Source organism: Maylandia zebra, unplaced genomic scaffold (genome assembly GCF_041146795.1).
Source record: "Maylandia zebra isolate NMK-2024a unplaced genomic scaffold, Mzebra_GT3a scaffold11, whole genome shotgun sequence".
NCBI classification, from domain to species: Eukaryota; Metazoa; Chordata; class Actinopteri; order Cichliformes; family Cichlidae; genus Maylandia; species Maylandia zebra.
The window spans coordinates 8,744,305-8,816,393 of NW_027490041.1; the positions used below are offsets into that span (position 1 = coordinate 8,744,305).

Sequence of the window (72,089 nt, forward strand, 5' to 3'; positions counted from 1 at the left end):
AGTTTGCATACAGGCCCAACAGAGGAGTGGAGGACGCACTTTTGACTTTACTAAATCTGATTCTTAAACATGTAGAGAGTAAAGGGACTTTTGCAAGACTTCTTTTCATTGATTTTTCTTCGGCTTTTAATACAACACAGCCCCATATTTTAATTAAAAGACTTTTAGAACAGTTTGAAATCAGGAAAAACCTGCTGGGCTGGATTTTAGATTTTCTAACTGACAGGTCACAAAGAGTGAGAATAAATGGGGTTCTGTCTGACCCAGTGTTCTCCTCCACAGGTTCTCCTCAAGGCTGCGTCCTATCGCCCTTATTATTCACTCTCTATACAAACATGTGTCAGGGCAGACATGAAAACAGGGTCATTATTAAATATGCAGATGACTCTGTTATTGTCAGCTTACTGAAAGAGGGTGAAACTAACCACGGTCCAGTCATTGATGACTTTGTTCAGTGGTGGGAGGAGTCTTATCTCCAGCTGAACATATCTAAAACAAAAGACATGGTTGTTGATTTTAGGAAACAACAAAATGGGCACGGAGTCACTTTAATTAAAGGTCAGAAAATAGAGCAAGTACAATCATATAAATATCTTGGGACCATAATCAATGAAAAACTGAACTTTGATCAAAATTGCAAATCAGTTTGTAAAAAGGGTCACCAGCACCTTTATTGCCTTAGGAAACTTGTTCATTTCCACATTGACCAAAAAATGTTAACTTTGTTTTATCGTTCTTTTATTGAGTCTGTTTTATCCTTTTGTTTGGTGGCATGGTTCGGTCAGACCTCTGTCACAGAGAAAAACTCTCTGAATCAGATAGTGAGATGGTCCAGTCGTCTGATAGCTGAGCCACAGTCTTGTTTAGCCTCCCTGTACTCTGAGCAGGTACAGAGGATGGCTTTATCAATCCTTAAAAATGGTTCCCATCCTCTAAGGGGTGAATTTCAGCTTCTTCCCTCAGGACGGAGGTTTCTATGTCCGAGATGCAGGACAAAGCGTTATAAAAACAGCTTTGTCCCCGTTGCTGTCACTGAATTAAATAAGAACTGTTTTTGATTCGAAATATTAAAGTATGTGTCACAGTGAGTTTTATATATTTACTAGGTATGTGTGTTTTTAAAGGGATGTCAAATGCTGTCATTTTTCTGTAAAGCAAATTTACCTTGCCTTTGGGTATAAATAAAGTTACCTAAATAAAGTTACCTTACCTGCAGACGCTGTGCGCAGAGGTTCAGGAGCAGAAGTCCCGTTGTAAACATATCACGGCAGACCCGACGATGTTTGCATGAACGCGCTTTTTTTAAAAGTCAGGTCAAGGCTCCAAAAGCCCAAAGGCGATATAACAGTTTGTGTTTGCTACATGGATCATTGTAGTTCAGCTTTCCTTTGTTATATTTCTTTAAGAGCTCAAAATGTGTTCATTACATAAATCAAATGTAATTTTCTCTGTAGCACTTCATGGATTTCATAAGCAACACACTGTAGTTGTTCACACAAAGCATAAAGGTAAAAACAATATACACAGTGTTATCTTCATTTTAGATGTCACAAAGTATTTGCGGCTCCCAGTGTTTTCCCGAACCCTGACCCTTTGCGTGGAAACCGGGTCCAAAAGGCTCTTTGGGTGTTAAAGGTTGCTGACCCCTGCACTAGGCCCAACTGACACATATATTTGATTCCAAATACAAAAAATAATGTGTAACCTGCTGGAAGAATGTAGGAGGTTGAGACAGGATCTCAACACTTGGTGTCTGCAACAAAAGACAACAATATGTGGGCCGATCGTGGCTCAAGAGTTGGCAGCTCGTCTTGTAATCGGAAGGTTGCCGGTTCGAGCCCCGGCTTGGACAGTCTCGGTCGTTGTGTCCTTGGGCGAGACACTTCACCCGTTCCCTACTGGTGGTGGTCAGAGGGCCCGGTGGCACCAGTGTCCGGCAGCCTCGCCTCTGTCGGTGCGCCCCAGGGTGGCTGTGGCTACAAGCTTGCCATCACCAGTGTGTGAATGGGTGGATGACTGGATGTGTAAAGCACTTTGGGGTCCTTAGGGACGAGTAAAGCGCTCTACAAATACAGGCCATGTAATGGCAGAAACATTCTCTAGTGTAAATCCTGACTAGTTCATTAACTACAGATCAGTTTCAGTGAACATTATTCACAGAGGGATCTGAGTTCCTTATACCAGACTCTACAGAAACTGTAACACTGTGCAGCTCTGCGACTCAACAATATGACAACAATGTAACACACACTAGAATCATCAAATAAAGCCCCACTAACCACTAGAACTAGAACTAACTAACTAGCACTGGACACTTGCATATTAGAGATTTCTACCACCATAGGAGGCGAGATATCATCCTTGAACCAGAGCATCCAGCCCTCAATTTCGGACATAAAAAGCGACGTGGCCAGGCATGATAACACTTTGACTGAACTGCAGGACTGTGCCTCGAACCACTCTGACACCATCGCCACTCTCCAGGCCACTGTGGAGCGTTTGTCTGCGGAGGTAAAGAAGTTAGATGAGAGATGTGGAGCTCTTGAGGCACTCCAGGAGGAATAATTTAAGAACTGCAGGAATACCAGAAGGCACAGAGGGACCCAAGATGACTGAGTTGGTTCACACCTGTTGGCGGAGGCGCTATCTCTCCAGGAGAAGCCACTCATCGATCGAGCACATAGAGCGAATCGCCAGCGTCCCAAACAAAGTCATCTTCCTCGGCCCATCATCTTGAGATTGCACTACTACCACATTGGTGAGGAAATTCTGCTGAAAGCTGCAGAGAACAAGAACCTGATGTATAAGGGTTTTTAAAATAAACATCCTCCCAGATTTCCCTCCCTCTGTTGGAAACGCAGAGCCGCATTTGCAAATATGAGAGGAAGACTACGTGGGATGACCGGCGTCAGGTACAGACTGCTATACCCTGCAAAGCTGTTAGTGACCCATGGTGATGTGAGGAAAAGCTTTACCGTAGACTACGCGGAGAAGCACCTCTCCCACCCACCTTCAAATGTATTAAAAGCAAGGATATATCTATATGTCTAACGCTGACACAGCACTGTGTTTCTTCTTTTCCCTTTATATTCCATGTAAAGGTGAATATGGAGCGTTTATGGAGCTCGTTTATTGACCAGCTGTCAGTTAGAAGGTAAGAGTTACTAGGTTAACAGAGGTTAGCAGTAACAGTACGGGGAAGTATATTGTGTTGTTCTTTTGTTGTTTTTTATTTTATCCTACTTTACTTTGTTATTTTGATTTTACCTGTTGTGAGTGCTTCCCGTAATTCTCCTTTTTCTTGCGCCGCTGCGGCCAGAGTTCACAACATTACATATTTTTGTATCTATAAACAGGAAGCTGACACTCTCCAGACTTTATCAAAGGTGTGAGCGTCACAGCAGAGGCCTTTGTGTCAACGTAGCTGAAGACAAAAACACAGAAACACATGAAGGAGATTTTCCTGGCCTGGATTTTATACAAATATTCTGCAGTACATCAAAAATGAAAGAAAACCATTAGTCAACATATGAACATCACCTCTGAAGTTACAGAGCTTTGATTGGAGACACAGCTGAGCGTTTTGCATTTTGCATAATTAATTACATAATTAATTATGTAACCATAATTAAATGGTTACATCATCTTTAAAGTCCCCAGAGATCAGGAAAAGGGCCTGAGGGTGCTGTGTTTGGAGTCTGCTGGTTACAGTGTGCAGGACCTCACAGGCTGCTGCAGCGTTAGCAGAGGGCGGGACATACACAGCTATCATAATCACGTGTGTAAACTCTCGTGGTAGATAGTACGGTCTCATGCTAACCGCTAGCAGCTCAATGTCCTTACAGCATAGCGTCTCTTTGATAGAGAAATGCCCAGAGTTACACCATCTATCGTTCACAAACACAGCCAGACCCCCTCCTCCCTTCTTACCACTCTCCGCTGTTCTGTCATAAGAGGCTCAGCAGCTAAAGCAGCACACCTGGGTCTCCCAGCCTATTAAAAGCAGCCCTTTGCTTCACCTGCTTCACTAAACATTATTATTTTAAGCAGAGTGGTGTGATTTATGTAGGCATTGCTGTGTGACAGGATGACTTTTCTTGCACACCCACCAAATGAGGGCGCACATGCTTCCACGCCCACTGGTGACTGCACACATCCTTTCAAGGAAGCATTTCATTCATCCCTAACAAATGGAACAAAACACTGTGCAGCGTGTTCAGGTTTGAACGTGGCCCTGGCCTCTCTCTGCATCCACCTGGCACATGCAACACACATCCACTCCCTGCTGAACTGCTTGTATTTGATGTGTTGAAGTTTTGGTAAAGTTTGAATAAATTCCACTTTATTTATAGGAACATTTCATCTGTGGACTCCTGCTTCCCCTCTCCTTGAGCCAGTTTGTGACGGGAACATGACATAAGAAAAGTAATTTATCCCTTTTTGATTCTGTGTATCTGGCGCTCATCCAGTGAGTTCACACTTGGCAGAAACAGACTGAATTTGTCTGGAGAACTTTGGCTTCAGCCAAGTTAGATAAACACACTGTGTCTCTGTCAAAACAGCAGTGTAGTTGTGGCACCCCTGTGAGGGAATGACCACATGAATATTATTTTGTGTAAAACACTCATGTAACGGGACATTTTTCATTGCTATATGTATTTATTTTCAGTTTCTTTAAGAGGATAGAAAATCCATGTAACAGGGATTCATTTTATGTTAGAAAGCAGTGAGGGCGGAACTTTGGTGCTTGCTCCGGGGTTTCGGGGAGCAGTAAGTGGAGCCCACCTTCCGCTGCTTCCTCAGACACGTTCTGGAGGAAAGCAGAGACGCATCGTGTCTTCCTTACTCTGCTCTTCACCTGCTTTTACAGGTCGGTACACGGTGCTCGCACCGAAAATGTTGTTTATTGTCACCATGGTTACCCACGTTAATGTGAATGGGAGAGTTAAGGCGGTCCGCCAAAGTTATTTATATGTAAACACGGGAGAAAACCAGAGGAGTGTCCCGCGCGACCGCACCGCGAGCCCGCTCGTTAGGTGGAGCGCTCGTGAAGCAGAGTCAGTGCGCTCCTATGCTCTGTGCAAACGTGTTGTAATGCTCCAATCAAATCAGTTCTGTGAGATGTGAATGTTAATAGTTCTGTTAAAGTGACTGAGTAGATTAGCTAGTGTAACACAAGCACTCTGAGCAACTCTGTGTAGCTAACAGAGGCATTCATGGGTTGATTCAACAAGCTGTGTTTCATGATGCACTAAATAGTGATTTTGCCAGTAAATTACTGGAGGGAACAAATGTAATGTATTTACCAATGCTGTTATTGAATAGAACTGTTTAGCCAGTAAGACACTGCAGAAGACAATGTGATGTGTTTATTGATATGATAAAAGGATGTAGCTGTTATGGAAAGAAGTGTGAACTTGAGAAACTGAACCAGTTAAAAAGAGTATATTTCACTGATGTTGTGAAATAAGTAAATGTAATTGATGTGAATGAGGAACCAGCTGAACAGTATATTGAAAGCTCATGTTTAGTGTTTTATAGCATTTATTTGTGTGAAATAAATCAGACTCAGACACGTTCTGGAGGAAAGCAGAGACGCATCGTGTCTTCCTTACTCTGCTCTTCACCTGCTTTTACAGGTAACATATTTGTCATCGAGGTCTTCATCCTTGGGACCCGTAACATAGTAACTTCTTCATTGTTATACTTCTATAGTTTTCCCATTTTGTGAGCTGTGGATGTGGAAAGTGTCTCAGTGACACATCCACATGAAAACGGCGTTACCTTCGTTCATTTGCACGTCAAATGAACGAGCTGTTTGGACTTTAACGTCACAGCTGATGCTTCGATACTCGAACTCAAGAGTTCAGCTTCCACTCAGAGGTACAAGTACACACAGCAAAGATAAACGTGTACACAAGGTGGAACCCACAAGTGCACAGCTCCAACCAGAGATGGGCAGTAATCCGATTACTTTTTTCAAGAAACGAGTAAAGTGAGGGATTACTATTGCAAAAAAGGTAATTAGATTACTGTTACTTTCCCGTAAGCACGCTGCGTTACTGCGTTACTAAAACCGCAGCTGTGTGCAGATGAACAATGGATAATCTATCGAGTGTGGAGAGAGTGTGAGCGTGCAGCGTTTAAAGCTTGGAAGCACTGACCTTACTTTGAGTTTGACTCTGTAAAAAGTGACAAAAACATTAGCATCCGCTGTTCACTGCGTGGGAAGACAACATGCTCACTCACTATGTGTTAATGGGCATGCTTATTTATAACTTTGATAAAATGTCATAAAAATAATTCCATGCCAGCTCACCATTGGTGATCAGGTAGTTTCTGTTCCAGTTCCAGTCCCATAAATCATGAAGCTTGCTGCCAGAAAAGCTTCAAATCTCCTTTGAAAGCTGTTTGTGGTCTTGATTGTGGGAGCTTCAGTTGTCTGACTCCAGCTGCCACACAGTGCTCACTGATATCATTTGCAAAAACCCCAGTGTGACAATATTTATCAGTGAAGCAGAAATCAGGACGTGACGACTTTTCTTTGAACATTTGCTAAGGCTAAGCTGTGCTTTCTACCACAGTTGGGAATTTCCTGGTTTACAACAAATTATTGTGTCAACACCGCATAAGATTTCAAACTACAGGAAAATCACTGGAGTTATAAGAGGCAGACAACGACACACACACCACATGCATGCTGTTGCTATTTATTGTGGATTAACCTGTCAAGGGCAAGAACAAAATAATTCTGCCTCAAATACAGGAAATCATAGCTTTCCTGTATTTCCTCCATTGTTGGCATGCTGGTTAGTGCTGTTGCTCCACAGTAAGAAGGTCCTGGGCTAAATTATCCATGAATGTAAACGGCTGTGTGTTTCTATCTGATAGACTGGTGAGCTGTCCAGGGTGTACCCTGCCTGGTAACCTATCACTTCAGGGTTATTTCCCAGCCCTGCCGCAACCAGGATAGAGATAGGAGGATGGTAGTTGTTGTAGACCCATTCAATTTCAATTGAAGGATTAAAATGTTCCAGGAGCTCAACTTACTCCATCTGAACATGTTTCAATCGTGTTTTATGAACACAACATGCAGCTTTACTGAATATGAAAAGGTTGTGTTGATTTAACTCAGTTGTTTAAGTTTCTGCCAAAGCAAAACCTTTGTGTGCAACCAGTGTCCACTATTGAATCAAGTAAATCCAACATGTTTTTGTCAGTGCAAAAGGAGTTACGGTGCCTGTACTCCTGCACAATATTGTCCCGGGAGGGAGGAAAACTTTCTGGTGAAGTTTTGGTTGATTTTTGGGTTTTGCTTGACACTAGGTTGATTTTATCAGTGAGGTTTGGATTGTTTTCTTTCTCTAAGAGAGAGAAAGATGGTTTTATGCTTGGACATGTTTGCAATGGGCCCCAGTATTTGTTACTTTATTAGTATTTTATTGGTTGCGTTTGTTTGTGCTTTTGTTACAGTGCACTGAGATAAGGACATCTGAGAGGTGTGATCCACCGGTGGTGATATTTTGGTATTTTGTGAGTTCCCCATTTAACAAATCAGCTCTTTAATCCAGACCTGAGAGGTTGAACTTTAAAGCTCTATAAAATATTCTTACTGGAAACAGTGGCAAAGTGTTTTTCTCCATGATTATAATGGGCTTGGGAGAAATTCACTGATATGTGACATTGATCACATGAGAAGTCCTGAGCCTAAAAGGATTGCAGCGAGTCAATCCAGTCCAAAAACAAGGAGCTGTTTTCCTTTAAAATGATGACGTCAACTTGCTGGTGATGGAGGCTCGAATAGGTTGCGCGTGAGACTCCATTATCTTTTTTTTTTTTTTTTTGGCCTGTCCTGTTTGGCTCTTTTGCCATCAGAATTGTTGTCTAAAGGCAAAGAAAGATGCCCAACGGATTTACTTTACCAAACTGACCATCCCAGCCTTGCCGTAATGGTCCATTTGATTCACCTTTTATTGTTTATTTTATTTTCACTTACTGAATACGGGACAGACTTGACTGGGGGAAAGAAGGGGAGAAAGAAAGAGGGAAAGAGAAACAGCTGAGAAGAGGGACGGGGGAGAAGGGCAAAAGACAAAAACCAACAGAACGGGCAGAGAAAAAAAAATGCATATATCAATCACCTGGATCACCTGCTGAGAAAGAAAAAAGAAAGCAAGCAGAAGAGAACAAGAGTAATAGAATAAACAACATCACAATGATATATGGGAATATGACAGTAAATACTAAATATTAAACATTATTGTGCAGCACATAAGATCAACAGAACACAGTGTGCTTTGAGGTAGGAGCCAAAAAGGGTGTAGTTTGTGGGTGTGATCACCCGTGTGTACACCTGTGAGCATGGACGCGCTTGTTTTTTGTTTTTTTAAAAGGTTCCTTCATGTAATAATCTGCTAGAGGGTGTGGGGGGGCCACAGCCCCGTCCTCCAGGGCGTGAAGCAGGTGTGGAGGAGATCAAAACTCCAGACATCCAGAGGCCCCCAGAACACAAGAGACCAAGGAAGACCAACAGAGGGGCAGCTGCGCCACTGTCCCGGAAAGAGCTGAGGAGAGTCCCAGATGAGGGCTCACTCAGCAGCCGCGGAGCAGAAGCCAGGGGGAGTTGCAGTGACGCGCCCGTGAGCTCCGCCGGCAGCCAGCTGCGCCTGAGTGACCGAGCCCCAGGCCGAGAGGCCGGGGGCACCCCACCTCCGAAGTGGCCCGAGCGAGCCCCAGGCTCCAGGCCCCGATAAGCGGCCGCCAAGGAGTGAGCCGGTGTGTACCTGGACGCCCATCCCCGGACACAAAGAACCACCAACGCACCGATGTCTGAGGGGGTCCGCCACTGGCAGGGGAAGTGGTGGTAGGGGGAGATAGGCCTCCAAACCTTGGAGGGCCTGAGATGTCCCCAGAGAGGTGGCGTCTGATACCCAACCTGACATATAGACACAGACATACAGGCACACACAGATACAAACATCCATTCCCACCCTCATGCTCTCATATGCACTTACTCCACACTCAACCAACGTGGAGACAGACATAAAGAGACGTTGTACACACGATCACACTCCCCAAGCGTACTCTACAAACCGGGTCTAGGTGCCCTCGCCCCTGGAGGGGGGAACTGCACCCAGACCCAGGTGGTGTTACCCTTTTCCCTGCGGTGGGGGGAGGCAGACCGCCCCGACTCCGCAGCAGCAGGAAGGCTCCACACTCCAGACCGCAGTCGGACGGCCAACTCCTCCTCCTAGCCCCCCTGCTCCAGCAGGTCGCAGAGAACGGGGGTGAGAGAAGACTCCAAACCTCCCTCCACCCGCTCATTGTAATGTTGATGCATGTGTGTTCTAAGGTGCATTTAAAACCCAGGAGGGCATGGAGCTACCTGCCAGAGAGCAGCAGGTAAGCGCATGGTCCCTCCTGCTAGCCCTCAATGTCTACGTGTATTTAAAATTGAGAGGTGGGCAACGATGCCAGGGGTGGGGTATACACCCTGATGGTACTTTGGACTCCGTGTATCGTGCCCACCCCCAAGATCCTATATGTATGTGTAATGAGAGTGTGAGTAATGTGAATGTCTAAGTTGTGGGATAAAATTGAGGCAGAGGCAGCCAGAAGGGGACAGAGGGGGGGTAGCCTCCTCTGCACCCTGGTGACATACCCCTACTCCAAGGCCCTGCATGTGTGGGTGGTTGTGGTGGAGCGGGAAGAGGGAGGCAGCTGGAGATGGGGAGGGAAGGAAGGGAGGGGCAAGTGACCCCTCCCTGGGGCCAGCTCCCCCGCTGACCCCAGTAGGCACCCCCATACTCCGCGACCCACCAGGGAAAGGGGGCCCAGGCCCATCCAGACCGGGCCCAGTGCAGCAGCGCCGCCCGGCCCCACAGAGCCCGGGACAGTCCACCCAACCCCACCACAGAGAAAACTGCACCCACCCCACCATCCACTCATCTTCCAGACTACATAAGACAATAAACACCCAGGCTGAGATCTTCCTCCACCTCTCCTGTATCTCCCCCTCCTGCAAAGGGAGCTCCTGAGGAGAGGAAAGCTCCTGCAAGATGTGACAATCTCCCCCACCAGTTGAAGAGCCCCCCAGGTGGCTCGACGCACCGGCGGCACCCTGCTCCAGGGCTGGGCCCCCATGCACCCACCCGCCCACAACCCCGGCAACACACCAACCAGGACCCAAGCCCCCGAGGCCCAGTCCGGGTCCCAGCCCAGAGACGGAGCGTCCCCAGAACCTCACGCCCATCCCGGACCCACCCAGGCCCAGCCAGGCTACCAGGTCAGTAACCCACGTCCGTCAGCACAGACCCTCCCCTAGCCCTGCTGCACGCAGCCGCGAGGAAACAGTCACCGGAGAGCCAACAGAGCCCCTAACCGGACATGACCGCTACCCCGGGTTGAGCCCCCCAAGGAAGATGCCTCCGGGGAACCCCCCGACGCCCTAAGCCTGTCCCTACCCCCACACCAATCACAACAGTGAAGGCGGGACCAAACTATGACCCCCCCACCCCCACTAGGTGATGGAGCTGATCAAAGGAGCCCAGAGCAATTGATCTGATGTGGTGGCAGAGGCTGTATCAAGACTAATGTAATCTAATAGATAATTTCTATATTGGTTAGAATTAAGATTATTTTTATTTTTCCAGTTCATGAGGACTGTTTTCTTGGCTATGCATAGGGCAGTGAAAACCATATGGGCGATATTCTTTTCTGAAGTGACATTATCTAAGCTGCCCAACAAACACACTAAGGGGGAAGTTGGAATGTTACATTTCAGACACTTCGATAAGTCTTCAGATATCTCGCGCCAAAACTTCTGAACTGGTGGACAGAACCAAAGAGCGTGGATATAATTGTCCGGTGAATTGGTTTGGCAGTGTGAGCAGTTGTTGGTAGACGTAAAGCCCATCTTGAACATCCGATGACCTGTATAGTGCACTCTATGTAATATTTTGTATTGAATTAATTGAAGACTGGGATTTCTAATTAGATGAAAGGTTTTTAAGCAAATCTGAGACCAGAAGTTTAGGTCTAAGTTAACTGATAAATCCGCTTCCCATTTTGCAATAGGAAGTGATATTGATTCATCTGTTTTAGAAAGCATTATGTATATTTTGGATAGTAATTTGGGGGGTTTAAGAGTAAGAAATTGAACCACACTTGGTGGTGTTTGTAGTTCAACTTGACCCGGTTTAAATTTCTTTTTTACTATGGATTTAATTTGTTGATATTCTAAAAATCTTTTCTTGTTGATCCCATATTGTGTAACTAGTCTGTCAAATGAAATAAATTCTGTTCCTTCTAGTATATGTTCTAAATATTTGATTCCTTTATCACTCCAATCTGAAAAGTTTATCATATTATTGTTTTGTAATATGTCAGGGTTGTTCCAGATAGGTGTACGTTTGCATGGGATTAATGAAGACGCCGTCAATTTTAGAAACTCCCACCATGCTGTCAGAGAAGAGCTGATGTTGATGCTTTTAAAGCATTCATGTCGTTGGATGTTTGAGCTGATAAATGGTAGGTCTGAGATCTCTAGATTATTGCAGAGTGCTTGTTCTACATCTAGCCAAGGTTCATCTAAGAGGGTGTGTTTTAGCCATCCTGAGATAAACTGAAGCCTGTTGGCTAAGAAGTAGTGCTGAAAGTTAGGCAGTTCTAGTCCTCCTTTATCCTTGGTCTTTTGTAGTGTTTTTAAGCTTATACGTGGGGGTTTATTTTTCCAAAGGAATTTGGACATACATGAATCTAGAGATCTGAACCAATCTTGTGGCGGTTTAGTTGGGATCATTGAGAATAAATAATTTATTTTTGGTAAGACCATCATTTTTATAGCGGCAACCCTTCCCATGAGTGATATGGGTAGACATTTCCATCTAGCCAGATCATCTTCTACCTTCTTTAAAAGTGGGATATGGTTTAATTTAGTTAGATCTGCAAGCTTGGGAGAAACATTAATACCTAAATATTTTATATTTCCCGATTGCAGTGGTGTAGAAGAGGAATTATGGAAGGAGCAATTAATCGGTAGGACTGTAGATTTTGACCAGTTAATTGAGTAATCTGATATTCTTCCAAAAGAGTTTATCAATTCAATCACCCCAGAGATATTGGTTTGTGAATTTTGGAGAAAGAGTAACACATCATCTGCATAAAGGCTGATTTTATGTTCCACGTTCTTGCATTTTATGCCCTTAATTACTGAATTCTGTCTAATTGCTGCTGCTAGTGGTTCAATAAAAATTGCAAATAGTGAAGGGGAGAGTGGGCATCCCTGCCTGGTGCCCCTCAAGAGACAGAAGCTGGAGGATGTCTGGTCATTTGTTCTAACACAAGCTGTTGGGGAATTATATAATATTTTTAACCAGTTTATGAAAGAGGATCCAAAACCAAATTTGTGTAAAGTTGCAAATAGAAATTTCCAGTTAACTCTGTCAAATGCTTTTTCTGCGTCTAAAGAGAATATTGTAGTTTCTAGGTTTTTACTGTATGAGTAGTCTATCAAATTAAGTAATCTACGTGTATTTGTTGATGAGTGCCTACCTTTTATGAAACCAGTTTGGTCAGGATGAATTAAGAGGGGGGTTATTTTCTCCAGTCTCTTTGAGAGAGCTTTGCAGATTATTTTAAGGTCTACATTTATAAGGGATATTGGACGATAGCTTGAGGGATATACAGGGTCTTTGCCTGGTTTTAGCAGGAGATTAATGTTTGCAGAATTCATATTTGATGGAAGTCTGCCCTTTTCTTTAATTTCCAACAACGTTCTGTAGAAAACTGGTGCTAGAATCGACCAGAATTCTTTGTAGAATTCTGCAGGAAAGCCATCTGGACCTGGAGCCTTATTATTGGGCATACTTATCAGGGCTTCCTGGAGTTCACCTGGTGTCAGTGGTGAATCCAGTGCCATTGCTTGAGTGTCCAATAATTTTGGAAGAGTTATGTTGTCCAAAAACTGATCAATTTCTTTTTTAGATGGGTTTATTTGTGGTGAATACAACGTTTTATAGAAATCCCTGAAAATGTTGTTTATTTGTATCGGTTCATATATTATGTTCCCAGATGAATCTTGAACAGCACATATAGTTGTTTTTTCTTTATTCATTTTTAGCTGGTTTGCTAGAAATTGACCGGATTTATTACCATGTTCATAATTTTGTAGGCGTAGTCTTTGTACTAAGAATTTTGTTTTTTTTATCAATTATCTCATTTAATTCTAGTTTTGTTTTGCGTATTTTGTTCAATGTTTCCTGATCTTGGTGGGACGCGTAGGCTTCTTCTAGTGATTTGATGTTTTTTTCTAATTCCTGAATATTTTTGTTTTCTTTTTTCTTTTTATGTGATGAGAAAGAAATTATTTTACCTCTCATCACAGCTTTCCCTGCTTCCCATAGAACAGAAGCTGATGTTTCGGGAGTGTCATTATAGTTCAAATATGAAGTCCACTCTTTTTTAAAATATTTAATAAAGTCTTCATCTTTAAGTAGTGATATATTAAATCTCCAGTTTTTTCTTGGCGTAGTATTATTCTTGTGCATTAGTGTTAAAGATACAGGACCATGATCGCTGACCAAAAAATAATCCAGACGAGAGTAGGAGTGATGGACATGTGAGAAAAAAGTATATGGATGTATTCATGTGACTGGACTGTGATGGACTGACGACTAAAAGTTTAACTGACTTGATACTGAGACAAAAACGGTGCCGACTTTAGGATTAGTGAATGTCCACAACAATTCACCCAGCCTGTAGAAGAAGGGTGGAGGTTTTGTCTTGCTTTGTTTGTGCAGGAGCAGAAGAATGACAGAGACTAAAGGGGGAGGCTGTAGCTTCACATGAGTGTGAGCTGCAGACTGAACCCTTTGGTTGCTAATGTTGAGTCACTGATGTTTGCATTAAGAAAATTGTGTTTTATTAGCTGTGTTTTAATTAAGGTATCACATTATATTGTTGGGAATGTTAAATGCTAAAGTGAAGAAAAGCTTTGATTTCACTCATGACTGAACATGTTATTATTAACCATAGCAGGCCACTGTAAAGAGTCAATTAGCTTTTATAGATGGAAAAAAAGGCCAAAAACTCTGTTAATACCTATGAATAACAGGCAATGATAGACTTGTCACATTCAAAATGGAGATATGTAATAACAAACACAGGTCCGTGTCATTTAGGTTCTCCATTGAAATAGTCAATCGTTTAGAAAAGTAGAATATATATATATATATATATATATATATATATATATATATATATATATATATATATATATATATATGTATATGTCTCAACGCTGTTTCTCAATAATATTAAAAACCTAAAAACTATTGTTGTGGAAGATAGAAGTCACTGTGACAGCCCTCTGACTGTGGAGGACGTTTGTAATCCTATTTCTGCACTTAAGGCCAACAAATCTCCCGGCACAGATGGTTTAACTGCAGAGTTTTATGAATCATTTTCTAATCTCCTGGCTCCGTTCTTACTGCAGCTTTTCATAGGAAGTGTAGAGAATAACATCCTCCCTCCTACTCTTACTCAGGGTCTCATAACACTTATTCCAAAGCCAAACAAAGACTTACTTCTTATTGATAATTGGAGACCCATCTGTCTGCTCAATGATGACTATGAGATTATGGCTTTAGTACTTGCTAACAGAATAAAAGAGTTCTTGGACACAATTATCGATGAGACACAATCAGGCTTTATGAGAAACAGACACCTTTCTAAGAACATGAGACTGGTTTTAGATCTACTTGATTACTCTGATTTGGTATCTGACTATAGCTTCATTCTCTTCCTGGATTTTTAAAAGGCTTTTGATACAATTGAACATCAATTTATTTTCCACTCTTTGGAAAAATTTGGCATTTTTCTGTAAAGCTATCAAAACCTTGTACACGAATGGCAATAGCTCAATTAAAATGATTAAGACTCCACCCCGAGATTTGACCTGTTATACAAGGAATCAGCACAGCTGATAAGGAGCTCATCATCAGCCAGCTAGCTGATGACACCACACTCTTCTTGAAGAATGCAAATCAAATCCGTCCAGCCCTTAGTGATTATTAGTGATTTCTCTGAGGCATGTTAATACTTTTAGCTATTTTATATCCATAAATGTAAGTTTATTAATAAAACACCATATTTCTGCCGTTCTATAAGGATATGAATTGTACATACAATCAATTTCAGACTCAACCAACAAAAAGCCTCTCAGAACAATATTTATATTGTAACAGTTGCTATTGTAATGCAGTGTATCACCACATGGCGGCGCCTCCTGTCTCACGACTGGTGTCACCCCCTTTTTGTTCTTCTTCGCACTCCTCCTGTAATGGATGCTCCCATGTGTACGCGGACTAGTGTGCTCTTTAGTAATGTGTGGTAGAGGTAGCACTTTTATTTTTGATATTGTAAATAAATGAGTACTTTTTGGAAAGTCAGAAGCTGTTGCTCATTTGCTATCCACCTGCACACCTCCGCGGCTGGCTTCATCTCCACTGCACGTTACAACTAGCGCCTGAATTTTTTCCCCTTGGACTTCAGACGATTTTTGCATCCCGCCGAGGATTCTTCTCTTCTAGCACGTGAACTGTCTCGGAAATCCCCCCCAGTTTTGCGGACGCTCGGACGTTTTCTCCAGCCATGGCTGCAGCCTCAGCTCAGGTGGGACCCGAATAATTTCTGGATACCGTGGTGTGCCGCTGCTCCGCTTGGGAGAAAGAAAAAGAGAGAAGCTGACTCCGCGACGCGAATGGACTCCGTGGATTTGTTATTTGTTGTTGGTTTCGTCTTCTAAGGATTAATTCTTCTGTGGAGAGCCTGGACATGAACATTTCTGCTGGCTTTTCATTCCCCTTTCCCTCTGCTGAGACTGACTGTAGCACATGTAAGTGATAGCTTGGCCGACTACAACCGTTGGTGCTGGTCTTCGGCTCAGTATAACAAAACGACTTAAAACTAATCTTGCATTGAGCTCTAGTGTTGCAGACATGCTATTGTAATAACATGGTTCTGATCACTCCAGTCTAATTTCAGTTGTTGGGCGAAATTTTATGTGGTTTTTCTAAATTTAATCTTGAACGCATTTTTGCAGTTTTGTCTTTCTAGTCTGACCTAACTGACTCTTTTACTGCTATATCAATAACTGCGCTGTGCCCTGGAGCGGCTTAATTTTTTTTGAAATCGCAATGGCACACTGCCCAGACGACTCTGACTCAGACATGGAACTTACCTCGTTACCTATGTGCCAGATAGTTGAAAATGTGACTCCTAGCCTTAGCCAACAAGTGGTGGAGTTAAGAACTGAGGTGAATAAGCTTAGTGATTGTTTAAGTGACTCACTGAACATACAGCAGAGTTTACTAAGGCAGTGGGACCAACTCACAACGGGGAACTCTCCCCCTCCTGCAGTCCCACAGTCTCCTGTTTTCCCAATGGCCACATCGACACCTCATGTTCATGTGATGGACAAAACTGAACCCACCAACAGTACCAATCCGTTCCTGCCCAGCAACCCATTTCAACCTACAAATCCTTTCCTCCCATCTCACTCACTTGAACTCAGCAGCACTTCCAGAGTGATTGCGGCAGCTTTACATCACACAAAGCTGGAGCCTCCTGTGTATGCTGGGGACGGAAAAGTGCAACCTGAGGACTGGTTAAATGCAGTTGGCACATACAAAGCCTCATTGAACCTAACTGATGGGCAATTGCCAAACGAACTGCCACACTTTCTTGCAAAAGAGCCCGGGAAATGGTTCAAGGCACTGAGCTCCCACATCACATCATGGGCTCAATTCTGTCAACTGTTTAAGACAGTTTTTCTGCCCTCCGACAACCAAGAATGCATCCTGAGAGGAATTTTGGATCGTGTTCAGGCTCAGGACAAGCCGCTCCCAACCTTTGTCGCCCACATGTTGAGTGAGTTTGACAAACTGAAGAGCCCCCCACCTGAAAAAGACAGAATTGACCTAATTAGTAAACATGCTCTCGTAAAATACAGAGTTGCCCTGTATGGTGCTAATGTCACTTCTGTAATGGACCTGCTGCTACGCGCTCATGAGCTTCACTCAGTGCTTGGACCACAAAGACCACAGCCTGCTTTATGTAGCAAAGACAACTATAAGCCTGAACCTTACTGCTTCAAATGCTCTCAGCCAGGGTTCACTACACGCACCTGCCCAAACTGTAACACCCAACCTCATTTGCCACAACGAGCCTCGAACACCGCTAGGCATGGCCCAGTCCAGTGTTGAAATCTCCCAATTCTTTGAATCTTTGGGCTGAAGGAGGGACAATACTCGGTGTATAAATGCTCAATCAACAATCATTTATTTCCATACAATTCAACAATAAGAGCATTACAACGTCCGGACGGGAGAGATGCTACCAGAGGGTCAGGCACATGTCTCAAAATGGTGACGGGTTGCTCAGCTTTTTATAGTCTCTAGTGGCCCCCAGCTAGTCGTAAAAGCCAAAACATCACATTTTTTCTCTGTTACAGCGCCTAAGTTATGACCTCGGCAGTTGTTTCTCTGCTTTCTGTAAGGTGGGGGTATGGAATGTTGTCTAGCTCCCTAGACACCAAGTCTCCTGCTTACAACCTTCTTTTGATGATTCAGCAGTAAAGCATGTCGAGAAAACAGTATAAGACATTCACAGCCGATCAAGGATACAGAATGATGCACACTTATCTAATGAACTACAAAATGATTATGTTCTTTTAACTCAAAAGTATAATGAGGACTAAACTACATACTGATCACACACTCTATATTAAAGGGTATAATATGATCTACAGCAGTATCATAATTCAACTACTTTGATTACATATATAAGGTAACATATAATAACAGAATAATCTAATACCAGCCATTGCCAGCACCTGGCCCCTCTGACCCTGGCCATGAAAAGGTGGAATTAAGCAGCACCACATCCCAGCCACAATACAGGCAGTCGGGAAACTACAGGGGGGGGGAGGACATTTCACAGAGGCCAACCTTCCCCCAGTTACTAACGGAGCCTCACACGCCCGATTCACTACAGGGTGGACACAGTCTTGGACACTTGGAAGACAATTTTTCACAAGTCCACTGGAATACCCCACTAAGAACGAAAGTGAACTTCAATGCTTCATCTGTGGATGCTACCCTCGACACGGGTGCTTCCCTCTCGGCTGTACGAACAGATCTCATTCAAGTAAATGACTCTTACCCTAGAAACCCAAGTGAGTGGAATGGTCCTGCAGTTAACCTCGCCAATAATGCTCCCTGTATCCCTGTTGGTGTTATTTGGCTTAATATTGGATTCATGAACAAGAACTTTTACCAGCGTTTTGCCATAATACCAGATTTGTCCTCTCCTTTCATTCTGGGAATGGGTTTTATGGCAAGAGCTTCTGTTTCTATTCACATTCCTACTAGAACAGTCTACATTGAGGACATCCCTTGCCCACTCGCAGACAATGAAGAGGACCTTCAAAATGATTACTCACATTCACCTGGAACACTGATGTCTTTGGACTTGGTTCGCTCAGACTTAACAGCCAAACTGTCTGAAGCAAGTCTCTCAGAGAACAACAAGGATGCTTTACTCAATCTGCTCAGCAAGTTTAGCTCCTTGTTTGATGGTCAACTTGGTCGAACGGCTCTCACTGAGCACGCCATAGAGACTGGCAATGCAACACCTGTCAAACTCCCACCCTATCGCACGTCACCTGCTAAGAAACGTGTGATTGAAGAACAAGTGCAACAAATGTTGAAGGACAACATCATTGAACCTTCCACAAGCCCTTGGGCAGCTCCTGTAGTCATTGTAAATAGAGCGGCCACGGAACCAAGGTTTTGTGTGGACTTTCGAGGGCTCAACCAAGTTACCCGAAAAGACTCTTATCCCCTGCCTCGTGTAGATGAGTCTTTGGACTTTCTGGCAAGAGGAAAGTTTGTCTCGACATTGGACTTAGCGCGAGGCTATTGGCAGGTTGCTGTAGCAGAGGACTCGAAGCCTAAAACTGCCTTCATCTCTCACTGCGGTCTCTTCCAGTTTCGGGTGCTGCCCTTTGGGCTCTGCAACGCACCTGCAACTTTTCAGAGACTCATGAACTCTGTGCTTGCTGGCCTCATTTACAAAACGTGCGTAGTCTACCTGGATGACATTGTTATCGCCTCACCTACCTTTGAACAGCACTTAGTGGGTCTTGAGGAGGTGCTGGGCAGTCTCCAGGCTGCTGGCTTGTCATTGAAGCTCAAAAAGTGCCAATTCTGCCTCGATGAATTCACCTTTCTCGGGTACCGCATCACATCATCAGGTGTTAAGCCCGATCCGGACAAAGTAAAGGCGGTTAAGGAGTTTGATACCCCAACCTCAGTGAAACACGTCCGTCAGTTCCTTGGCTTGACTGGCTATTATCGACGCTTCATTCAGAATTATGCCCGCCATGCCGAACCTCTTCACGCCATCACCAGAAAGGACAATGCTTTCCACTGGGACGACAGCTGTCGAAGGGCCATGGACACTTTGAAGGATCATGTCACATCAGCCCTGATCCTGTCATTTCCAGACTTCAACCGTCCCTTTTCCATTCACGCCGATGCATGTGACATTGGTCTTGGGGTAGTGTTGATGCAAAAGGATGACATGGGTCGTGAGTACGTTGTGGCTTTTGCTAGTCGCTCCCTTCACAAAGCTGAACTCCCCTACTGCACTTCAGAGAAGGAGTGCCTCGCTGTGATATGGGCTCTGGAACACTTCCGCCCATATGTTGAAGGTGTTCATGTTACTATCTTCACTGACCACAACAGTCTCAGGTGGCTCATGTCTCGTCAAAACCCAACGGGCCGACTCGCCCGCTGGTCACTTCGTTTGCAGGACTTTGATTTCACAATAGTGCACAAACCTGGTGCACAGAACAAAGTTCCCGACGCACTGTCACGCAACCCTTTGCCTCTGACCTGTGACAGGCCGACTGATCTTTTACCCGATCATGCTGTTATGGGCAGCCTGGACATTCGTACTCTGCCCCCCGACATTCTGGCTGACCGTTCACAATTCAGACAGCTGCAGTTAGACGATCATGTCACAGGTCCACTCCTCAGAGACATTGAAGCAGACTCTCTGAACAGCTCGGACAACGCCACCTTGTTACAGTATGTTGTGTATGACTCTCTTTTGTATCACAGAGAACCCAAGTCCACATGTGCTTTGCACCCTTTGAAAGAGCTGAAACTGTTTTCCCCTACTTCCATGAGAGGCACCTTGCTGGACTATTACCATGACCACCCCACAGCAGGTCACTTGGGTGTTTCTAAGACATTGGCTAGACTGCGTTTTAGGTTTTTCTGGCCCAAAATGGCAGCTAATGTGAAACGCTATGTGATTTCATGCTCAGTGTGCCAACTCACCAAGCCAAGTCAGAAAAAAGCAGCCGGTCTTATGGTTCCCATTGTCCCCCAGAAACCCTGGCAGTATGTGGGTGTGGATTTTGTTGGGCCACTTCCCCGCACCCCCACTGGTAATGCTTATTTGATCGTGTTTGTTGACTATTTGACTAAATGGGTTGAAGCCAGTGCTGTCAAAGAAGCTACATCTCAGGTAGCAGCTGGTAAATTCGTCACTGACATTTTTGCTAGGCATGGTACACCCACTTACCTCATTTCTGACAGAGGGTCTCCTTTTGTGAGTGAGCTTTTTGAACATGTTGTTTCTGCCTTAGGCTCGGTGCACAGACTCACTACGGCATATCACCCTCAGACAAATGCTACTGAACGCGTCAACCGGACTCTGAAAACTGCAATCCGCGCTTATGTAGGTCATGGGATAAGTTTCTCCCTCAGATTAGCTTTGCTCTGCGCACCACCCCCCATGACAGTACAGGTATGACTCCTGCCATGATGCTTTATGGTCGTGAGTTAGACACCCCGCTTGACCTTATCACTGAGCCTTCTACAGCAGGTGTTGATGAACCGGGTGTGCCTTACCCTGAGACTCTGAGAGCCTCCCTGCAGGAAGCTCACGACCACGCCAAAGCAGCTTTGGACTATAGCCATGACAGACAAAAACATTACTATGACTTGAGACATCGACATGCCACGTTTCGTGTTGGTGACCTTGTGAGGTCAGACGCTCAGTCTAACTTTACTGCTAAACTTGCACCACTGTTTCAGGGACCATTGTGCGTATCTCAGAGACTCAGTGATGTTAATTACAGGCTCACTTGGGTGGACTCCGGTGTGGATGCAGGTGTTTATCATGTTGTGAACATGCAACCGTTCCATACCCGGGACTCTCTCACTTCCAAAGAACATTCTGTTTCATTGCCTGCTGAGAGAGAGACCGCAGAGGGTCTGAACTCTGACTCTCAGGCCCACCCTGGCCCCCCTGCAGACACTGACATTGACTCTGAGCCATTCCCCTTTGATTTACCGGACATTGACTTGATTTACCGGACATAATGTGTGGTAGAGGTAGCACTTTTATTTTTGATATTGTAAATAAATGAGTACTTTTTGGAACGTCAGAAGCTGTTGCTCATTCGCTATCCACCTGCACACCTCCGCGGCTGGCTTCATCTCCACTGCACGTTACAATATGTTGATTTTTTTCGCCTATTCATATCATAATTTTTTTACTCCTGGTTCTGTATGTTCATGTTCTGTTCTTTTGTAAACTTCATCTGTTTGTATGTTGTATACTCATTGTGTTTCAATAAAGTTCGATTTAAAAAAAGGTACGTTCTAAACGAAGCTTCAGACGTCACTGATCACGTGACTCTGGCCAAACGAATCAAGCCTCGACACGGTGCTTCTGAAGCAGCGCGTTGATCTTTCTGACACACGCACCGGAGCGTCAGCTTCAAGCGGACCATCACTACGTCTCACATCTAAAGGTGTCAAGGTAACTTTGAACTGAGTTCAGTCAATCTGGAGTTTTTCCAAGTTTTCTGTTGCTCTCTGTGAGAGAAGAGCGTTAAAGGCGGGGCTCTCCAGAGTCCAGCAAAACAGGAAACCACAGCTGGGTGTGTGTAAGTGTGCAAACCAATAGAATGCATCGTGGTGGGGGGGCATCACGGGCAAGAAAAAAATAAAATAATCGGTCGTACCCATGCTTCCCCGACGTCATGCCAGCGCATATTGGGAAATTCGTAGGCACCGATCGGTTTTCTATCAGCCATTTGCTGGGAGTAAGGGCGCCCTCCGTTTGCGAGGTGCGCCTGCTGCTGGCGGCACAGGGAGGAGAGGGCGGGGCGGCGGGGAGTCTCTGGCTGGCTGGAGCGGCATCTAATAACCAACTCGCAAAACAAAATAAAAACAACAAACAGATATTATGATACAGACTTATAATCTGCACCCATGTTTTTTCTAAATTCTATAAAGTGAGCGCGAGAGCCCTCGGTGCGCCTGCGCGCTGCTGAAGTCAAAGTAAACTTTATTGTCATCTCCGCTACAGACAGTCCAGCATATAGAGAGACGAGACGACGAGGCTGCAGTTACAGCGGTGCAAGTAAACAAACAATAAATATAAGAAGAGTAAGAAAATAAATCTACACTTTAGGACTCGGGGTAAAGGATCAATAACAATTTAAATTTATAATTTACAGTTTGATGATTTAAAGTCTCACACAACCCGTCAAAAGGGGCGGGGCCGGCTGCTTCCAAGTAGAGCACATTTCATTGATAATGATGTAAATCCAAGCCCATCATGGATTCACGATCTGAATCCTGGGTTGTGTGAAATCCCAGAAATCAACCTTAGACAAAGTGAATCTGTGAACTAAGGTGTAGGTCTGTTAGGTTAATTGTGCTGATCCTCGGGTTGGGGGATTTGTGTTTGTACTGGAGCGCAAAATTCAAACCAATGGAAGATGGACAACAAAAGTTCAAAGCCATCAAGTGCTCAGGTTAGAAAAAAGAGAAAAGATGCAGGTAAGCAGACGTGTGATTGGATAATGGCAGCTCATCCTGAACCAATCAGACTAAACTCCAAACAATACATTATGTTACAGATTTTAATATTAATTAGTCATTGTTACTTGTTGATTTGTCCTTTTCTCATTGTGTGACGAATTATGACGACTGTTTGGTAGCTGTTATTGTCTCTCTCTCTCTCTTCATGTGTGTTTCTCTGGTGAAACAATAGTTTTGTGTTAATGTTAGGGCTGCACGATTTTGCATAAAATGAGAATCACGATTTTTTGGCTTAGAATTGAGATCATGATTCTCTCATAACAATAAATAAACATAAAACAACAAATGTCTCACGTTTTGTTGTTGCAGCAAAATGTTGTCCTGCTTGAAATTCCGTCTCCACCGTTGCTCGACGCTGCGTGTACAGAGCAGGTAGTGCAACGATAGAAAAATAGTTGCGGGACGGCACTGTGTAGCGTTTGTCTAGGGTGTTGATCGTTTTCCTAAATCCCTCGTTTTGCACAGTGTTGATGGAGCCATATCTTTGGTCAGGTGATAAGTGATAGCCTCCGTGATGTCTTTGAGCCTGCGGGAGTTCGACGTGTATAGGGAAGCGCTGTATAAGGTTCCCGTTATTGATGTTTGGGTGGCTGACCGGGACGGATTTTCTCCTGTCACTTAATCGTCATCCCTGACGTGCTCTCCGTGGTTTTTTCCCTGCTAATTTTAGCATCACACGGCACAGCTTCTGTATCACGTGGTATAAGGCTCCGCCCTTATCATTTGTTGAGCAGGAAGAGTGAGCGCTTGTTTTCATGCAGAGTACGTCCCGGATCAAAATGTGAAGTTTTACAAATCACCACTTCTTTAGTGAATATCATTTCAGTCTCAGACAACCTCGTTTCTCTTACAGAGGTTGAATGCACCTTCTGCGGATGGCGGTACCACACAGTGTGCGTGGACTTCCCCTGCACAGAAGGCAACTACAAATGCTGTGAATGCTAAATAAACAGAAACAAATGATCCCTGTTGTCTTTGCTTGATGATTGGTTTGAGTCTTGACAATCCACATTGCTGGCGTTGCATCTTTCAATGGCAGCAATGGCAGGTATCAGTGCTCAAAGCTTTTGTGTTTGTTTCCAACAAGTTGCCCACCTCGGGAAACAAAAATGTGTTCTTTTACTTGTCAGATGAACATATGAGACACTTTGACTCTTCAGTGCAGTGTGGAGCCTAACAAAGATCTGTTTTGTGTCCCAGCTGATCAGCAGGAGGAGGAGAGTCTGACGGAGCAGCAGAGGAACATTTTCAGCTACTTGGACTCAGCTCAGCCACTACAGAGGAAACAATGAGCTCAACACAGAAGGTGACCGACAGAGCAGGACCATATGACCAAAGATATTTATCACCATATACATTTGAACATTTGCCATAACGATGTAGCTGACGATAGAATTGACACCAGACAAAATACTTTACAGCTGCACAACTTTATTAAAAAGCCATCAATGTATTTTCACTGAAACAAGCAGCTGTTGTTTATGTGCATTAAAGTTATATAAAAATGTAACAGTGCAAATGCAAATTCCTCGCTGACAGTTTAACCAAAAGGCGTTTCCAGTGGAAACTGGCCGACACATCCTGAGCATAACCATGTATAATATCCACTAAACTTCAGAAGAGGTTATACAGTCGTGGCCAAAAGGTTTGAGAATTGCATAAATATTGGAACCTGGAGAAGTTGCTGCTTAAGTTTTTATAATAGCATTTTGCCTGCACTCCAGAATGTTATGAGGAATGATCAGATGAACTGCATCGTCCTTCTTTGCCATGAAAACGAACTTAATCCCCAAAAAGCCTTACCACTGCATTTCATTGCTGTCATCAAAGGACCTGCTGAGACCATTTCAGTGATCGTCTTCTTAACTCAGGTGAGAATGTTGGCGAGCACGAGGCTGGAGATCATCATGGCTGTATCCCGATTCAGGTTCTGCAGCTTTAAAGTCCTCAAGGGCCGCGTACTCAAAGACCGCTAAGGCCGAAGTGCGAGGCTCGTAGGCCCGTGAAATGGGACATCCATTGCCTAGCAACCATGATACTAACTGTAAAACATGATTGTTGGGCTTCATTTCTGTGCTGAACAGTCATTTAAGATTAGCTGTAAATAACAATTAGCTGATGTTGTTCATGAGACTAAAGTCATCTCACTGTGGTAATATACACTCAACAAAAATAGAAACGCAACACCTTTGTTTTTGCTCCCATTCCCCATGGGATGGACGTAGAGACCTAAAATTCAGTCCAGATACACAATATAACCATCCCTCCCAAACAGTGGTCACAAATCAGTCCAAATGTGTGGTAGTGGGCACATCTGCTATATTGAGATAATCCATCCCACCTCACAGGTGTGCCACATCAGGATGCTGATCTGACATCATGAGTAGTGCACAGGCGTACCTCAGACTGCCCACAACAAAAGGCCACCCTGGAATGTGCAGTTTTTTGCGCTATTGGGGGTCTGGGGACCCAGAACCGGTCAGTATCTGGTGTGACCACCATTTGCCTCATGCAGTGCAACACATCGTCGCATGGAGTCTATCAGATTGTCAATTGTGGCCTGTGGAATGTTGGTCCACTCCACTTCAATGGCTGTGCGAGGTTGTTGGATATTCGTGGGAACTGGTACACGGTGTCGTATACGCCGGTCAAGCACATCCCGAACATGCTCAATGGGTGACATGTCCGGTGAGTATGCCGGCCATGCAAGAACTGGGACATTCTCAGCTGCCATCTGCCCTGAACAATGTGAACCATGATTCATCCGTGAAGCGCACACCTCTCCAACGTGCCAGACGCCATCGAATGTGAGCATTTGCCCACACAAGTCTGTTACGGCGACGAGCTGGAGTCAGGTCATATGTGATGTGCTGCCATATTCTCTGAAACGCCTGTGGAGACGGCTTATGGTTGAGAAATGAACATTCAATGCACGGGCGACAGATCTGGTTGACATTCCTGCTGTCAGCATGCCAATTGCACGCTCCCTCATTGCTTGGAATGTGCACCCAGACAGCTGCTGGAACAATTGGTTTGCACAACCAAGCTTGAATATTTATTTATATTTAGATTTCTTCATACATTCTTATATAGTTCTATATTGTGTATTTTGTTGTACAGTTATTTTATTTTCAACTTTAATTTATATATTTTATCTTATTCTTCCCAGTTAAATTTACCCTTCATTCTAATTTGTGTTGTACAGTTATTTCATTTTTAACCTTAATTTATATTTTATTCCTTCCTAGTTAAATTTACCCTTTTTAATTTTTCATATTTATTTCCTATCTTATTCATAGCCTTTCCTTTTTTTGTTTTCTTTAGGTCACGAGTAGTTGTCCAAGCATTTCACTACATATCGTACTGTGTATGACTGTGTACGTGACAAATAAAATTTGAATTTGAATTTGAACTGTGGGTCAAACACTGAAGTTGCAGTTACTTATATTTCCTGTCACCTTAAATCTTCACTCACAGACAAGTATCTGTGACAGTGTGTATACAGATGTATCATATATAAGAGACAAATATTGTTTGTTTAATATGTTGGTACTAAATGTGGCTCAGTGCTTACATATATGTGTAAAAAGCAAATGTAGGAGCTGTGATAACTGTGTCTGATAGAATGAAGAGTAGACTGATATATGAAATATTCCTTTATTGGGTGAGAAAATCAGACCATGTCATAACTGCTGTAAGTCACACAGAATAGATATCAGAGCCTTAAACAGGCTGACTTCTGCTAAATGGGTCAAACTGGGCAGAAAGTCTACAAACACATAACATCCTTATAGAATATGATGTAACACTATAGATCAACTTAGCTCAGAATATATAAAGCATATAAACAGTTACAGCAATATGATGCAACAAACACAGCAGCTACTGATCCAAAATACTCAAAGCTTCATAGAACTGAAACCAACATTTATTTTTAGCTCCATCCTGCTGCTGATACAGACTTTAGGTTTCTGAACATTAAACTTGTTGCTGCCTTTCATAGTGTGTAACTTGAAGGCCCTGAGTACTTTCTCCCACACTGGAAACACTGGGATGATCACATTATTTGAACATTACCTAATAAGACTGATTCAGCACAGACAGTTATGTTAAACTTTCCTAGCAGTCCTTCACAAACAGGGAACAGTCTGTCTATTCTCTCCATCTGTCAGCTGCTGCTGGCTCTTCCTCCTCCTCTTCCTCACACACTGCTGAGTTTGTCCTGGTGGATCATCAGGGCTGCAAAGCCTCACAGATGATGTGCAGCAGTGGCTCCCTCAGTCTGTCCTCACTCTGGACACTTGCAGTCGTCACACATGGAAATCAAATGTGTGATAAGCTGCAGGATTCAAACACAAGTGTAACTTATAAACACATGTTCATACTTTTATTCCACAATCAGAGAGAAAGAAACAGAGAGAGAGTGCAGGACAGACAGACAGGTGACAGTCTCAGGTGTACACACTGCTACACAACAGCAGCAGAGAAGCAGGATTTAGTGTTTGTGTTATTACGAGTGTAAACAAGAAGAGTTCCAGATGGTACAGTGGACACATGTGTGACTGCTGTGATTAAAGCATCTTTCTTTCAGCTTAACGAGTGAACCGTCAGCTCGTTCAAACACACGTTAAAGTGCGTTTGGCTCGACACCAGCGAACAGAGGCAGCAATATAACACAGCTAACATTAACAGTGCAGTGAATCCTGCTTGTGCCGTGATGTTCAGGACTGCAAACCGAGCAGCATCACTGACTTTCAGCTTGTTGTGTTTGTGGATATATGACTGACTTTAATTATCCACAAAATCATCACATTCTCTGTCAGATTAAGGTCGACTATTGAACGGCGTATATTTTAAAGGCTTTAAAACCAAGTTAACGCTGAAAGTACAAACATCACTAATGTCACATAACTCTGCCGAGAAGGCATAGCTATGGCTATGAAATGCTCTTTGTGTATCACTTCTTCATTATGAAAGATGTCATTAATGCACTAGTAATGTCTCATCTGGAGTATTGTTCAATCATTTGGTCAGCAGCTAATAAGACAGATCTTAACAGACTTCAGTTAGTCCAGAATAAGGCGTCCAGATTAGTGTGAAGATGTTCATACTATACTAATATTGATAAAATGCATAATAACCTTTCTTGGCTTCCTGTACAGGCTAAAATATTCTATGGCTTACTTGTAGTTCTAAAGAAAGCAATTCTGTTAAACACACCACATTTATTCTGCTCAGCTGCAGTATCCAGATGAAATACATCATCATATTACACAGTTTTCAACAAGCTGCAATTTAGTAAATGCTCGAGTTAAAAGTAACGTTTTGTAAAACTGTTACATTTAGAGCAACTTTTAAGTGGAATAAGTTGCCTTAAAAAATTAGAGAATTATTCAAAACTTCAATGAACACTTAAAAGCCGATTTACAGAGCTTTTAGTTGTTGTAAATATTGTAAGACATGATTTGTTTTTGAAATTTGTGTAATGTGCCTCAATGTTATTGATATTATTATTATTATTATTGATTGCTTATATTTGAACAATTGTGAAACCTCACTGTGGATGTAAGGGTGAAATTATGTGGATATCTTGAATCCACTTTATTGTGTAATATTTTATGTGAGTATTTGACGGAAGACGAGCAACATCTGTTGTGGAAGCTAACGGGGTTCCTTTAGAATAAACAAACATAGGATTTATTATCACTGAATAATTCTGTATAAATCTATACAAATTATAGAAATATGTAATAGGAAACAACAAAATAATCTAAATTATAAAATTGTGTGTGTGTGTGTGTGTGTGTGTGTGTGTGTGTGTGTGTGTGTGTGTGTGTGTGTGTGTGCATGATTTTAGTGTTTGAACAGTCATGAATTATCTTTAACAGCAGGTTGGATGTAATGTGTTAGAACTACCAGCAGGTGGGGATAAGAGCCCTTTAAGGTGTTTGGTGCCACGCTCCACCTTCAGGTTTAAAACTAGTGTTAATGGAGTTTGAAGGTTGAGTTTGTTCCACGACTGCATTTCACTCACTGCCTCTGTTTGTATCTCTGTCACTGCAGGACCAACATGGAGCCAGAAGTCAGCGCTCTCAGGAGGCCGACAAACCTCACAGAAGAAAGGGAGAGAAAAAACACACCTGTGACGAGTGTGGGAAGGGTTTTACTGTGAGGGCTAAACTAAAACAGCATCAGGTCATCCACACTGGAGAGAGACCGTTCAGCTGTGACTTGTGTGGAAAGTCTTTTTCCTTGAAGGGTTACCTAAAACAACACCAACTCATCCACAGTGGAGTTAAAGCGTACAGCTGTGATCAGTGTGGCAGAGCTTTTACTCACAGTAGCAACTTACAGAGGCATCTAGTTACCCACTCTGGAATTAAGCCATACAGCTGTGACGAGTGTGGGATGGAGTTTACTCTGAAGGCTTCACTAAAACAGCATCAGGTCATCCACACTGGAGAGAGACCGTTCAGCTGTGACTTGTGTGGAAAGTCTTTTTCCTTGAAGGATTACCTAAAAACACACCAACTCATCCACAGTGGAGTTAAAGCGTACAGCTGTGATCAGTGTGGCAGAGCTTTTACTCGCAGTAGCAGCTTACAGAGTCATCTAGTTACCCACTCTGGAATTAAGGCATACAGCTGTGACATCTGTGGAAAAACTTTCAGCCGGAGAGGGTACCGAAATACACACCTACGCATTCACACCAGACATGATGTGTACTGCTGTGAACAGTGTGGCAAATACTTTACAACAGACGCACACTTACAACAACACATGTTTACCCACACTGAGGAGAGACCTTATCAATGTGACCTGTGTGAGAAGACTTTTAAATCTCCACATCACCTGAGACGACACCAACAGATCCACACCAGAAAGAGACTCTACAAGTGCAGCTACTGTGAGGTATGTATTTATATTGTTATCTTGTCATTTTAGCCTGACTGTTTGGAACAAGTCTGCTCATTAAACTGTGTTAGCATGTTAGCAATTCTACTGCATGGAAAAGCAGCTCTGAGTGATTATTCAGATTTTCCTTTCAGTTATGATTTTAGTATTACTGTAGTATTATGGTGGTAGTATTGTAGTTATTGCAGCCCAGTAAACTGAGTGTGTTAACTGAAACAGTCAAATGTAGTTGGACGTCTGCAGAGATGCTCTTTATTTCAGGCGACGTTCAGGATACAAATGTTGAAGGACTGACTTACACTGTCTTTGTGTCTTTGTTTAGAAGCAGAGCGACACAGATGGATCCAGTTCTCAACCCTGTCATCACTGTGGTGGTGGGAAAGACTTTCATTGTGACCTCTGTGGAAAAACTTTCAGTCGGCAAAAGACCCTAAAAGTACATCAACGTAGACACACTGGAGACAAACTGAAATACTGCAAAGAATGTGGGAGAAGCTTCACCACAACAAATCACTTAAAACGACATGAACTGATTCACAGTGGGGTTAAAAAGCACCTCTGTGATCAGTGTGGGTCATCCTTCACCACTGAAGGTGAGCTTAAATCACACAAACGAGTCCACACAGGAGAGAAACCACACAATTGCAGACACTCTGAGAGAAGCTTCTCACAGTCAGGTCATCGTAACATTCATGAACGTGCACACATGGAAGGAAACTACAGCTGTGACCAGTGTGACAAGAGCTTCAGGAATCTCAGTTCATACTCTGCACACAAACGATCCCACGTTACTAATAAACTGTTTCACTGTTACCAATGTGCCCAAACATTCACCTCATTGTCTGCTCTGTGCAAACATCAGCGCGATCACTCAGGGCTGAAATCACTCCCATCACTGGATCACAGTGAATCTGAAGACACAGAAAGATCCTCTGGTTTCTGTGTCAGACTCAAAAAGCTTGAGATCAGGCTCCACAGAGTTCAGATAGAATCATTTAAACTTGTGTTGAACTGAACTGGTTGCTGGGCTGAACTTCTACATAATACAGATCTACATGGGATCTTCTTTTCTGTTTTACTGAGTCTGTTTTGTCCTTTTTTCTCTGTCCTGGTTTTGCTCGTCTGTAAATGATTGAAACTCAGTCAAATAGTTCATTGTTCTCCAGCAAAACGTTTTGGAAACTCATGTTTAACCTTTAAAACTCTGACATGTTTTAGCACACAAGGCTTCATCGGGGAGTTCACTCATGATTGGACCATGAGAACAAAGGTTTTTAGTTCTTTCAAAGAGAGTCTTGGAGATGTTTGATGTTTCTGTTTTTCTGAAACCACCTGAAAGAAAAACTATTTTTCTTGCTTTATGTAGTGTGGAAGTTTTTAATGTTTCTTCATCTGTGATGTTCTTGAATGTGTTCACGTGAAGATGGTACAAATAAACTGTCCTTTCAGCTTTAGCTCCTAATTTATTCATTATTTATGGATGTAGCACAGCAGCCGTCTCTTGATTAACACATGGAGGGCTCGGGATCTGATGGTGTCGTCTCCCTAATTTGCCCACTCAGTAAATCTCACTCATGGCCAAGAAATTGAAATAAACCTTGTTTCCCTGCTGGATAGTGATCCACTGTAACTCTGCTCCTCCTTCCTGTTTAGGATTTCTGTGGCTGAAGTAAAATTCCCTCCATCCATCACTTATCCCAGCTAACCCAAAGTGAAATAAAGTTTTGCTCGTCTTAAAAAAGCATTACAATAATGGGCATTACCAATGCAAACTGAATGATACAGAAGATGAAAGAAGAGACTTTGATCAGTTAATAAAGCTCATGATCTGGATTCATTGTGGCTGCTACACAGATACTTCTGGGTCACTTCTCTCAGTTAGGAACCTTCCTCACCAAACTGACTGTTGGACCACACCCCTGGTTTCATGAGAAATTGTTTCAGCCATGATTTCTCTTCCTGTATTTCAGAGTAAAGACTGAAGTGACAAATGGAAGCATGTTTAAAAAACACAATGTGAGAGAGACGTTGAGGTCCTTAGAAGTTACCCTGGGTTTTTCTGTCACCCTGCTAGATGTTACACACCTTGTTATTGGACTGATTTCTACTGCTGGACTACTCCTGCGGAGAGTATTGAGCTGTTATTGAGCTGCACATACGTTACGACCTGCTTAAGTTCGAGGTCACAGCGTCTGTAGAGCAGCTGGAACATAATGAAGTCTACAAGGTTAAAGTTTTCTCTTCAGTTATTGTTCTTTCTGCTGCTTGGTTTGATGGATCTGAGAGCTTTTGTTTTTATTATTGTTATTATAATTATCATTAATATTTTACTCTCTAGAAGCTTTAAAATAGTGTTTGTGTTTGAAAAAATTGATTTAAGAATTGAACAGAAACATCTGTCCTTCTGAAAATCGCCCAAAGGCACGGAGACAAAGTCAAAGGATGCAACCTGTAACTTTCTCTTCCTTCATGTCAGGACCATCATCCATGATTTATATAAAATGCATATAGCAACAGTAGCCCTTTAGTTTGGACTTTATGATTTCTGTAACTGGAAAATATTATTTTGTTTAAAGACAGAAGTGACCGCATAGTTGCAACATCAAAGGGAAATATTAATTAATTAGCATCAAGTATATTTGTTGCTTAAGCGTTTGCACTATAACTTAAGTAGGATTATAACTTTTAAGGAAGGAAAGATTTCAGATATTTAGTTCACTGCTTCAGTTATTTTATATGAAATTAAAACATTTACGTTGGTCAAATATGATGCTCTAAATCAAATAAAAGTTTGAAAATAAATGATGTATTTTTAAATGCTGCAACAAATGTTCACAAAAAGTAACTATAATTAAAACCAGTTAAACAAAATCAAATGTTTGAATCATGCTTAACCAAATGCCAGGCTGGAGAGCTGAACCTAAAGTATACGTAGAAAGATTTCAACATCTGAGCAGTTTTTAATGTTTTTATCACATATAAATGTCACAGCAGTGGGTCCTGGCCCAATGCTTTGTGTTTTTGGTTTTCTTTGACTCTTGTTTTTCTTGGTTTTTGTTCTTCTTATTTATCAGGCTCTCAGTAATCTTAGTTCTCCCTCCCTCAGTGTTCATTTCAGCCTGTGTTTAGTTTCTGTTCCCGTGTCCCACGTTTCATCGTTTCATGTCGAGTCAGCCCTGTCTCTCTGTTTCCTGTGTCTCCCCAGTTAGCCCCGCCTCCCTCGGGCACTCATGTGTGATACAGAGTAATAAACCTGACTACATTTGCTACACTCTCTTTATTACCTGTTACTTTAAAATTCATACACTAATTATGTCTGCCCATCTCTCTAATGTGAAGGTCAAAGGTCAACATCCCAGTGACATAAGAATAATCCCAAAGGGGCAAAGGCAGCGGTTAATTTAGCACATTTAGCATTAAGGGTACAGCAAGGATATACTTTTACTTATTGTGGCAGGGGTGTGGTCTCTGGCCTGCTGCAGTGGAGGCTGGTGGCGGGACGTTGGACGGCACAGGTGAGGGTGATGGAGCTCATGACTCTCCCCTTTATAGTGACGGAGGAGACTGGCGTGGGGAAGCGTGTAGTGGAGGAAGCCGAGGAGAGAGCTGGTTTCTGGCTACAAAGACGGCGTCAAACCAGAAAAGATTGCTCGTGGTCAAATGTCAAAGGAGCTTGCAAAGAAAAGCGTCTGGACTTCTTTAAGTTGCTTGAAGACGTTTCACCTCTCATCCGAGAAGCTTCTTCAGTTCTAAGGTCAAATGGTGGAGAGTCCCAGATATAAACCTAGTGGGAGTATCCCCCCACAGAGGGACAAAAGGACCCCCTGATGATCCTCTAATCGCCTGAGCCAAGGTGTGAAACTGGGTGTGGGTCCCAATCAGCCAGAGTTTCGGGTGAGTTCATTGTGAAACCTGGCCCCACCTTATCATGCGAATTCCTGAGATCAGATGGCCCAGGATGTGAGTGGGCGTTAAGGCGTCTGGGAAGGGATCTCAAAACTGGATTATTGATGGCAGAGAGTTGGTTTCGTAAACCCCGCCTCTGTTCAAAGATGGTCGCTCACAGTGGACATAGATGCTTCTTTCACTCCTCTTTCAAACCATCTGTCCTCTCTGTCCAAAATGTGAACATTGGCATCCTCGAAGGAGTGTCCTTTGTCCTTAAGATGCAGATGGACTGCTGAGTCTTGTCCTGTGGAGGTGGCTCTTCTGTGTTGTGCCATGCGCTTGTGAAGTGGCTGTTTGGTCTCTCCAATGTAGAGGTCTGGGCATTCCTCGCTGCACTGTACAGCATACACCACATTGTTAAGTCTGTGTTTTGGCGTTTTATCTTTCGGGTGAACCAGTTTTTGTCTGAGCGTGTTGCTGGGTCTGAAATACACCGGGATGTCATGCTTGGAGAAAACTCTCCTGAGTTTTTCTGATACACCGGCTACATAGGGGATGACAATGTTGTTGCGTCTGTCCTTCTTATCCTCCCTCGCTGGTGTCTGATCTTCTTTTCTGTGCCTCTTTGCTGACAGTAGAGCTGGGCGATATGAGATTTTTTCATATCACGACATGTTTTTTTCATTTCAGGCGATAACGATATCTATCAAGATATAAGCCAAATAACTATATTTGTAAGATTTAAATGTGCCGTTGCTCACAAGTAAAATGTGAAATAATCAGCAGCTTGTTTTGATTTAAATATTTATTTCCCATAATAAGTTCAACAGGGTAGATGTACTTAAGGAACATGAGACTTTTTCAGATAAATAAAGGCAAATATTGCAAACTACACAAAAGGCAGCCGCTAAAGCGTTTAAGTTTCAAAATAGAACAAACGAAACAGACTAAACTGTCAATTCCACTTAGAAACAAAATATTAATTCTAAAAATAAATCTTAGTTTGTTTTACAGAAGAACAGACAAAACTGACTAACTTTTGTCAATATCAAATAAACTGAGAACTAAAAGGAAATTCTCAATCTCTCCTTGTTGTATAGCTGAGCTTTTCAAACAGTTTTAACAGTTACTTTAGTCTGACAAAAGCCGAATGACGAATTAGCGCTTCCAGTCAGAGACTGAGGCTACGTCCACACGTACACGGGTGTTTTTGAAAACGGAGATTTTCCGTTTTCGTTTTAAAAAATAATCCCGTCCACACATAAAGGCAGAAATGAAGGAAAACGCTGCTATGAACATACCAAAGCAGCAGGTGGAGCTAGATTCCTAACCGTGCAGAAATGTTGGCCAATCAGAAGTCTAGAAGCCTCGGTGGGAAAAAGTAAACAAAGCTGGGGCATAGAAGCAGAACCGAGTCGTATGTGTGGAGGGACAGTAACTGTGTGTATATGTAAGCATTTAAACACTGCAGAGAGTAGAATTAACAGTAACAGTATTGTAGAAATTCATTTCACCGAAACAATAACGTGGCGCACAGTGTGACGCATGCACCAGTTTATTGTATTTCCAGACTTGCTTTCGGCACAATTTACAGTGCACGCTACTCTGTTTTTGTCAGACTTGAAATAGCCGAAATACCTTCACACTACGGAACTTCTGTGGCTCTTCTGTTCGACAATTTCTCCGGCATTGGAACCATCATCTGTTTTCTCTTCGGTCACGCTCGGTTGATTTTTCTAGTCGGCACACTCATTTCCTCCATTACCCGCTGGCTGCTTCCCAAACAAACACACGTGCGGCTTGGCACTTGTGCTGTACGTAACAAGTCACGCGACGTGACGCTGCGGCTGTGATTGGTTCGGCTCTGCGCTACTTAATTTGGATTGGCTGACCCTTTTTTTTTTTTTTTTTTTAAGAGGACAAGAGCGGCGAGGTCTATCGCGATAGCTTAATTTCTCTATCGAGTAAAAGTTATATCGCGATACATATCGTTATCGTTCTATCGCCCAGCTCTAGCTGACAGAGGCTCCTTTGACTACGATGACCTGGATGACTGAGAACCTTCACAGACACTTGTGGTCAAATAATGTGTTGTGCAGCACGCAGGACAGACAGCGCACAATGTGCTTTGAAGTAGCAGCCAAGAAAGGTGTAATTTAAGTCTACGAGCAGTGAACACCCGTGTGCACACCTGTGTGGATCAGCGCGCTTGTATTCAAATGGTTTCCACATGTAATGGTCTGCAAGAGGATGTAGCGAGCCATAGCCCCGTCCCCCAGGGCATGAAACAGGCATGGAGGAGATCCAGGCCCCAGAGTGCGAGAGCCCAAGGAGGACAACCGGAGGGGCATCTGTGCCACCCTCATGGGAAGGGCTGAGGATCCCCAGACGAGGCGTCACCCAGTAGCCACCGAGCAGAAGCTAGAGGGGGCTTCACCAGCGTGCCCAACGGCTCCGCCGGCAGCCGGCTGTGCCAGAGTGAACCGAGCCGCAGGCCCAGAGGCCGGAGGCCCGAGGGCCCCCCACACCCCGGAGGAGGCCTGACCGAGCAACAGGCGCCAGGCCCCGCCAGGTAGCCACCGGGAGTGAGCCGGTACATACCTGAGCGCCCAGCCCCGGACACCAAGAACCACCAATGCACCGACCCCTGAGGGCATCAGTCACCAACAGGGAGTGTGGTGAGGGGAGATAGGCCTTGGAGGGCCTGGGAGTTCCCAGAGAGGTGGAGTCTAAGACCCGACCTGACATATAGACACAGACAAACAGGCACACACAGACACAAACATGCGTTCCCACCCTCATGCACACATATACAAACACTCAGCACTAACCCAACGTAAGGACTGACATAAATGGACATGTACACACAATCACACTCCCCAAACATACTCTATACCCCGGGTCCAGGTACCCTCGCCCCCAGAGGGGGAAGCAGAACCCAGACCCAAGAGATGTTACCCTTCCCCCCGGGGTGGAGGCAAGCAGACCGTCCCAGGCTCCGCAGCAGCAGGGAGGCCAATCGGACAGCCAACATCTCCTCCCAGCCCCCCCGCCCCGATGGCTAGCAGAGAACGGGGGTGTGTGAAGACCCCATACCTCCCTCCTCCCGCTCATGTGTAGTGTTGCTGCGTGTTGCTCTAAAGTGCATTTAAAACTAAAAAATGGTGCTGCTGCCAGAGAGCAGCAGGTGTTAGCATGGCCCCTCCCGAGAACCCTCAATGTCTACATGGATTTAAAATTGAGAGGTGGGCACCAGCGCCAGAGGTAGGTTTGAGTACACAGACCGTCCACTGGACGCCGCTAATGTGCCCACCCTCAAGGCCCTATATATATGTGTGTGTTATGAGAGTGTAAGTAATGTGGATGTCTAAGTTGTGAGATAAAATTGAGGCACAAGTGGCCAGAAGGGGACGGGGGGGGGGATGTCTCACCTGCACTCCTGTGACACACCCGCACCCCAAGGCCCTACCTGTATGGGTGAGTGTGGTGGAGCGGGAAGAGGGAGGTAGCCGGGGATGGGGAGGAAAAGGAGGGAGGGGAGGATGCCCCTCCCTAGGGCCAGCTCCCCCGCTGACCCCAGTAGGCACCCCCGTCCTCTGGTACCCACCAAGGCAAGGGAGCCCAGGTCCATCCAGACCGCGGCCTACGGTAGCACTGCCAAGCCCCACAGGACCCGGGGCAGCCCACCCTACCCACCGCAGAGGAAACTGTACCCACCCCAAAATGAACATATTTCAAGTAAACAGCTGGACTGATCAGGTCCAAACACAGAGTGATAAACTTGTCAAACAGCTGTCATATCTTTATATAGAAGCTCTTTATAAATGCTGCTCACTGCAGTCTGTTTACTAATAATGTCAAAGTGTTAGAAACACAGAAACATCAGAATGGTCTTTGTTCACAGAAACCTGTCTGGGATCCTTTGTTGTTCTTTTGATGCAGAGTTACATTATAAATATAAAGAGTTATTTCAGAGTCTCATCAGTTTTCCTGCATGTCTTTATTTAACACATCAGCAGGGCTGAAGCTCTCATGTTAAACACACACTGATCTATGGACACGTTCATGTGTTTCTAACAGAACCAGGCTGTTATCAGCCTGCACTAACATTATGTCACACACACTGAATGTAACAGTGACAGTTTACATCATCACACAATCAGCTGTGATTGTTTCACTGTCATCAAACGAGTCAACAGGAAGTAGAATCAATAGAAACCAATCATTTACTGACAGCATGTCTGATGGAAATAAGTGCAGATTATGTATGAAGTCTAACTGCACACAGTAACTGTGTTACAATAAGGACTTAACAGCGCCCTCTGCTGGAGTGTTTCACACTGAGAGCAGCTTTCCTCTGAATTCAGTGAGGTTATGACTGAAATTATTGGTGTAGTCGGTTTTATAAAGACCAGACCAGTAAAAACAAGAGTGTCTCTGCTGTCTGTGAGGAGATGGAGCCGAACATCAAGCTGTGCTGTTTCACAGTGAAGCCAGGCGGCTGTCACCAGGAAAAGTCTTGTCCTGAGTTTTTGAGCTCAGAGAGCAGATCAGATGTTTTTGGAGCAGGAGCACAAGTATGAAGTCGCAGAGTTAGTGATGAGAGCTTCCTGGCAAAACTGGCCTACCTGAGTGACATATTTGGAAATGAAGTAAATCTACAGCTTCAAGGGAAAGATAAAAACCTCCCTCAGGTCACAAGATCAGCTCTGTCACTGAAAGCTTGCAGTGTGGGGCAGGAGACTCGATGAAGGAGACACAGATTCATTGGAGAACCTGCATGAATTTGTTGACACTACTGACGATGATGCCGCCTCAGCGACTCCATATATCAAGCAGCATATTTCATCACTGATGGGATACTTTTAAAAGGACTTCCATGAAAACAGTTCCCAGCATGACCAGCTCCAACTGGTTTCAGCTTTGCAGAGCAGAACCAGTTCATTGACGTCTGACTCCACACTGAGACTGCAGTTCACATCACAGACACTGAGTGGATTCTGGCTGAGTGTAGAGAAGCAGTATCCACTCTGAGGGCAGCAGGCTCTGGGCGTTCTTCTTCCTTTAGTCTCATCTTTGTGAGGCTTCTCTGCTGCTGCAGACCAAGTCCAGGTCCCAGCTAAACACTGAGCAGGAGCTGAGAGCTGCAGGATCCTGCTTCAAAGCTGCTTTGAAAAGCTGTGCACTGCAAAACGTGCTCGTCGGAGCCATTAATGCTGACTTTGTTATTTTGATCAAAGAAAGAAATCAGCACAAACTGTTTGATTCGTTTTTGTTTTGTAGGTTAAAGTGTTTCATATATTGTGCTCCTGAGTTAATGTTGCTGATCAGTTTGAATTCATTTTGATTGTTTATGGAGTTTATTTCATTTTATGTTTCAGTATCAAACGGTTCAAATGTTTATAGTTTTAGTAAGGATGTAATTTCTTTTTTATTGAAGGTAAATTGTTGCACTTTACTTTGTTTCCATCTAAAAGTGTTACATTGTTTCTCTTCCAAACTAAAAAGTGTTTCTACTGCAGCTTCCTTTCACTCTTTATCATTTTCCAGTCAGTGAAAGTCTTTTTGTGTCCTCCTAAAGTCCACCGTGCTCACAGTGAACACTCGTATGCTGTTGTGCTGTCACAGACTGTTATCAGCCGTGTAGCCGCTCATACCTCATTTATTCTTCTTGTTCTACCGTCAGACCCAGGCGCACAGCTTTGGTTAAAGTTCTTATGTTTGATTTCATAACAGCTTCTTCAGATTTCCACTCTTTATAACTTTATAAGTATTTTTGACAAAGCCATCTTCTTTTACTCATCCACTCAGCAAGCTCCCAACATAGTAACCTATCAACTCACATACCCACATAGCTTGTTCTTCTTTGTCGTTTTATTGGCAGTTGGTGGTGCATTACTGCCAACAGCTGGCTGGGAGAGTGGACCAGCATGATGCTAACCTGCATAGCTGCGTGTCGCGCCAGTTCAAAAGTCAGCCACGGCAGCCGGCAGGAAGAAACTATCCAACTACACGGTAAATTAGAAACTGCTTTGTGATCCGGACAAAATCCTCTTGGGGTCTGGATTTGGACCGGAGTCCAGGAGTTGGGGACCCCTGTTATAGTACCATATCACCCTATTAGAGCACTTCGCTCTCACTCTGCAGGCCTACTTGTTGTTCCTAGAGTATTTAAAGTAGAATGGGAGGCAGAGCCTTCAGTTTTCAGGCCCCTCTTCTGTGGAACCAGCTTCCAGTTTGGATTCAGGAGACAGACACTATCTCTACTTTCAAGATTAGGCTTCAAACTTTCCTTTTTGCTAAAGCATATAGTTAGGGCTGGACCAGGTGACCCTGAATCCTCCCTTAGTTACACTCAAAGAAATCTGTTGTTGTGGGCGTAGTTGTCTGCTGCTGAAAACTCCAGTGATTTTCCTGCAGTTTGACATCTAATGTGATCTTGTGAACTTCGTGAGTCCAGGTAACGAACCACTCTGACTAGATTGTATCCTGTCATCTCAACAAGAACAAGAATTAAGTTGCTGAATTTCATGCAGATGCTACATGATTTAATTATGTTCACCACAGAAACATGAAATTATTTAGTTCAAATCACAAGTTTGAATCTTGTACATGTAACATCCACCCAATAGGTGTAGGCTGCTGGGGGACTCCCATGATGCACTGGGTGTTTCTTCTTCACTCACTTTGTGTTAATACACCTCTACGTGTTTAATCATGAGTTATTATTCATATCTGGCTCTTCCACAGCACGTCTTTGATGTCTTCTTTCTCTCAGCCGAACTGGTCACATGGCTGCCCCTCCCTGAGCCTCGGCACATCCTGTGGCTGCAGAATAAGCAGCAGCTCTAATCAAACATGATCAATCCTCAAGTGTCAGTGAGAATAAAAGAAAAGGAAGTCATTTGTCATGAGAAGTGGGGCTCAGGAGGTGGAGCAGGTCACCTGACAATAGTAAGGTCGGTGGTGTCATGGTCCTGAGTCTGAGGACTCAGTGTTTTGTGTTCCTTGTGCTTTTGTTCATTCCGAGTGTGTATTCTGTTGTGATTTTGCCATTTGTTAGGTTTCTGTTCTTTGCCTGCCTGCTCCCACTTCTCTGTGTTCCCTCTGTCTGTCCATGGTGTTATTGTGTCTGCTCATGAGTCTGCCTGTCAAGTTCAGTGTCCTGTCTGATTCTGTGTCTGTTAGTTTCCTGTTTTATTCTGAAAGTTCATGTCTCATGTCAGTGTGTTCAGTTTTACCTCTCCCCTGTCTCGTTAGCCTTATTGCTCCCAGCTGTGTCTCCCTCCTGTGGCCCATTCCCTGATTACTCCCCGTGTATTTAAGCCCTGTGTTTTCCTGTGCTCTCTGTCGCGTCGTCTGTTTAGTTCCATGTCAGTCTGCATTATTCTGTTACCTGGTATTCATTCTGCGTCTCTCTGCCATCTCTCTTTGTGCATTTTGCTCCTCCTCCCGTGAGTGTTTGGTTTAAGTTTTGTTCTTTAGTTTTCCCAGTTTAGGTTTGTTTACTCCCCGCTCTGCTCTTCCTGTTTTGTCACCTTCTCACCGCTGTAAATAAACACTCACTCGCACCCCAGCCGGTACCTGCATTTTGGATCCTTTTTTCAATACACCACACGACTGCTGTGCAGCCGTGACAGGTGGTTTGATCCCTGCTGCTCCAGTCTGCATGCCAAAGCATCTTTACTGGTCGTGTTACTATGGTAACCCAGAGGAGTTTACTATGATAAGTATTAATTAATTCATTAAATGAGACAATCAGTCAAAAGTCAATCATTCATTTTTAATCAGCAGTGTTTTTGGAATCATCACATAAATTTAAAACAAAACCAAAAACGCTGAACAAGTTTGTAAAGTTTTTTCTAAGCCAGTCGTCACAAACGTCTGTAAGTTTGAAGGTTTTCAGCTGACAGACGTTCAGGTAGTTTCATCGCTCTGGTTTGGAGGATTCAATGTTTATTAATCGTCCCTTCAGACGACCAAAGGCTGCCACGTGTACGGTAACAGCACAGACACGTGACAGACTAGACTTTCATGTGACAGCGTTTAATCTGTATAAGGTGACGTTGACATATTTTGGAGGCGTGTTGGTCACCAAACTGAACGTGTTCACTCACTGGAGTCTGTGTGGTTGTTGTTGTTGTTATTCACCGTCTTCTCTCTGACTGTGATGATGGTCCCATTTCCTTTAGACACAGTTAAAGATGGAATCTCCACAGTCACTTTACAGATGTGTGTTCCTGAATCCTCTGATGTTTGAAATGTTCAAAGATGAGTCTTTGCCTCCTTTTTCAGAGACTTGGAGATTGATTTGCGTTGGTCTCTCTCTTAATTATTGTTTGATTTTTCAGCCAGGCCACTCTGAATCTTTCAAACGTTCTTGTCCAGCAGCAGGTGATGCTTACGGTCTCTCCCTCCATGACAGAAACATCTGGACTCTGGGTCACAACAAACATGCCCGATGAAACAGCTGCAAGAGACACAAAACTGTGGGTCAGTACAAAAGTTGGTTCTGTTCATCTGGACGCAGCGTTTTGTGAGAGAAACGTTTCGTCATCATCAGGTGACTTCTTCAGTCTCAGCTGCAGGTTTCAATCTTATAAACAGGACATTTGCATAATGACTGAAACCAGCCCACTGGGGCTGAGCTCCGTTCCTTCATCTTAATCATGCAAATTCTCATGACCATTGATCAACAACCACTGATCCATGTCCATGAGTCCCATTCACAGAGAGTTGGGGAATGGCTGCAGTCACAGCATGTAAGATGTGACAGATGGACCCTTAGGCCCCTCCTCCATTCAGAGATGGTCTTTCCCTTTTCACGTAAACAGCCTCCTTGACTCCGCCCTCAAACCAGCGTTCCTCCCTGTCCAGGATGTTACATCCTCATCATTGAAAGAGTGTCCACTGGCCTGTAGGTGTAAACAGACTGCAGAGTCCTGGCCTGACGAGGTGGCTCTTCTGTGTTGTGCCGTCCTCTTAGCCAGAGGTTGTTTGGTTTCCCCGATGTATAAATCCTGACAATCCTCCTGCACTTAACAGCGTACACTATGTTACTCTGTTTGTGTCGGGGGACCCGATCCTTGGGGTGGACCAGTGTTTGGTGCAGAGACCCGGTGTTTAGAGAAAATGCGTCTCAACCAGGGGCGATTCTAGGATCAGAGCTTTGGGGGTGCTGAGCACCCAGAGAGCTGCCCAGCCAGGCAAGATAAACTTTACTCGTCACGATGAGACGTCTTCCCCGTCTCTGTCAGTCCCTGCATCCCTACATGCCTCCAGTTGTACCAAGTTCTCTCTGACTGTCTCCTTGGTGCATTTAAACCCCTGTTCCTTCCTGTCCTCGTCGTCTGTTGTCTTCGTCTCTGTTATCCGTCATCCTAATTTTACCCTCTCTGTGCAAGTCTGCAAATGTCTTTATTAAATCATAAGATTCTTAAATTCATCAAGTCTCAAAACATGACATCACTGTTTTGTACATTTTAACACAATTTAATAAACATGCTTCAGCCAGTACCTTTTGATTAGCCTTGTCTCGGTTTCTTGCTTTGTGGTAGATCTTTATTGTTTTCACTGAGATATTTGAATGCTAATCAATAAATCAATATTCAATTAAAAAAAAAAAACCTCTAATCAAACAGTTTTTGAAAAGTTTGTAACAAAACCATCAAATCTGATCAAGGTTATTTAAACGCTGCAAAAGAAGAATGGATTGGAATAAAAACATACATATCCTGACCTTAATTACTGGGGAGAATAATGAATGATGCTCATAGTGAGTAAAAAGTAAACTGAGTGATTTTTGGACAGACTTTTAAAGTGTTCGTATAATATAATACAGATACATAAACATACACTCCAAAAATAGTCCTTGAAATGTACAAATGTACAAAATATTAATTTAAACAATTATAAAAATGGAGGCAACTGTGCCTATGGTACAATGTATAAAAAGCTCTTCACTGCAGACACGACTAACATGGCTCTGCAGATTGTTTCTTTTATTTTAACGTCACCTCACCTTGAGGTTGGCAAATCTATCAGTGTTTGGTGATCAACTCTCTCAAGCAGTTTAACAGTTTCTGCTGTAACTGTCACTGCTCCCTGTCTGCTTCCTTACCTGATTCTTCCTGACCTTGTTCTTTTCCCTCTTTCCTCTCTCCCTCTTTGAACTGATAATCACACGCAGATGTCACACAGTGGATATTTGTGTTTTTATGTTTTATCAATCTGTGTATTGGTACATAGTGTTGATTTTATTTGCATGATTTTATTGTGATATTTATATTGCATGTTTGTTTATTGATATTTATACGGCATGGTTTTATCCTTATATTTATATTATGTGTGTTAATGTTGTACCATGTTCCTTTAACCCACTGTGGACTAAACAGACAATTGTAGGCACCTGTGAGGTGGGGGCGTTCCCCAAGGTGGCCTATCAGCCGCCAGGTTGACCTGTTAAAGGGGATAGTGAGCGCAGAGACAAGAAGAGGTGTGACGCACGAAAGGTGAGCAGGAGAAAAAGGAACGCGTGCAAGCCCGCACGTGTGTGGAAGGAACTGCTGTGGGGTGCCGCGAGTCGTTCGGCGATCCAGTCCCAACGCAGGAACAGCAACAGTGGGTGGCAATGGCTGCAATGCACAACAGGGCAGGGATGCCCCTCTGCCTGCATCTGACGGTGAGACGAGGGAGTCCGTGTTCAGGTGTGGAGTGGGACTGTGCGGCGACGCGCTGTCAGCAGGAGACAGGTCTGCGATAGGAGCCTCCTCCCTGGTCTGCTGCTGACGAGTCTTACCATACTGGAAGAGAAGTTCCTCTCCTGTCTCTTTCATATAAGGACCACTCGCCCATGTGTGGCTGGACTGTGGGATTATGGGACTGTGGGAGGGTAATTTTAGCTTATGGAAAACATGTTTTAGCCTTGTTTTAATAGTGTATAGTTATTTCTGCCGGCAGGGTTTTTAGCGGGTTGCAACAATATTTTTATTGTATACGGGGAATTTTATCTTGTATTTGTGACTCTGGCTGTGTTTTTTTTTTTTTTATGGAAATAAATGGTGTTTTAAGCCAGTTTAGTTTCTGTGCCCTGAGCGCTGACCCGCTCACTCCCCTTCCTCTTGTATGTGAACGGACTTGGAGGTGAAGATTTAGGTCCACCAGTCTTAGTGGCTACACAAATAGATTGTATTAGATGAAAAAATTACATTAATATGAAAAAATACTATTGAAATCACTAATAAAAAAGTCCTCCCTCAGTGTACTTTCAACCAAAAGGCAAAAAATCAAACACATGAACATCAAATAAAAGACATAAATACTGAAACACTGATCCAACATTATCCTTTATTGACGGATCATTTGTTCTTTCATTTTTACCTGAATGTTGCTGCTTCTTTTGAAAAGACGTCCTTATATCCATTATGAACCACACACACACACACACACACACACACACACACACACACACACACAACAGGAGTTATAAGGTTAATGGGAATCCAGTCAGTTAGCTGTTAAGTACCTTGGGTTTAATATCGGCACATATGACAAAATGAGCAGCTTCTCTCATTCCTTCCTTTTCTAACAGGACAGTGGTAACAACAGCAGCTACGGACAGTTTTAAGTTTTAGATTTTAAACAGGCTGTATACATTTCAATGGGAGCAACAGGACGGTCAAATGTCTCTGATTTCACTACAGAGCAGGACGGATTGTAGGGCAGCAAACATCGTCGGAAAACACGTTTAACCCAGCAGGTTACCTGGTGTAATGTTTTTCAGGTAAACAGAAACATGGTCTGACTCCTACCAGCTATATAAAGAGTAACTGAAGGTTAAATGCAGCTAACATGTCCTGTTTTAAGCCAGGCACTTCCACCTCCGCTCTGCTGCGTCTCAGCCACCATCTCTCTGGCACAAAGGGCACCAGAGCCAGAGCAGGGGAGAGCTGGAACAAACCATTCTGGGAGGGGGGTTATCTATACTTCTGTTGTTAAAAGATCTCAACCAAGTACTGTATACTTTCTATATTTTTTGTAGTGTATCACACAAACACCAAATATTGTCAAAAAAGTAAGAAATCTTTGGGGGTGCTTTGATCCATTTTGGGAAGCACCCCCCAAAACGGGCTAAAAACGCCCCTGAATATAGTTCTTTACACATTTGCCTACCAAGTGGAAGCTCAGCGGCTGAATCTCAGGAGGAGACAAAACATCTCTTTGGGGTTGTGTCAGAAATGGCATCAGGCCTAAAAATGTGTCCAATCACACATGAACAGTCACCCACTGTGGTGCCCTGTGAGTAACAGCTGAACGCAGCCAGTAAGCAGTTAAAGCAGTTCTTTTGTTAAATCCCTCGAATTAAAACTCTGATTCTGCACTTCAACACATCCTGATTGTTTTACTTTGGACAGAGACACAGCTACAGCAGAGTTCATTGTCCAAATACTTATGGGACAAACACTTGTAGTATATCACACAACACAGTACGTGAACATGTACTGAAGCTCCCCTTCCTGCAACCCTAAGTTGGACATGTGGTTATGAAACTAGATGGGCGGTAAAATAAGAACCATTATGGATGACTGTTGCTGCCTGTAAATCAAAGTCTGCCTGAGGTGGGATTTCAGAAGCAGAAACCATGAGGAGCACAGCACCACTCCCAGAAGGCTGAGATGTGAAGCCATGTGATGAGTGAAATGATGATGGAGGAGAACACAGATGAAGATCTGGAAGCTGCTGCCTCTTTATATAGTAGACACTGAAATCACCTTTTGCCTCCCTGCCAGCACGAAAACCCACACTAAAAACCCACTTACACAAACCCTCGGCTCTGGGATGGATTCAGAAACATGTCAGTTCTGCTAAACAAATGGACGGTTTTGCAACCACAAAGTTTAATCCTACAAGGGCAGAATTATGTTCACTCTGTGAGAGGTGAACCTCAGACAGTTAGCAAGAGAAACATTCAAAGAAACAACCTAAATAACACAAACTTAGCAGTTGGGATGCAGATCAGACGATATCAGCAACGTGATGATCAAATGTAGTTAAAAACACAAGAAAAACAGGCTTTTTGCTCCAAAAGGACAAACAAAGCAGGGCCAGATTAACCTGTCGGCACCTGCTGGCGTGCAGAGTAACATGTGACAACAACACACACGACACACGTGGTCACCTCAACTTGTTTCACTGGAGTTTCTCTTTTAGAGCTTTAACCTCCTAAGACCTGAACTCTTTCATGCATTTTTAAAGTCTCTTTGCTATTTGGGCTGTTTGGGACCTGATTCATGTACAAACAAAGAATTACCAGAACTTTGTTTCTGAGAGAAATGAGATCCACATATGAGGATATTCGCTTTAAATGTCGATAGAACAGAGGCAGGATAATGACCTCGTAAGTGCAAATCAGGTCCTTGTGGAGCAAAACTTTGTATTTTGGTCTAAACATCCCAAAATGTGACGTCCACACATGAGGACAACAGGGCGCTAAAGTCCGTACAAACTTTTGTTTCTTCATTTGCTTGCAAACGAATGGAAATCCTCACTTAAAGCCAAGAAGCTTATTACCTGTGCAGGCTTTAGTGCCTCAGAGCAAACAAGAGATCTTTGATCACAATGATTTTTGTTTTCACATTTCATTCACGAGCGATTTTTTTAATGTCACCTGATCTCAGTCAGCAGACTGAATATAACAGTAAAGCACTAGTGAGCTAATGAATTAGATATTGGTCACTCATATCAACTGAAAGAGTGTAAGACAAGTAAATGTGCTATAAAGGCCGGAGAAGAGTTAATAAAAAGGTCTTGAAATGAAAATATTTCATTATTTGCTGTTTCATAGATTTTTGGTTTTATTGCACTTTTGTCAGCCCTGCTGCTGTTTTTAAAAGTACTTTATTAATAAACTGGCATAAATGGTAACATTGAACACTTGCCAGTGTGAACAAAAGGTTCTTAACTTTAGCATCAAAGCTTCAGTTCACCTTTCTCAGGGCAGTTCCTTCAGTATGTGTATTAATGCAGGAACAACTCGATTCCACACAGCAGACACTCTCGGTATGTCAGCTGTGTGGTTAACTTTATAACCTTTGGTACACAGTGGTGTCGCTCCACCTGTTAGCTAGTTTAAGAAACTGGTTAAGGAGGGAGTATCTGTGAGGATGAGGAGGATTTAGTTCTTTAAAGACACATCAGATACTTGCAGGAAGCTTCTTTCAGCTTCTTTTCTCCACTGCGCAGGTTTAAAACCATGACAGCAGAAGTCATGATGAAGAGATTGATTAGTCAGTCACAGTGTAAAGAGTCCTCCTGCCTGCATCACTCGCCAGCATAAACAGACCTTTGCTCCTGGAAAACAAATATATCAAAGTCATGTTGTCCAAGAAATGCATTTTATCTCACTAGTGAATCAAAGAAAGTCTGTATACTTTCTGAGAGTGAGAGGTGAACGTCAGACAGTTCTTAGAAAATGTAGTTTCTCTTTAAGCTTTTAACGTCTCTTTTACCCCCATTTGTCTAAAACTACTTGACAGCCCTTCATGTCAGAGGTTTATTACCTGTGCAGGATGGAGCACATGGTCTCAGTCAGGCTGGACACGATCACTCCTACAGGAAGTAAATGTGATTTTATTTCACCTGTGAAATGATGAAAAACAGCAGAATAGCTCACGCTAACAAACGGGTGTTGAAATGTTTCATTTTCTGCTGTTTCACAGGTCAAAAAGGGCGTCGAAGCAAACTGAAGCTGAGCTGCTGCTGCTGTTGTAGTGCAGCATCTGCTGTGTGCTTCATCAGAGAACCTTCTGTACACAGCAGACAGAGGCTGCTGCCACTGAAGTCCATCTGCTAGAGAGCTTTAAACACTGGTTATTGAAGTGGCTTTGATGATACTGATACACAGTCTTTGCTGCTGTCACAGGACAGGGATCCACCAGGGAGTAGTTGTCAGGATAAAGAGCCTTCGCTTCTCTAAATATAAACTGGATACTTGTAGGAAACTTTGGGAAGCAGCATTTTTCCTCATATCGTCTAAACTGAAGTTAGCTCAGGTGCTTCTTCCATACTTGCTCTGCAGAAAGCCAAAGAGTTTGGAGCTCTGCAAACATTTGCAGCACAGCTGGATGTTTGTAACTTTGGTCACCTCTGTATCATCCCTCAGATTCTTTCTGCACAGCTTTGAAACCACGACAGCACGAGTGATGCTGAGGAGACGTCCAGTTTAAACAGACCTTTATTCCTGGAACACAAACACATGAAGTGATGCTGCTAAAGAAGAACATTTAATCGCACTAATGAATCAAGCATCTGTTTGTCTGTCAGTCTGTCAACAGTTCCTCTGATCGACTTCAGACTTGGTGGGTATTTTGTTTTTGCAGCGGTCAAAGTCGATCAGCGTGTTGCTTTGTCTGCTGTAAATCTGCCTGTACAAAGGGAAACATGCATGTTTTTAGGTGCAAACTCACAACATGGCTGCATTTTTGTGATTATGTGTATTTTATATTGATTTATTCTATTATGTTTTGTATATGAATCTTTACAAGTGTGTCGATACAAAGGCTTGATTAAAACAAAGGTCTCAGCTGTGCTGTTAGGGATGCTCTCATATTTGTTTCAAATGTAAGAAATCAAAGGATTTCAGGCTTTTCATCCTTTTTATTTGTTTGGTTCTAACAGCAGCTGGATAAAAACATGCAGGTGATGAATATAATTGTGTGATATTATGAGCATTGTGAATAAAGAAAGAGCAGAGATAGTAAAAAGGAAACAGGTGATGGACGTGAGATTTTCAGAACAAAAGCTCCTCAGTGAGACGATCACCTGGACACAAGGTCAGGCAGCTGGGACTCATCTAGAGAGCAAAATGGAAAAGTGATCTGTGCAGAACATCACTGTTGATTGCAGTTATTTACATCAGACTTCTTCTCTGAGATAAGAGCACCATTTGTGGGAAAGATGACAGTATTTCCAGGCTGGATGCTGTTTGCAGGGAGAACTGAATGAAAGTCTCCTGCACCTCAGCGCTGAGGTCCACACCTGTGAACACAGATGAGGTCAATCTGCTGCAGCACGTAGAGCTTTACTGATCAGCAGGTTCAAAGGATTCAGCAGAGCGTAGAGTCAGAGCTAAATGCCACATCACCATAGAGTTTGTTAACAACAGCTTTCTTTGCCCTTTGTCTCGATGGACTGAATCAGGGATACTCGTCATACTTCACCTCAACCACGTCACTGAGAGACCCCAGCCTGACACAGCAGCAGAGATGATGAAAGCAGAAACAGCAAACAGATGCTTCAGTTGTGTTTCTCTCTGTGTGTGCGCTCACGCCCACTTGTGTGTGTGAACTTTCCACGTACCTCAGCTTGTTTCTCCAACATGAGCCATCAGGGCTGAAAAACATCACTAACACATGAATTCTTTCTCTTTTTGTTATCACCTGTGATCATGTGTCTTATGTTTCTGTCATTCACCAGTTCTTGTATAGTTACGTGTAACTAGACTTCTGTGGGACGTAAATGATTGTTTTGTATGCAGATCTGTACAAAGGATGGAAACACTTGATTACAAAGGAGATCTCAGCTGTGTTGTTATGGATGGACTTCAACGTATTTGTTAAAAAAGAGAATAAAGCAAAGTGTTTTAGCTGTTTGGGAGTTTTTGTTTGATTCCATTCAGTTTTATTTCTATGGAGTCAAATAATAAGAAAGGCTCTAGAACAGCCCTGAGTTTGTCCAGGTGACACTCCTCTGAAGAACAAAGACAAAGAGGAAGAAGGGGATTCGTTTTCAAGTCTTGTTTCTTTCAAAATAAAAGCTGAAATGTTTTGGAAGCATGATAATATTTCAGCCAGGATGCCGTCTCCAAGGAGACCTGCACCTCAGCGCTGAGCTCCACATCACGCCCTGTGAAAGCACAGATATAAATCTGCTGCAGGGAGAAGAACTTTACCCAACACAAGTGTAGAAGTAGACATTTGACTTTACCTACAACCTGTTAACAACAAAGCTTTCATTGCCTCTGCTGTTGATGTCATGTAGGACTAATCATACTTCACATCAGCCATGCACACGTCAGAGGATCTCCAGGCTTTCAGTAATAAAGCCAAGCAGATGATGTGAACATAGCAATAGTAAAACATGCATCATAATCAGCTGTATGTGTCGACTATGTGGCACCTCAGTCTTGTTGCCATGAAGAAAAGTTGTGTAACATGTAGCATAAGGGCTGCAAAGACATCATGTAGACAGCAGTCGTCTGTTAGTCGTAACGTATCTCCTGTTAAAGAGTTAAATGTGCGTTCTCCATCTCTGTCCTCTCACAGCTCGCCGTACACCAACTCCAGCTGTGGTAACAAGACATGATGCACTACCAGATGAAAGAGTCCTAGGAGTGAACTGGTGCACAGAGACAGATGTATTCAAGATCAGGATAACTGAAAAACCTGTGCCAACGACTAGGCGAGGCATCCTCTCATTTGTAAGTGCAATATATGACCCATTGGGCTTTTTGTCTCCTGTCATTCTGAACAGAAGCTAAACAAAGTCCTGCTGTGAACAGCAGCAATATGGATTTTACACATCCATCCATCTTTTCAGCTCAGGGTCGTGTGTGTGTTTGCACCATGTTTACAGAAACTGGAACGTGACTCCACTTGTGGACAAAATGAGCGTCGCCAAGAGTTTGAAGGCGTTTTGGAGACTAAACATGGTGTTTTAGTGTCAGAGGTACGATTAGGTTGTGGTTAGGTTTAGGGCTGAAGGTTAGGGTTAGGCATTCAGTTTTTAGGGTTAGGTAAAGCATTACATCAATGTCCCCACGGAGATATGAAAACAGGACTGTGTGTGTGTAACCCTATCCCAGCTGTTATTAGGCAAGAAGCAGTTAACCTGTGGGAGGATGTCAGGGTACCAGGAGAGAATCAGACATGGATTCAAACCCACGACCTTCTTGCTGAGAGCAGGTTGATCCCACCTACAAAGATCATCTGTTTAAACGTGCGCTGTAACTGAGTATTTTTTAAACATAAGAAACCGAATATAAGGGTTGCTCTGCCACTGCTGCCTTGACCGGTTACTTCAGTTTATCCAGTGACCACGTTGGCAGCATCAAAGCTAAGTAAGGCCACGCCCACACTTACATCGGGATTTTTGAAAACGCAGATTTTTCTGAGCGTTTGCGCCTTTCATCCACACGTAAACGGCGTTTTCACTGAAAACTGATATTTTTGAAAACGTCTTGTTAAGTCTAATTGTTGAATGTTGCCATTGTGTTTCTTAAATTTGTACAGTCTTAGTTCAAGCAGTAGGATCAAAGCCATTCCTTTGATCCTGACCACCTCTCCAGCCACTCTGTGCTGGGGGAGGTTTTATTGTAGATACATCCTATCTGAAAGACCTATTTCTATTGATGTAAGCTTCCTGGGTTTACGACCCTTTGGTCAGCAGGAGGTCTGACACACACACACGCACGCACGCACGCACGCACGCACGCGCGCGCGCACACACACACACACACACTCAGTGTATACATTTACATACAGTGCCTTGTCTTTGTAACCAAAGGGGGTTGCAAGGGGAGGTGTTTAGTAAACTATTGTTTGAAGTTTGTCAATAAAAGGCAGCGAGAGGAGGCCATCATCGGGGTCATTTTCGTGGTGGACACAGACGAGGCCTCCCTTGCACAAGTAATCGATCGATCGACTGTCTTGTTTTCTTCATGATGAATAAGTCTCTAGAATTAGCGGGGCTTGTGGAAACACAGACCCAACATTTATTTGGTCCTCCGAGCCGGAGCCTAACACATTGCATCCACCGAGGAGAGGGAGAGGACGCCACCGCAACGTCTGGGATGATTGACGTAAAGCCCTGGTGTTTCACTTTGCTTTGTCACCAGGCCGGGAAGTTTGCGCCTGAACTCCCCTCGGGATGGATGACGATTGACGGGATCCAGAGACTCTTCCCATGAACGTAAACAAACAGTTAGTACAGAAGGCCTTAGAGAGCGGCTACGTGACCCTGCGTTGACCGCAGGTACGGGAGCGCGCTAGCCGCGTAACAGAGACACAGGCTTCTCTGCCGTTTGGGGCGTGGAAATAACCTAGGTTCGGTAGCTCCGCCGTGAGGAGTGTCCGGAATCTCCGCCATTTGGGGGCGTTAGAGAGTGTCCGAAGGTTGAATTCTCCGCCATATGGGGCGTTTGAGAGTTTTCAACAGAGAGCGCTAGCTGTGCGTGCAGACGCAAGCGATAGGCCTATGTTATGTGTGTGTGCGGGCCAGACGTGGTCTGCGTGAGTGTGGCTGATTGTTGTCTTGTAATGGAGAATAAAATGTGTAAGTCTGCCTTAGAAGGAGATGTAAAATTTATGGAGAAAGTTTTACCAGGCAGCATGCAGTATGTAGGTTGTTGGTGTGAGAAATATGGATTTGAAGGGACATTAGTGGAAGTTAAGTGTAAAATGCTGGTAGAAAGAATAGCTGTAAGTGTAGCAGGTAAAACAGGTAAAGCGAAGCAGAGGAAGGAATTGCAGTTAGCAGTTGCTAAGTTGTGGCTGGAGCAGACTCAGAAGAGGAGAGAAGCACAGAATGTTAAAAGAGCAATATTGCAAGAAGTTCTTGTGAAACCTGAGGATGAAAGCACAGCTCAATCCACTGCAACTACTTTAGAACAACACCGTAGAAAAGCATTAGGAAGAGCAAGAATGTTAGCAGAAAGTAGAGCCAGAGAAGAGCGTGAGAGAGCAGAGGCAGAGGTGGAGGAGAAATTAAAGGCTGAGTATGGAGAGGCATTAGGAGCAGCATTGAGTCCAAGACAGACTAGGCAGGGTAGGAAACAGAAAGTAAAGTTAGTGAACACAAACGTTACAACCACATATCCATCCCTGACACAAAAAAAAAAAAAACCTTATGGTGTTTCTGTAACAGAGTGTGAAGATGAAGAAAGTTTTTCTCCTGATCAATTCCGTGAGTGTGAGCGTGTTTGACGTCATGGTGTGTGTGAAAGGTATCCAGCTGGGGCAGACGTGATTCTGCAGGTCACCTGCCCAGTGGACGAAAAGAAATAAAATAGTTGTGTGGATGAATGATGGCACGAAGAGTGTTTGGTGTTTCTCAGTCTGAAACAGCTGTAATGCTACTTTCTGTTTTGGAGAAAAGGACAGTTTAAAAAAAACAAAAAAACAGAGAGATGTGTGTTGTTTAAGCAGTGATGAGAATAATGGAAGTGTGATGAGAGAGGAACACAAAAACATACTGAAGATGCATTAACTATACCAACCCTACATGCATATTAGTTACATGAGAAGAAACTTATTATGTGCTAAGACAACAGGGTTATGCTGTATGTTGTGTGTATGGCTGATTGGATGAATGTTTGAGATTAAACTGGCTGTTGATTTGTCTTTTATTACTAAAGTTGAACCTGCCAATTGGGTTGTTACGATTTATCCCCCTGGCATGAAGAACACGTGTCATGACTTAAACAAGGCCTTTCTTTCCTTTGATTTCCTTTATTTTCTTTCTTTTATTTTGTTACTTTCATGGTGCACTGAAAGTTTTGTTTGATGATCTCTGTTTGAGCAGATCTGCATGATTAGAATCGAAGCGTCGTCGAGAAAACTGTTGCAAAGTGAGCTTCTCCAAAATTAAAATGGGCTCAGGAGAAAGCCACTTATTTGGGACAATCAGGAAACAAGTTCCTGTCCAAAAGGATTCAACGAGGAAATCCAGTCTAAATTATTTTTCTTTTTGAAATGATGTCATTTTGCTGAGCGTGGAAACGAATGCGACGATAATTTCCACAATCAGCAAAAGAAGGAATCACTGAGTGAATGAGTAAGAATTTTAAAATAAATGGTAAACTGACTGACTGACAAAAGCTGACAAGACTGACTGACTCAACACCATTGTGTGAAGTTAACCCCCACCTGACAAAGGTGTGGATGTATCTCTGTGTGTGTCTCTGTTGCAGGAGCAGAAGGAGACCACAGGAGGAAACTTGGGTCACATGACTATGTGAACTCTGAAAATTTAACCTTTTTAGTTTCAATTCTCTGTCTGTGAATTTACCAGGTACCATTCACTACCTTGTGTTGCTCACAGAGATTACTGTGAGAAAGAGTGTATACACCTGCGCAGCGCTAACATTTACATTTCTTTTTACAGCCGATGGTTAATCATGTGATTTGATCATGTGATTTATAGCAGGACACAACTTAATGATGTTTCTCTACCACAGGATTACTGAGATTTTGTATGAAGGAAACTGTAGTTACAGGCTATATGTTGATGATGAAATTGCACTGTGTTGTTGAGAGAATGTTGGAGAAAATGTGAATGTTACAGGGGAGAAATTAATGCAGTGTGAGACATACTGTGATGAGACCATTGTTACTTTTTCCACAGCGAGTGTTAACTTTACGACTTTTCACAGCTCCTCTGGAATCTGGATGGCCGACACCTGACAACCAGGATGAACTGTGTGTTTGGCTGATGTTTGTTTTTCTTTAAGAGTGCTTGTAAAGGATTCAGCACAGACAGACAAGTGACAATTGAACAGATGTGCAGTGGTTACAGAATAGTTACATAGAGCTCATTTTCTGACCACACTGTTGGGCTCATGGTGAGTGACAAACTTAAGGGAAGTCACTGATTACAATGTGGAATGACGTTGAGATGTTAAATAATTTGGAACAAATTATGGGAAAAGTAGGAGTTTAATGAGTTTCAAATAAACCTGCAATGATACTTGTCTCTGTGATGCTGAATACTTTACTACTCTTATGATCTACAGTTGGTTGCAAATGTGAAGTTGTTTTATCTTTAAGACTTTGTCTTCTGTGATACAGGAGCTGGGAGCTAAACAAGCTGAACATTTAAGTGCTGACTAATGTTTTTACACAGGGTTACAGCTTGGAGTGAAGCTGCTCCAAGGGACAAACCCTGGAGATTGTTTTAGGGAGACTGTGCAACATTCTTGTACATGTCTCATTGGGGAGTTGACACGTGGCAAAAGCCGTGTGGCGAGAGCAGTGTCATTTTTCAATTTGTAGATGTTGTGAGGTGCCATGACGAGAAGGAGTGACTGAGAGGATCGCCCATAAGATGGAAGCTGAGGCCTGGAGAGAGTCTTCAGGAGGATCAGAGATCACCTTCAGCACAGAGAGCTGTGCTACTGGGCTTCCAAAGGATCGTCACGAGGAGACTTTGCACAGCAAATCTTAAATAAGATGAAAGAGTTTCGACGTTGACGTTAAGGAAGACAACTAAGGTGTACGACGTGCTCTGCCTTAAATCTTCAGCAGCGTTGGAAAATGGAACCTGAGGGAGCGTGCCAAGCTCCAAAAAGTGACAGCGCAGAGGAGGTCCAACGATGGACTTGTGGTTCTGTGAACAGCACAAATGCCAGGTGACTGTAAAATAACTAACAGCACTTTTTCCACAAGTGAAGCCAGTAACTTACTATCCTAAAAGATAAGCTCTAGTTGCTCGTGCTTTACCTCCATGCGTGAGATCAGTATGTGCAGCAGCTTAAGCTGTACAATGTTTCAGGAAATAGTTTATTTCACCTTTTGCAATTGTTAGTTCCAGAAGAGGTAGATGTTTACTACTGCAGACTAAACTTACATTTCTGTCACCTACAAGACACTTGTCTTTAATGTTACTGTTACTCTCACAACCACACATATTACCATAAAGTGGTGCAGAATTCTGAATCTGTCAAACCCTTTTTGCCAACGGAGGAGGGCACTTCTCATGAGTGTAGAGAGCGCGAGGAGAAGACGTGTAAGCTGAGGGATGACTTAATAGATGTGCCACTCGTTGAGGGAAAGGTTTGGTTTGTTGATGGTTTGAGTTTTAAAACAGCAGAGGGACAGACTAGAACAGGTTTTACTGTAGCAGACAGTGAGAGAGAGTTATCTGTGTAGGACAACTAGCATGTTTCATGTTTGCTTGAGCAGCAGAGATGCTAGCTTTAACGGAAGCGTGTAAAGCTGTAGAGAGACAATATACACTGATAGGCAGTATACATTTGCTACTGTACATTTCTTTGTAGTGCAGTGAGTGAGAGGAGGTGTGACAACTTCGACAGGGAAACCTGCAGGACACACCAAACTCTTGCAAAATCTGCTGGAGGCAGTGTTATTTCCCAGTAGAATTGCCGTTTTGTAAATGTGCAGCACACATGTGAGGGAAAGATCCAGTTGCATTAGGGAAAGTTTTTGCAGATATGATCACAAAGGAGGCAGCAGTAGTTAAACATGGTGTTAACATTTTAGCAGTACAACATCAGCAGACATATAGGCCCACTCACCTACAGCAGGAAAACAGTTGTGACTTACAGAAGGAGCGAGCTTGCAGGATGGTGTTTATTATCTGTGTGATAAACCAGTACTGCCTAATAATTTGTATAAGACTGCTGCTATTTTGAGCCATGGGCTATACCATGTCTCAACAGGAGGGAGATGAGCAGTCGTTATACTCACTCTAGAATTAGTTTATACTTTAGGATTATTAAATACTTTAAAAAAAAAACTTTTTGCAGGCAGAGAGAACTAATGGAACAGTAAAGTTAAGATTTAGGAAGACAGGCAGGACATGGTTAGACTGTATAGAATAAGTACATGAGGATTACTCCAACAGAGAATGATCTGACTCTTTGAGATTACACATGTTAGAGCATTTAGAGTTCCAGTCTTCTGTAGTGATGATAAAAGAGCAGAAGAGAGAGCATATTAGCAGATTAGATGCTTGAAATGTTTAAAAGTAAAGTAGTCATGAGAACAAATGATCTGCCAGATGATTCTGTTTCTCTGCAGGAGCAGAGTCTGAAGTCTGGAGATTGGATGTTGATAAGGCCATGGAGAGGAAGTGCTGGTCCAGTCCACGATGGGAAGGTCCATATCGGATGCTGCTGACGACGACCACAGCAGTGAAGATTGCCGGAAGAAACATTTGGATACATCAAGCGCACTGCAAGAAGGTGACACACATCCAGGCCAGCTCGGAGTAAGTGGCAGGAAGACCGGGAACAAAGGGGGGGGAAAGCCTCCAGGGCCCCTCGTCTCAATCCGGTGAAGAAACTAACTGAGCCACAGGTACTCATCAGAATGGCTGGGAATGTGCTGTGCATCTTCTTGTGCCTGTGGACCCTGAGTGGGATGACAGGGAGCGCACTGGAACAGAGCAAACCACACCCAGTACCAGCATGGGTTTTCAACAACTACTGGTGGCAGTTTAAGAACACAACCGCTCACATAAACAACGAGACCAATGGTTATGCTTGTGATGCCACTGGCTACACGTTCTTCTGGACTGTGGCCCTATAGCATCACTGAGAGCGAGACAGTTTGTTTGGTTGCCTTAGCAACACATCCGGGAACACTGCCAACTTTTCAACTGCTCTGAACCTGAATGGAAGGTTGATTCACACACACACACACACACACACAAATTCTCACATAACACACACACACACATTCTTACAGAAGTTCACACATATACCGTATTTTCACGACCATAAGACGCACTGTACTAAAAGGCGCAGTCTCAGTTATGTGTGCCTTTACTGTATTTAACACACACATAAGGCGCACTGGATTATAGGGCGCATAGAAGTACCATATGCGTATTTAAAAATAAAGCGGGAGCAAACCTGAGTTCGGTACCTTACTCACATTTCTATTACCAGTAATCGTCATCATCAACAACACACAAGCATACAAGTGTGCGTATTTAAAAATAAAGCAGGAGCAAAACAAAGTTTGGTACTCACATTTTTATCATCAAACCCATCGAAGTCCTCATCCTCTGTGTCTGAATTGAACAGCTGCGCTAAATCTCCATCAAACATTCCAGGTTCACTTTCTTCACTGTCAGAGTCACTTTCCGTGCCGTGCGACTCCTCGGAAATGATGCCGGCTTTTGCGAAAGCTCGAACAACAGTGCCAGCAGACATGTTAGCCCAAGCATCTACAATCCATTGGCAAATTGTGGCGTAACTCGCCCGGCGCTGCCTTCCACTCTTGGTGAAACTGTGGTCTCCATCGGTCATCCATTGCTCCCAGGCCGCTCGCAGCCTTACTTTGAACACCGATGTCCAGCGGTTGGAGTTCCTTTGTCAGGCCTCCCGGAATGACAGCAAGCTCACAGTTCATTTGTTTCACTAGTTTTTTCACATCGGCTGTGAGGTGGGCACGCATAGAGTCACAGATTAAGAGCGATGGTGATGCGTGGAAAAAACCACCTGGTCTCCTTACATACACCTCCCTCAGCCACTCTTTCATCATTTCCTCATCCATCCAGCCCTTTTCATTTGCCTTAATGATGATTCCTGCTGGAAACTTCTCTTTAGGCAAAGTCTTTCGCTTAAAAATCACCATAGGCGGCAGTTTCTGTCCATTAGCATGGCAGCCAAGCACAACAGTAAAAAAAGACTTTTCATACCCCGTTGTGCGTATCGCTACCGTGCTGGTCCCCTTCTTCTCCACAGTGTGACTCACCGGGATGTCGAAAGTGAGCGGGACCTCGTCCATGTTTGTGATGTGGCTGGGCTGGATGTGTTTGTCGGCGATGTGTTTGCTGCAGTAGGAGCGGAAGATGGCCAGCTTTTCCTTATAATCCGCTGGAAGTTGCTGCGCTACCGTAGTCCTGGTCCGGATGGAAAAATGGCACCGTTTCATAAAACGAAAGCACCAAGACGGACCTCCTTGGAAATGTTCAATGTTCATCTCTTCAGCTAGTGAAACTGCTTTTAGCTGAATGGTGACCGTCGAAACTGCTTCTCCCGCTCGCTCTTTGCTCGATGATCCACCGCTCGAGTCTTTCCTCCAACTCGGGCCACCTCGCCTTATGTCCGCGGAAACTCAGCTGCGTTTTCTTGACCTGTCGGAGCTTGTTTTCCAGCTTCCTCTACTTGCGAACCATCGATTCATTAACCTTAAATTCTCTCGCCGCTGCTCGATTTCCATGTTCCTCCGCGTAGCTGATGGCCTTCAGTTTAAACTGTGCTTCGTAAGCGTGTCTCTTTGCCATTTTCAGGGTTGTTAAAACAACGATGTTCTGCATACCTGTTCTTTTATACAGGTATGTGCGATAAAGTCAACGCACACACTTCACCCTTTAGCGTTCTCATGGTGTTCTCTACTACGTCCTCATTACAACACACAGGGCGCACTGCGTTATAGGGCGCGCCGTACTTTTTGAAGAAAATCTAAGACTTTTAAATGCGCCTTATGGTCGTGAAAATACGGTATACATTTACATACAGTGACTTGTCTTTGTAACCAAAGGGGGTTGCAAGGGGAGGTGTTTTGAAAACTATTGTTTGATGTTTGTCAATAAAAGGAAGCGAGAGGAGGCCATCATCGGGGTCATTGTCGTGCTAGACACAGATGAGAGGCCTCCCTTGCGCAAGTAATCGATCGATCGACTGTCTTGTTTTCTTCATGATGAATAAGTCTCTAGAATTAGCGGGGCTTGTGGAAGCACAGACCCAACAGAAAACTTTAACCTTGTAGACTTCATTATGTTCCAGCTGCTCTACAGACGCTGTGACCTCGAACTTAAGCAGGTCGTAAAGTATGTGCAGCTCAATAACTTCATAATCAGACCCTGTGGTATTTAGGCAGCAGAACAACTAAGAATAACAACTACAAATAATGTTTTTAGGTTTCTGTTGTACTGCAAGGTTCTGTACAGGAGAACCAAACCAAGAGCAAATATTACGTCTCATTTACACCTGAGCACGAAGAGCCATCAACATTTAGCAAATTGAATCATCTTTGTTTAGATGCAAGAAGAATCATATAGAAATGAAAAAGTAGAAATAGAAATCCAGAGCAAAGATATCCTCTAATTCAGCGTAGCACATGTGCAGCTGCTGCGATTCACGTAAGCATTCGGCTCGTCGCTGTTGCAGATTTTTCTCTCGCTGTTCTGGCTCACAGCGCTGCAAACACAAAAATAAATATCCCCAAAGGTGTGAAAGGGAGCTAATTAGTAAGAGTATTGTTACTCTCCGCAGGAGTAGTCCAGCAGTAGAAATCAGTCCAATAACAAGGTGTGTAACATCTAGCAGGGTGACAGAAAAACCCAGGGTAACTTCTAAGGACCTCAACGTCTCTCTCACATTGTGTTTTTTAAACATGCTTCCATTTGTCACTTCAGTCTTTACTCTGAAATACAGGAAGAGAAATTATGGCTGAAACAATTTCTCATGAAACCAGGGGTGTGGTCCAACAGTCAGTTTGGTGAGGAAGGTTCCTAACTGAGAGAAGTGACCCAGAAGTATCTGTGTAGCAGCCACAATGAATCAAGATCATGAGCTTTATTAACTGATCAAAGTCTCTTCTTTCATCTTCTGTATCATTCAGTTTGCATTGGTAATGCCCATTATTGTAATGCTTTTTTAAGACCAGCAAAACTTTATTTCACTTTGGGTTAGCTGGGATAAGTGATGGATGGAGGGAATTTTACTTCAGCCACAGAAATCCTAAACAGGAAGGAGGAGCAGAGTTACAGTGGATCACTATCCAGCAGGGAAACAAGGTTTATTTCAATTTCTTGGCCATGAGTGAGATTTACTGAGTGGGCAAATTAGGGAGACGACACCATCAGATCCCGAGCCCTCCATGTGTTAATCAAGAGACGGCTGCTGTGCTACATCCATAAATAATGAATAAATTAGGAGCTAAAGCTGAAAGGACAGTTTATTTGTACCATCTTCACGTGAACACATTCAAGAACATCACAGATGAAGAAACATTAAAAACTTCCACACTACATAAAGCAAGAAAAATAGTTTTTCTTTCAGGTGGTTTCAGAAAAACAGAAACATCAAACATCTCCAAGACTCTCTTTGAAAGAACTAAAAACCTTTGTTCTCATGGTCCAATCATGAGTGAACTCCCCGATGAAGCCTTGTGTGCTAAAACATGTCAGAGTTTTAAAGGTTAAACATGAGTTTCCAAAACGTTTTGCTGGAGAACAATGAACTATTTGACTGAGTTTCAATCATTTACAGACGAGCAAAACCAGGACAGAGAAAAAAGGACAAAACTGACTCAGTAAAACAACAGAAAAGATCCCATGTAGATCTGTATTATGTAGAAGTTCAGCCCAGCAACCAGTTCAGTTCAACACAAGTTTAAATGATTCTATCTGAACTCTGTGGAGCCTGATCTCAAGCTTTTTGAGTCTGACACAGAAACCAGAGGATCTTTCTGTGTCTTCAGATTCACTGTGATCCAGTGATGGGAGTGATTTCAGCCCTGAGTGATCGCACTGATGTTTGCACAGAGCAGACAATGAGGTGAATGTTTGGGCACATTGGTAACAGTGAAACAGTTTATTAGTAACGTGGGATAGTTTGTGTGCAGAGTATGAACTGAGATTCCTGAAGCTCTTGTCACACTGGTCACAGCTGTAGTTTCCTTCCATGTGTGTACGTTCATGAATGTTACGATGACCTGACTGTGAGAAGCTTCTCTCACAGTGTCTGCACTTGTGTGGTTTCTCTCCTGTGTGGACTCGTTTGTGTGATTTAAGCTGACCTGCAGTGGTGAAGGATGACCCACACTGATCACAGAGGTGCTTTTTAACCCCACTGTGAATCAGTTCATGTTGTTTTAAGTGATTTGTTGTGGTGAAGCTTCTCCCACATTCTTTGCAGTATTTCAGTTTGTCTCCAGTGTGTCTACGTTGATGTACTTTTAGGGTCTTTTGCTGACTGAAAGTTTTTCCACAGAGGTCACAATGAAAGTCTTTCCCACCACCACAGTGATGACAGGGTTGAGAACTGGATCCATCTGTGTCGCTCTGCTTCTAAACAAAGACACAAAGACAGTGTAAGTCAGTCCTTCAACATTTGTATCCTGAACGTCGCCTGAAATAAAGAGCATCTCTGCAAACGTCCAACTACATTTGACTGTTTCAGTTAACACACTCAGTTTACTGGGCTGCAATAACTACAATACTACCACCATAATACTACAGTAATACTAAAATCATAACTGAAAGGAAAATCTGAATAATCACTCAGAGCTGCTTTTCCATGCAGTAGCCCTTGGGGGGACTTAAGGACATTTATTGTCTTTTTCATTTTTAGTTTTAAACCATCTTCACTGTGTTGAGTGGATTAAAGCCAAATTTGTCAAAGAATGTTTTTTTTACTTATTTTTTTAATTGTGGTGTCAATTCATTAAATCAGCCTAAAATGGCTAAGTTACAGCAATCCATCCACCTTAGGCCCTTTGGACAAAAATGTCCACATTGAAACCCATTATAAACGCTATTTTTCACGCCAGAAAAATTACGGCCAAAGGGAGCGTCAGGTCTCCAGCTTAGGTTTCGTTTTGGACTACAGGCCTTAGAGTTGTAATTTTTTTATTTGTCCACCGGGTGGCGCCCTTGCTTCACATTTGACCTCTGCTGGAAAACAGCGGGCTGCTTGGACAGACCTGCCGGAAATGACGCCTCTTTTCCGGCGTGCAGCAGCGGCTTCGCCCGCTGATCGGGCGGACCATTTTTTGGTCCCTAGGACCATGAGAGGGTGCATTTTTTTTTTTAGTCAACAGGAAATGACGTATTTGTTGTCACGTGGTACCGGAAGTGTGCGCTGGAAAAAGGAGTCCGACGCAACATGCCCTGATCATCGTCGCGAGTTAACCTGGGAGAATGCACTCATTTCGGCCTCGACGAGCAGCATTTGCCGCCTGGAGACCATTTTCTGGTTCTGGAAAAAAAAATAAAAGGCGATCGAAATGACTCTTGGTGCCAATCTTTAGTCCATCTAAAGGCCTAATTATAATAACAATCAAATATTACTTCAAATGTTTTTTTGGGAAAATATTTAGTTTTTTAGTTTTTTTTTTAGTTTTTTTGTAATTTAAAGGGTTAAAACAACGAAAATATAATTAAAACTTTATATGAATATTTCAGGGAGAAGTAGTTTTAAAAGACTGACCAATTTAAAGTGAAAAAAAAATTAATATTTAATATTTTTATTGCACTTTTTGGGCGTGGTCGATAGTGTGCATTTTATGAAATGCGCTCCTGGAAAAAAAATAAAAGGCGATCGAAATGACTCTTGGTGCCAATCTTTAGTCCGTCTAAAGGCCTAATTATAATAACAATCAAATATTACTTCAAATGTTATTTTTTTAAAATATTGAGTTTTTTTGTTTTTGGGGGCTAAAAAAACAGGGCGCTCATGAAGTAAAACTGGGATTTAAAGGGTTAAAACAACGAAAATATAATGAAAACTTTATATGAATATTTCAGGGAGAAGTAGTTTTAAAAGACTGACCAATTTAAAGTGGAAAAAAATATTAATATATAATATTTTTATTGCACTTTTTGGGGAATGGACATTTATGTCCATTAGGGACCAAAGTGGATGTCTTTTTTAGGGACCCCCAAGGGGTAGAATTGCTAACATGCTAACACAGTTTAATGAGCAGAGTTGTTCCAAACAGTCAGGCTAAAATGACAAGATAACAATATAAATACATACCTCACAGTAGCTGCACTTGTAGAGTCTCTTTCTGGTGTGGATCTGTTGGTGTCGTCTCAGGTGATGTGGAGCTTTAAAAGTATTCTCACACAGGTCACATCGATAAGGTCTCTCCACAGTGTGGGTAAACATGTGTTGTTGTAAGTGTGCGTCTGTTGTAAACTGTTTGCCACACTGATCACAGCTGTACGCTTTAACTCCACTGTGGATGAGTTGGTGTCTTTTTAGGGAACCCTTCAAGGAAAAAGACTTTCCACACAAGTCACAGCTGAACGGTCTCTCTCCAGTGTGGATGACCTGATGCTGTTTTAGTGAAGCCTTCAGAGTAAACTCCATCCCACACTCGTCACAGCTGTATGCCTTAATTCCAGAGTGGGTAACTAGATGACTCTGTAAGTGGCTACTGCGAGTAAAAGCTCTGCCACACTCGTCACAGCTGTATGCCTTAATTCCAGAGTGGGTAACTAGATGACTCTGTAAGTTGCTACTGTGAGTAAAAGCTCTGCCACACTGATCACAGCTGTATGCCTTAATTCCAGAGTGGGTAACTAGATGACTCTGTAAGTGGCTACTGTGAGTAAAAGCTCTGCCACACTGATCACAGCTGTACGCTTTAACTCCACTGTGGATGAGTTGGTGTCTTTTTAGGGAACCCTTCAAGGAAAAAGACTTTCCACACAAGTCACAGCTGAACGGTCTCTCTCCAGTGTGGATGACCTGATGCTGTTTTAGTGAAGCCTTCAGAGTAAACTCCATCCCACACTCGTCACAGCTGTATGCCTTAATTCCAGAGTGGGTAACTAGATGACTCTGTAAGTGGCTACTGCGAGTAAAAGCTCTGCCACACTCGTCACAGCTGTATGCCTTAATTCCAGAGTGGGTAACTAGATGACTCTGTAAGTTGCTACTGTGAGTAAAAGCTCTGCCACACTGATCACAGCTGTATGCCTTAATTCCAGAGTGGGTAACTAGATGACTCTGTAAGTGGCTACTGTGAGTAAAAGCTCTGCCACACTGATCACAGCTGTACGCTTTAACTCCACTGTGGATGAGTTGGTGTGTTTTTAGGGAACCCTTCAAGGAAAAAGACTTTCCACACAAGTCACAGCTGAACGGTCTCTCTCCAGTGTGGATGACCTGATGCCGTTTTAGTTTAGCCCTCACAGTAAAACCCTTCCCACACTCGTCACAGGTGTGTTTTTTTCTCTCCCTTTCTTCTGTGAGGTTTGTCGGCCTCCTGAGAGCGCTGACTTCTGGCTCCATGTTGGTCCTGCAGTGACAGAGATACAAACAGAGGCAGTGAGTGAAATGCAGTCGTGGAACAAACTCAACCTTCAAACTCCATTAACACTAGTTTTAAACCTGAAGGTGGAGCGTGGCACCAAACACCTTAAAGGTCTCTCATCCCCACCTGCTGGTAGTTCTAACACATTACATCCAACCTGCTGTTAAAGATAATTCATGACTAGGGATGGGTACCGGTGTCTGGTGCCATGATGGCACCGGTTCTGACATAAACGGTAGTAACCAGACCGAAAAGCAGCGCACATTTCGGTGCTTTATTTCGGTGCTTTTTTTTTCCTGAGCTGTGATACACTTCTAGCCAATCATTTTACGTTTCCGAGGATAGTAGGCGGGGCCAGGTACGTACGTTCTGTTAGAGCAGAGCTACAGATTAAAAATGCCCAAGGCGAAGCGGTCAAAAGTCTGGCTGTACTTCACAGCAAAATATGCAAACTCAGCAGCAACAAGTGCTTTAAGCTGATACTGTGATACTGTCAAAGGAGGTAACACCTCAAATCCGATGAAACACCTGGCGATGCATAGCGTGTTTTTTTTTTAAAGCCGAGAAATGCACCGTATTTGATGGCAGCAGCAGCCGTTCTTCTCTGTTGTTCGCGTGTAATTTACGTTGAGTAGGCTAACCACGTTATTACATTAATGCATGTAAGGTGAACTAGCAAACATCATCATAGCTACATGCGGCTGTCTTCTTGTTTGATGGCAGATGCTCCCTTCACCCTGGCCAAAAAGGCTAAAATGACCAAAGAAAAAGAGGGAAACAGCTAAACATGAGAGGTTTTTGGACAAAGTTTGTGTTTTTTCCATTGTTTAAGCACTGCTTCCAGCTAAGAGTGATACCATATATGCCCCATAGCTGCAGAAAAGGCTAACATTGTTATCTTTTTACATAAAACCAGCTGAACATGAGAGGTTTTTGGACCAATTTTGTGTTCTCCATTCTTTAAGCACCGGTTTGAGCACCGTTTGAGCACCGGCACCGTTTCAAAAGTACCGATTTGGCACCGGTATCGGATAAAACCTAAACGATACCCATCCCTATTCATGACTGTTCAAACACTAAAATCATGCCCATCCCTCCTGATTGTACACACACACACACACACACACACACACACACACACACACACACACACACACACACACACTATTTTATAATTTAGATTATTTTGTTGTTTCCTATTACATATTTCTATAATTTGTATAGATTTATACAGAATTATTCAGTGATAATAAATCCTATGTTTGTTTATTCTAAAGGAACCCCGTCAGCTTCCACAACAGATGTTGCTCGTCTTCCGTCAAATACTCACATAAAATATTACACAATAAAGTGGATTCAAGATATCCACATAATTTCACTCTTACATCCACAGTGAGGTTTCACAATTGTTCAAATATAAGCAATCAATAATAATAATAATAATATTTCTCTGTCAGCCTTCTCGGTTACGAATCGTCTTCTGCTTCTCTGTCATGCAGCGTCCCACAGGGCTCAATTTTAGGGCCACTGCTCTTTTCACTGTATCTATTGCCTCTGGGTTCTATCCTTAGAAGGCATGGGATCTCATTTCATTGTTATGCCGATGACTGCCAAATTTATTTGCCACTAAAACACAAGGATGGCATCTCCATAAAACCTATCACCTTATAAATAAAATTGAATTTAATATATTCTGAGGTAAGTTGATCTATAGTGTTACATCATATTCTATAAGGATGTTATGTGTTTGTAGACTTTCTGCCCAGTTTGACCCATTTAGCAGAAGTCAGCCTGTTTAAGGCTCTGATATCTATTCTGTGTGACTTACAGCAGTTATGACATGGTCTGATTTTCTCACCCAATAAAGGAATATTTCATATATCAGTCGACTCTTCATTCTATCAGACACAGTTATCACAGCTCCTACATTTGCTTTTTACACATATATGTAAGCACTGAGCCAAATTTAGTAATGCCAACAAGTCATCATTTGAGGAGCTTCTTAAGAGTTTCTGTGAGTTTAGTGAAGTCAGCCTCTCAACAATAAGTGTGTGTGTGTTGATTATCTAATGTTCAGAGAGGACTGCACTGATGTAGCATCCAGGTGAGCAGCTTATGAGCCAACAGGGGAAATTTAGCTGTATTATTGTTGTTTAAATGTAATAATTTATGATTTCATGTTCCAATATTTCACTTTTCCCAACGTTTTGTTATCATTTGGTCTGAAAACCATGACAAACAGCAGTGTTACAGTTGTTAGCATTAGCTGCTATAGAGCACTCAGTCACTGTATTGGTGTTAGCGACATGAACATATCTGAGCTAACTGTGTGTTCCAGATGTGCAGCAAACCCAACTGTCCCTGTGTTTTCCTGCTGTAGACATTATCCCCATGATGCTGACGTCCTCTGGTGGGACGAGCTCACACGTTTATGGCTTCAGATGCTAACTGGACCAGACTGGTGTCAACCTTGGTGCTATAGAAGCAAATCAAAGAAGAACCAGTTGAACCTGAGCTGTCTGTAGTGGTGACACCAACACCATGTCACCTGCACATGCTGACCCAGGGTCAGTGTTGAACCTATAAGCTGTGTCCTCACAGTTCAATATGTCCTCACTGCACAGGTCAATGACATCAGAGCTGTAATGTTGTTCCCGTCTCACTAAAACTTCTGGCATAAGGTGACTTTTCTGGGTGATTCCAGGGTCACCAGTTTGAATCCCTCTGTTACTGCTGGGAACGTGCTGCTAAAGTGCCCTTGAGCAAGGCCACGTCCAGCTTCTGAAGCCAACCCTGGGCTCTGCTTGCTGGCAGTGACAGAGTAGATGAAACAGCTCAGTGGATGCTAACTCACAGCTAACAGCGCTCTGTCATGGATAAGTGAAATAAAGCTGACTGACCCACAGCTGCACACAAACACCTCCAACACCTACAGGTCAGCAGGTCCACTGCTGTCTCTGATGGGCCCAAACTTTGCTTGTTCAGCGTTTGCTGCTGCTGACTTTGAAAATCACACCAAACATGGAATCAAATATATCGACTCAGCTTAGACTACAGAGAAGCTCGGCACTGCCCACAAAACTCAACACAAAAGGCTTTTTAAAGACAACAATCACTTTGACAGACACACAAACACGACTGAGTACAGAGCAGCTGCTGGTTTGAAGCCACAGAAATGTTCAAATGTTTAAACACACTGCAGCGTTGCAGCCGTGATGCATTTGTGCTGCTAAGGCCACACACATCAGCTGCCTTACATTTTAGTACCAGTTCATCTCTGACCATGGCAGCACAGTCTTTCCAGTAGAGTGATGTTGGTGGGGACAGTGGGGACTGATTGTTCATTGGCTGTAAGCCGGTCACATGGACGTTTAACTGGTGCTTTGATTGCTCTGTAGTCTGTTGTGCCTGTGAGCTGCTCCTAAAATGAGACAGATTATAATTGTCACCATTCTGTTAATGACTCTTATTATGTGCGCTCTCCTCCACTGTCACACTAAACACATTAAACCTTTATTTTTGTGTAAAGTCAGGATTTATTGGCTCTTCTTAAAAGCGTCATGAAGTGCAAAACTCAGCAAACATTACACAAAAGTAGATTTAGAAGCTGAACAGAAAACATTTAAAGTGACAGTCAGCACAAATCCAGCTGACATCTCCATCCAACCCAAGTCTTCATTTAAAGTCATTATAACTGTGACACACGTTTGTTACAGTATTAATCCTGCCTGATGCTGCAGGGCCAACATCATGAAACAGGCTCAGCATTTATTTCCATTATGAAACTTTATCATTAAAAACAAACCATTGTTCTGCAGTCGTCCCAGGACTGTCGGTCAAACGTTCTCTCCACATGTTTAAGGCTGAGCTCACTTTATCGTCTGCCTGAAGGAGGAAAGCAGATGTTACTAAACATCACAATAAAACATATGAAATGGGTGCACATGAGGAACGTCTGCACTGTTAAAGCCATGCAAACATCTTCACACATGAAGCAGCAACACCTCTCAGTTTAGCAGCAGCTGGTAAAAGCCACAGTGATCCTGGAGCCTCCCTGAAGGACTCGTTCATCAGTAACTGTCAGGAGGACGATTAAACCTTCTGCACACGTCCTGTAGTTACACACTCGGGAGGAAAGACGACGTCCTCGCTCTGCAACATGATCTGTGTTTCATCCAGGACGCTCAAACACAGACTGGTTTCCAAATATTAGACGCACTGGTTCTTCATGCGTTTCTACCTGAGCACTCAGAGTCATTTCTACAACAGGCCTCCTTCACCTGCTGGTGCCTCTGTTTCTGTGTTTGGCTGTTTCCATCAGTGCCTGATGTTTGTGATCTTTGATCTGTTCTGAAGTCTCTCTTTGTAACACAAATGTTGTTTGGCTTCTTTTGCAAACAAGGCAAAAGAACTTTAATGGATTCATTTGCTGATCTTACTTTTCTGATGCAAAGCCGTCCTTTCAACGCTTTAGAAAGAAAACCAAACAATGTTTTTAAAACTTTCCCAAAATGTAAAAGCTATTAAAACCATAAACTTCTGCTCCTTGATCATGTGATTCTTCTTCTAGACTGTCTGTAATTGTTATTGCTGATTGTCAATAAAGTTGTTTTTTATAAGTTATGTTGTAAAGGAAGCTTGTGGCGAGGGAGGAGGGGCGACTAAAAGCAGGTTCATATAGTGGGAAAGTCCTCAGGTCATGTGAGGATATTTACTGATGCGTCAACACTGTCAGATAAAAGAACGGCTGCTGCATTTGTTCTCCCACAAATAAGTTTGGTGATGAGTAAAAGAATTACAGATGATGTGGCAGTTTATACTGGGAGCTGGTAGTGATGTTACTGGCTTGAACTGGGTGGAGGACGCACTAATATGCAGGTATGTGGTTTGCTGGGACTCTAGCAGCGTGCTAGTGAGCACAGGTGATATGTCTTCAGACTCTAGGCAACATATTGTTTTTGATATACTTCATTTACTGTATAGAATCAAACACAGAGGGATAGAAGTGGATTTCTTATGGCTCCCTGTGAATATCGGTGTTGATGCAATGAACAGGACGATAAGTTTAAAAAGGTGCAGCAAGAAGAAGTCGTGCAGGTTTGACTATAAAATACAGTGAAAGTGAGGTGAAGAGTATAATGAAGGTAAAGATGAAGGACGAGTGGCAGGCACACTGGGACAGAGACGGGAAAGGCAGATATTATTATACAGAAAACAGTCGTGTAGAAGAAGCTGCAGCAGAGACCAGGATGGAATCTGGAGAGTCAGAGTTGGTCACACAGGCTTGAATAGCACACTTAAAAAGGTAAACATGACACAGGAAGTGTGACTTCTGTGGACCAGAGGAGACGTTTGACGGGTTGTTAGCGTCGTCAGGATGCTGGATGGAAACGCTGTGCCTGATAGGATGATTACAGGCTGGACTTTGTCTTCCTGTTACAGATGGATCCAGGCCCTGGATGACTGCTGGACACACATGACCCACACTAGGCTGCCTTCATCCATCCTTTCCTCCTTCACTGAGACTCAGAGTCAGCATGTATGTATTTATCAGTGATTTGAATCCTTTCATTACAGAGTGAAGTTAAAGTAGACGTGTGAACACACTAATAAACACAAAGGGACACAACTACTACTCCATGATGTAAAGCTGAAGTATTACACAGCTTTATGAACCTCCTGTTATCCTGGTAGACGAGTACAGCAATAAATCTTTTACTTGAACATCTTCTGGCTCCAATAAGCTTTGAAATGTGACCATGAAGTTAGAGACATACTGACTGAAACCCACAGCTGTGACTGTGGATCACATCCACACACAGTGTAGCTGCTGTCTCTGTGTGAGCCTTTGCACTGCTGCTCGCAGCACCGTTATATCACTCAGCGCTCGCTGCTGTTATTGAATCCACTTTTTACTGTCCGTGCAATCAAGCTCCTCTGCAGAGCTAGGAAATATCTTCGAACCAGTTTATGTGTTAGGGGATCCTTTGCAGCTGTGACTGTTGCCTCTGTTTTTGTCCTTTGGTTCCTGGGAGCCTTTTACATTTCCATCAGCAACAAATATCTGAACAGGCTTTATTGTAGGAAATACAGGAGTAAATAGATGTTGTTATTTATTAGATGCTCCAGTCACTTTGTTGTTATTTATTAGATGCTCCAGTCACTTTGTGGAGCATTGGACTGCTTAAGCATTGGACCTCATAAGCCTTTGTTGTTACACTATCTCTTACCGTACACTACTAAATCCCCATTTGCACTATTTGCCTATTTTGCACCACTATGCCTTCTTACTTGAATATTGTATATTGTATATTGCATAGCTTTTTTTTGTTATACGTAAAATTGTATTGTATTTATTTAAATTTATTTAAATTTTTACTTTTTAATTATTTTATTTGCATTTTTCTAATCACTAGGGTTTGAGAGTAACACAATTTCTATTCTGTGTATGTCCTGTACATGTGGCAGAATTGACAAATAAAGTTGACTTGACTTGACTAAAGATGATCAGATGCTTGTTTAG

At 43.2% G+C, this 72,089-nt stretch overlaps 1 protein-coding gene across 1 annotated transcript; it reads left to right on the forward strand.

Annotated features, from left to right (window-relative positions):
* The first annotated feature begins 23,140 nt into the window (after positions 1–23,140).
* LOC143416108 (uncharacterized) lies at positions 23,141–40,625 on the forward strand. The gene is made up of 7 exons (XM_076881489.1): positions 23,141–23,732; positions 23,824–23,889; positions 24,171–24,276; positions 29,034–29,882; positions 30,208–30,557; positions 39,658–39,788; positions 40,552–40,625. The coding sequence occupies exons 3-7, from the start codon at positions 24,259–24,261 to the stop codon at positions 40,623–40,625; spliced, it is 1,422 nt and encodes a 473-aa protein (XP_076737604.1). The 5' UTR covers positions 23,141–23,732; positions 23,824–23,889; positions 24,171–24,258.
* Positions 40,626–72,089: the final 31,464 nt, after the last annotated feature.

Excerpts from the sequence above, each read along its gene's own strand:
- LOC143416108 (XM_076881489.1), top strand. Across the intron at positions 30,558-39,657 it reads TCTGAGAGAAGCTTCTCACA|TTGGTGGTGCATTACTGCCA; the intron begins GTCAGGTCATCG and ends TTTTATTGGCAG. Across the intron at positions 39,789-40,551 it reads AGAAACTATCCAACTACACG|CCGAACTGGTCACATGGCTG; the intron begins GTAAATTAGAAA and ends TCTTTCTCTCAG.